At 54.9% G+C, this 58,269-nt stretch overlaps 1 protein-coding gene across 8 annotated transcripts; it reads left to right on the top strand.

The window, feature by feature from the left end:
• The first annotated feature begins 22,314 nt into the window (after positions 1–22,314).
• Positions 22,315–57,664, top strand: LOC115638838 (transducin-like enhancer protein 2). Of its 8 annotated transcripts, none has more exons than XM_030540853.1 (22): positions 22,315–22,544; positions 23,027–23,179; positions 23,868–24,260; positions 24,453–24,538; positions 25,250–25,313; positions 27,083–27,127; positions 30,892–30,954; positions 31,235–31,309; positions 31,897–32,083; positions 36,920–36,936; positions 43,316–43,417; positions 45,326–45,373; positions 46,354–46,494; positions 48,492–48,633; positions 51,149–51,309; positions 52,270–52,346; positions 52,939–53,188; positions 55,122–55,369; positions 55,543–55,690; positions 55,816–55,966; positions 56,409–56,485; positions 56,965–57,664. In XM_030540853.1, the coding sequence occupies exons 3-22, from the start codon at positions 24,237–24,239 to the stop codon at positions 57,070–57,072; spliced, it is 2,214 nt and encodes a 737-aa protein (XP_030396713.1). In that variant the 5' UTR covers positions 22,315–22,544; positions 23,027–23,179; positions 23,868–24,236; the 3' UTR covers positions 57,073–57,664. The 8 variants fall into 8 exon arrangements, with proteins under 8 accessions (XP_030396713.1, XP_030396712.1, XP_030396710.1 ...); XM_030540852.1 differs by having other exon boundaries at positions 24,441–24,538; positions 31,900–32,083; XM_030540850.1 differs by having other exon boundaries at positions 24,441–24,538.
• Positions 57,665–58,269: the final 605 nt, after the last annotated feature.

Here is a 58,269-nt window from a genome sequence, read left to right as displayed (position 1 = left end):
TTTAGTTGCTTTAGCAAAATTGCTTTGCCCAAAATAAATCCTAATCATCATGACACATCTTTCCACTGTGTTCTCCATGTTTTTTGTGTTCTTTTTTTTTAAACAGTAACATTTCAAAGAGGATCTGCAAGCAGTTTGGACATCACAACCATGATCCTCTGCTGGTGAGGGAATGGGATAGATTTGAACTTGGAAATGGTTCCTGATTTTGATTGTGTTCAGGAGATCCCCTCATCCCTGTGGGGGGGGGGGGCAGAAAAGAACTGCCCCTGCCATGGTCACACACACCCAGCAACAACTGGGAGTGAAATTAACAGGATGCCAGAAACAGCTCCTAACTCTGGGCACTGAACTGCACAGGGAACAGCTGAGTTTAAACTGTTGTTTTGCAGGCAGCAGTAGCAGACATCTCAGCCAGTCTACTGCAAGCTAGAGCCTAGAGGAAAACCCCTGCTGGGGGCAATGGGGAGGAATTCAGAGCCTTGTCTGCAGCCTGGCTGGAGGAGAGGGAGGGAGGAGATGAGAAACCAATATGACAGTGAGTTTTCCCCTTTCACCTGCTTTTATTAGCTGTGCAGCCAAATGCTTGTATTTGTTGTGTATATTAGGAGGAGAGATCCCCTCATCCCTGGGGGCAGACAGGGACTGCCCCTGCCATGGTCAAACACACCCTACCCTCGACCCCCTCCCCCCAGCTACTGTGAGTGAAATTAACAAGGAAATTAACAGAAACCTATCCCTGGGGGCTGAACCATCAGGGAACAGCTGAGTTTAAACTATTCTTATGCGGGGAGCAGGCTTCTCTCTCCCTCCCTCAGTCAGTCTCCTTTTCTTACCGGTCCTCTGTACCAGCGTGTACCAGCTTACTTTCACCTCTGGTCAGAGGCCACCTGCTCCATTACCCTGTCCTCAAAAGGGGCTTCTGCTGGGAGTCTCAGAGGCTGGGAAACCCTGCCCCAATTCTACACCTGGCCACGTGTGCTCTTCCTGACCCTCCCAGATCAGGGCTACAGCTGAAGCTGGCCTTCCAGTGGCAGAGAAATTTCCTTGTATCTCTGAGAAGAGTCTCTGTGCCGTTAGGGTTTTCAGAGGCGGGTAGGGAGCCTGAATCCCCTTGATTTGGGTGGTTGTCACAGGAGTTAAATCTCACCATCCGTGCATGTGAAACCGAGCAAAGAGTTGATTGCGGTGCTTAGATGAACAGGCCGTGCAAGAATTTGCTGTCCGGGCCCCAGCACCTTTCACGTGCTGGCACGCTTGATTCGGCCAGGAACCGCGCTGGGCGTTCTCTGCTCTCCGGACTTCAGGAAAACCTCCCTTCCCCGCTCTGCGCTCCCAATCACCAGGGCACAGTAGCTGCCATCTGGTCTCATGCAAGCCATCAGCCCACGGGCCTTTTCGCTGGCAGCGTGCGGAGCTCTGCAACTGCGCCACGTTGTCAGCGTTCACCCTGCGCCCCGAGCTGCCACGCTGTGGGAGAGGCAGCCGCAGCTGTTGGTACTTTGGGTGAAACAAATGTCCCTGACACAGGGATAAGCCGACAGCTTCCTGCAGGAGCAAGCCAAAGAGAAGATCAGGCGGGAGGAGCAGGCGAATTCCAGGGGAAAAGCAGCTGATGCCAGAGTTGGCCCTGAGCAAGTTCTGTGATGGGTTTTCTTGAGGGCTGGATGTTACGGCACTGGGCCGCTGGACGTGGCTGGTGCAAGTGATCTGTGCTGTCCTGCAGCAGTTTATAATATGACCTCTACAGATTACGTACGACTAGTCCCCTCCATGAAATGCTGCAGGCCTGATACCTCTCCCCTACCCCCAAGGCCTGAGCATCTCCTCACCTCTGGACAATCCAGACCCTCGCTGCCCTAGGGCTGGGATCACGTTAATGGAATTGGCTGCTACCTCTTAATCGTAGCTATCCTCTGGCTCCGATAACATCGCTCTGCTCTTGGTATCTCTCAGACCAGCTGGCGTGGGGAGAGTCCTGCTGCCTGGCGGCACAATCTCAAATCAAGAGGGGAAAGCTGCCAGGCCGGCAGCGGTGCGGGCTCAGGCCCTGGTAATGCCGTGTGCTGGCAGTCGGGGAGCGTGAGCACCAGGCCTGCAAATCGATTGCATTTAGCAACGATCATCCCCTTTTAAGAAGATTGGTCCCATTTGGCAAGGCAAATCCTGAGGTTCATTGAGTGAAATATCCTGCCTTGGGTTGCTTCAGAGAACGATGTGTGCATGTGGTGGAGGGGCGAGACCATAATCCACCTGGCAAATTGTGCAAGAGGCTGCATAGTAAACATGGGTCCCTCCTCTCCCCTTCCCGTGGAGTTTGTTAGGCTTGGCCTGAAAAAACGAGGTATGTTTAAAAGACTAGTTTGTGTCTCTGCTGCTGTAAAGGAGAGTGTGCACTTAAAAATCCCACCGCTGCCTGAAACAGTTTCTTTTTTTTATTTTCTCAATAACCTCAATATTTTCTATTTTTTATTTTCTCAATAACCTGTCAGCGATTTCGGGGGAAGGTGGCTTTGTTTTTTCATTTATATGCACCTTGTGCATTCGACAGCAATTTGCACCCGGAGCATTTCATCATTTCCCATGGAGGGTGTTATGGTCACATGTGGGGAGGGGGCTTTCACATGCCAACAGGGGAGAGAAAAAATGTTTTAAAATCTAGGGAAGTGGGTTTGTCAAATTGCAGTAACTGTCGAACCTGAGGCTGCTCTTGTCAGGTTCAGAAATGGGGTTTAGATGGCAGGTCCTCGCTGTCCCTTTCACAACTGCCTTGCAGGGCCTTATACTCCATCTGTGGGCAGAGCTCCGTGCACCGGGGGGCAGCGTATGGCCTTGTATAATACTTTGTCCAGGGTCAATCAACCACATGCAGCTATTTTCTGTGGCCTCCTTTTTTTTTAGTTTTTTGGAGCTGTTTTTTGTTTCGTTTTATGTCACTAGAAAAAGCAAAAGGAGGATCACAAAACAGCTGAGGGTCCCCAAGAACTCCTGGGTTTTAATCCCAGCTCTGACACAGTCTCTCTTTGTGGCCTTGGGTGGGTCACTTAACTGGTCTGCATATGTAAAATGAGGATGATACTTCTCCATCCAGAGGACTAATTAGTTGGTGTTTGTAAAGATCTTGGGAGATGCTATATATGTGGTGTAATGAATGGCAAGTGTGTACACCGCCCTCTGCTGGAGAGAATCAGAACTGTTCCAGTGTGCATCCTAGGCCCTCTACAGCTAATGGCAGTTCTCCTTTAGCTCAAGTGGCCAGGGCATCTGAGTTCTATTCCATCTGGCTGTGGTATATGGCACAGGGGCAGTAGTGCTCAGAAGCCAAGTGTCTGTTCTTGCATTAATACCAGGGAATAAAAAAGGAGGGAGATGCCTTTCCCGGTCACTAGTGGGTATAGCCCTGAAATTGAACTGCAGAAGCAGAAAGGATTCCTGCACTCTGGAGAATCTAATCCCTAATCCAGCAAATTGGTGCTTCCAAAATCAACAATTCCACCAATACAAGGAAGCGTTTCCTTGTTGGAACTGCCCGCTGCTGCAGCCCTGGCTGGATCAGCCCCAGTGCATGGAGGCCTTCACCCACCGGGGGCCTATTTTTTGTCCCTGTGCATTAGATAGGAGCCACCAGCTGGGCACAGTTTTGGGACTGATGTGAAATGAGTTTTGAAGGGTCTCAGTTTGGCTCCCAAGAGACAGTCAAAGCACGTCTCAAAAAAATCCCCATGCAAATTGTGCCTGCTTAGTCCTGTTATCAGCAGCCTGAGTTGAAAAGCCAGGGGCTCTGTGGGCCATAGAGGCAAACCTGTGTCAGGTTCCGTTAAGCTGCAGCTCCATCTGTATCTAGTCTGACAGCTGTGCCGTGGTCTTCGCTACATCCAGGAATCTAGGTTTATAACCAACACGGCGGCTTCTGTTACAGCCACGTTTGCTAACGCAGTTCCTCTAGAAATAGCTGTGAGGACTTGGCTGGCTTTGGGGATGGCTCGCGCCAGGCAGAGTCTTTCACTGCTAGGCTGCAGGTTCAAATCCAGCCTGCAGACAGGTGTGACCGGGTGTCGTCACCTTCCAGTGGCTGATGGTGAAGCCAGTTTGGTATGTTTGCAACCCGGTTCCTTGGAGGAGGAGAGGGGCTGGACAGGTGGCTCCATTACAAAACTCACTGGTGTTGGAATGAATTTGCAGCCTCAGCAGGTCAGTCAAGGGTTGAAGGAACAAGAACACAGTGTTTACTGTGAGCTGCGGGATCCTGACAGCTCTGGGGGAAGGCATGTGGTGTTGCTACCTATGCTGTATATAGATCATCAATCTCCAGGGGCCCCGGGCCCTAACCCACTGTAAACAGCCATCTCTGGGCAGATGCTATGCTCATCTGACATTTCTCTTCTTTTCTGAGTGTGATTTCTATGGGTGCCTATTGATTTCATGCCTCAGGCTTTCCCACCAGGGCATATGACTTCCCAGGCTGGTGCTAGCAAAGCACCGTGGGTCTCTCTGGTGTTTCTCTCTCTCACTGGTCGGTTTTTGATCACTCAAAGAATGTTTGTCTTGGTGGCATCTGAAGGCAGCTGTGTTTTCTGATGCATTTTTTTTCTCCAAAAAAAAAAATCACCCTAAAATCTCCCCCTTCGCTAGCTGAAACCAAGGAGACGTGTCACTCTGGTTTCAAATGAGCTCGTCCCTCTCGGCCTGTTCTCTCCTCAGTACACGCTTCTCTCCTGCCCTAGTGCAAGAAGCAAATGGCTGGATTTTTCCAGAGCCCTGTTAGTGTGATTTAAGACTAGCTCTTGGATTCAAGGCAGCTCTGCTTTCTGAGCAGGAGGTTAAAGCACGAGCCGCTTGTTAATGTTGAAAGAGGAACCCAGGCAGACAGGTTGATAAACAGCCCCTGGCACCAGGATCTTTAAATCCTGCAGAAACGCAGCTCTTAAAGGGAACCCCCCCACACACCCTTGTTTTTGCTTTGCTGGGCTGTCTGGCTCCCAGCACCTCACCTTTTGCTGTGTGTGTCTCACCTGGGATTTATTTGGCATGTCTGTAGTGCCTTTAAATGCAAAGCGCCTCGTAACTATACTCCATAGCACCAGTGAAATGCAGCCATCTCTGGGGTGGAATGTGGGAGGAGGGAAAATTTTGGCCGGAGACACCTGGGTTGACCATTGCTCTTAGGAAGAGCTCCCGGGGGAGCTCTGACATCCAGGCAGCACTAACCAGTGCTCAGTTTATCTATCATAGGAGGACAAAAGTCTGAGCTGCCCCAGTCAGGATCAGAGCCTGTCATTTCAGGGAATCCAAGTATTTTAAAACTGCTGCTTAGAGCTGGCTGGCTTTAGTGCTAGCTGCATTTGAGGAAGGAAATGAAGCCGGGTGAATACAGAACGGAGCCCGTGGCTTTTTGCTGGAGTTGGTGTTTCTGATCCTAGTTAGGGGAAAGGAGGCAGAGCTGAGAATAGAATCCAGGGGTCTTGGCTCCAGTCCAGTTCAGGAGCCAGTGCTGTGAACATGGACAAAGCCGGTTTCACTGGGTGGGCGCTCAGAATTGCAAAGCAGAAAGTTACCCAAGCTTAGGTGAAAAATACAGAGGCAAATTTTCATTCTAAATGCTACAGTGAAGAGGTAAAACTCCAGAGCTGTAGCTTGCAGGTAAATTTCTCTTCAGGGAGGAAAAGAACATAAAAATTTAACTCCTTCCCACCCGCTGCTTCCTGCAGTTGTGGCTGTCATGGGAGGCAGTGTCCGGCAGGCAGGGCATGGACATCAGAACACCTGGGTTCTCTGCCACTGACCTGCTGGGTGATCTTGGGCAAGTCACTTCCCCTCTGGGTTTCTAAGTCCCCTCCCATCCTTTGTCTGTCTTGTCTACGTAGACGAGAAGCTCTTCAGGGCCAGAACTGTGTTTTGCCATGTGCCTAGCACAGTGGAGCCCTGCTCTCAGCTGGGGCCTCCAGACACTGCTATCATGGTAATGCAGCCCCTGCTTCTCCAGGTGCCTCTGAGGGCTTGTCTACATCACAAAGTTGCAGCGCTGGTGAGGGGGTTACAGCGCTGCAACTTAGGAGGTGTACACATCTGCAGGGCATCACCAGCGCTGCAACTCCCTGTTTGCAGCGCTGGCCGTACTCCCGTTTTGTCTCGGGTGTAGTGGATCCAGCGCTGGTGATCCAGCGCTGGTAATCAAGTGTAGACACTTACCAGCGCTTTTCTTGACCTCCGTGGAATAAGCAGGTATCCCAGCATACCTGTGGAAGCCTCTGGTAATCAAGCAGGTCTCCTTCCCCGGTTTGCTCTCGCGTTCCCCGAATCCCCGAGCAAGCAGGTCTCCTTCCCTGCGGTTTGCAGGGTGGTTCGGAGAACGCGAGAGCAAACCGCGGCGAAGCTGGTCTCCTTCCCCGGTTTGCTCTCGCGTTCCCCGAACAAGCAGGTCTCCTTCCCTGCGGTTTGCAGGGTGGTTCGGGGAACGCGAGAGCAAACTGCGGAAAAGCTGGTCTCCTTCCCCGGTTTGCTCTCGCGTTCCCCGAACCTCCGTGCAATCAGGTCTCCTTCCCTGCGGTTTGCAGGGGGGTTCGGGGAACGCGAGAGCAAACCGCGGCGAAGCTGGTCTCCTTTCCCGGTTTGCTCTCGCGTTCCCCGAACCCCCCTTGAAGCTGCCCAACAGCGCTGCAGTGTGGCCACATCTAACACCACTTGCAGCGCTGGTTGCTGTAAGTGTGGCCACTCTGCAGCGCTGGCCCTATACAGCTGTACTAATACAGCTGTAACAACCAGCGCTGCAAAATTGTAGATGTAGACATACCCTCATCCCTGGGGTGGGCAGAGCACAGGGCTAGGGACCAGGAACTCGCAGTGGTTAATATTTGTATGGCCATAGTCCCTGGGGGCCTTAGGTGAGAGCAGGGCTCCATTGCGCAGGCGCTGTACGTACCTTGAAAGAGACAATAAGAATGGCCCTACTGGGTCAGACCAAGGGTCCATCCAGCCCAGTATCCTGTCTGCAGACTGTGGCCAATGACAGGCGCCCCAGAGGAAATGAACAGAACAGGGAATCATCAAGTGATCCATCCCCTGTCGCCCATTCCCAGCTTCTGGCAAAATACAATCCCTACCCCAAAGAGCGCACAAGCTACATAGACACAACAGACCCAGGATGGGAGGAGAAACAGGAACACCAGAGCGGGGAGGTGTCTTGCCCGAGGTCACCTGCTAGGTTAGTGACAGAACCAGAAAAAGAAGCTGGTGTCCTGGTTCCCAGCCAAGTGTCCTCCCCTGGGACACACTGCCTCTTGGTGCAGAAGTACACCTGCAAGAGAGCGGTGGCGTAGAATCCAAGTCTTTGCTCAGCTTAGTGCCCCACCCACTGGACAGCGCTGCCTGTTATCCTGGCTCTGACACTGACTCCTGCTTGCAGCCTTGGGTGAATCAATTAGACTCGGCTGCCTTGGTTTCCCCAGCACTGTGGCAGGAATAAAAGCACCTCCCTGCCTTGTTAAGGGATTAACGTGCAAGACAGAAGCAGCTGATATTTGTTTGTTTTAGGAAGCAGCCTTGCCTAGTGGATAAAGCACTGGACTGGGATTCAGGAGACCTGGGTTTTATTCCTGGTTCTGCCAGGGCATGATAGGTGACCTACTGCAAGTCATGGTCCCCTCTCTGTGCCTCAGTTTCCCTATCTGTAAAACAGGCATGATGAGACTGGCTTCCTTTGTAAAGCGCTTTTGAGGTTTATGGGTGGAAAGTAATATATAATCAGTGCTTAATTTCTGCCAGGGCTGAACCCCAGCATCTGTGGGCCTGGCGGTTTGTAGTCCTGACACCCCTGGGCCTGGCAGTTCAGAGCCCCGGCACCTCTGGGCCTGGCAGTTCAGAGCCCCGGCACCTCTGGGCCTGGCAGTTCAGAGCCCCGGCACCTCTGGGCCTGGCAGTTCAGAGCCCCGGCACCTCTGGGCCTGGCGGTTCAGAGCCCCGGCACCTCTGGGCCTGGCCGTTCCTAGACCCGGCACCTCTGGGCCTGGCAGTTCATAGCCCCGGTGCCCTTGGGCCTGGCTGTTCAGAGCCCTGGCGCCTCTGGGCATGGCAGTTCATAGCCCCGGTGCCCCTGGGCCTGGCAGTTCAGAGCCCCGGCGCCTCTGGGCCTGGCAGTTCAGAGCCTGGCACCTCTGAGCCTGGCAGTTCGTAGCCCCGGCATGTCTGGGCTGCCATGTCAGTTATGAAAGTAAAAAATTGCTTGAGCCCCAGACCTCTTCCATTACAAATTATGCCCGGCATGTAAGTGCTAGGAAGTGGCAGCAGTTGGGTCCTGTGGGTTTTGTCACCATATTCTCTCCTGCGGCCTCCCTCTCTAATGACTGAGCCTGTGAGATCCCTGTCATCTCTGCAGCAGCAGCAGCTCCCCTGGGTGCCTGGGCTGGGGGGGTTGGGGGGGAGGCATCGCTTTGCTCTCAGCTGCCTTGAAACGGTGCCAGAAGCCACAAACCGGGAGTGCTTTGTAACGGCGGGAGCTGGTTGGGGGGAACAGTTCCTCCTTCCCAATTCATCACTAATGCAGGAGCCGCCAGCCCCTCACGGCTGCGGTGAACAAGAGATAAAAGCTAAAAGAGACATCAATAATTAAAACCCACTCAGGAGCCGGTAAGTGCAACCAGGAGCAGATCGAAGGGAGCGCCGGAGGAGAGGCGCTGACAGCTGCTGTGCTCCTTTAAGGACTCAGGACTTTTTGCCTCCTGCCCCAGCCCCCCACCCCTGGAGTGACGTGGTGACAAGGTGTCCTGGAAGTGTGACAGCTTGGTGGCTGGGCCCTGCCCGTCTCCCCTGCAAAGAGGCAGTGAGCTCCTTGCCCAGCATGGCAGGACCTGAGAATTTAGCTTCCTGGAAGTAAACAGCCTCCTGGGTCCTATTAGCAGCAGCAGCTGGTCTGCTGGAGCAGCCCTGGGCCCTCGGCATGGCCGCAGCCACAAATCCAAGCACTGCGGGTGGAGGGAACCTGTGGCATTAAAGATCAGGTCAAGGTTCCGAGGTCGAGGTTCTTTTCCCAGGCCTGCTGCTGATTACTTTAATGGGAGGCAGTGAAGTCCAATGGATGGAGCCCTGGACTAGCACTCAGGAGACCTGGGTTCTAGTGCTGGCTCTGCCACTGACCTGCTGGGAGAGCTTGGGCAAGTCACATCACCGCCCCGTGCCTCAGTTTACCTTCCCGTCCTGCAGTTGTCTTGTGTCAACTCAGAGCAGGGCTGTGACTGTCAGATCTTGTTGGAGGTCTCTAAGGGCTCTCAAAGTCAGTGTTGGCTGGGGGGGAGGGCTGTGTGGGAGCCTTCACGGGTTAGAGGGGAGTGCATGTTAACAGCCCCGGAGACAGATTGTTAGCAGATTGGGGGCAGTGGGAACTCCTGTCTGTTGGTATAACACAAGAACTAGGGGTCACCCAATGAAATGAATAGGCAGCAGGTTTAAAACAAACAAAAGGAAGTATTTATTCACACAGTGCACAGTCAATCTGTGGAACTCCTTGCCGGAGGATGTTGTGAAGGCCAAGACTAAAACAGGGTTCAAGAAAGAACTAGATAAGTTCATGGAGGACAGGTCCATCAAAGGCTATTAGCCAGGATGGGCAGGGATGGTGTCCCTAGCCTCTGTTTGCCAGAAGCTGGGAATGGGCGACAGGGGATGGGTCACTTGGTGATTCCCTGTTCTGTTCATTCCCCCTGGGGCACCTGGCATTTGCCACTGTTAGAAGACAGGATACTGGGCTGGATGGATCTTTGGTCTGACCCAGTATGGCCGTTCTTATGTTCTTATGGCGTGTCTCTACCCTGCAAGGAACAAGAAAGGAATCCTGTCTCCACGGGGTGTTGTGTCCTTGGCCTCTCTGCTCAGGCAGCCCACAAAGGGGTTAATTAGTGCCAGGAGAGTCGTGCCATGTGGATAGCCAGCTGTGGGCTGAGACCCGCCAAACTCATCTCACGCGGTCCTGGAAGCAAACTTCAGCCGCTGCCAGCCCGGGTGGAATTCGAGCCAGCAGCTTGGAAGCGAAAGGCTCTGTCGGCCTTTGCCAGCCCTGTGGAGACCGCGTACGTACCGTCAGAGAGAACTCGTTTGTCCCGTCTGCCATCTGCAGCAGGGAGCTGCCTCCCAGCAGCCGTCCAGGTGAGACATCTGCCCCAGGCGAAGGCTGTGGGTCCCGAGGCCTTGGTGCTGTGCTTACGGACCAGCCAGACCAGCCTGTAGGATGGGGTGTGGGGTTAGCACCTCCTTACTGAGGAGTTTCAACAGCAAAGCATCTGTGAGTGCAGCGTGGTTTGAGCATTGGCCTGCTAAACCTAGGGTTGTGCGTTCAATCATTGAGGGGCCAATTTGGGGATTGAGTTGGGGATTGGGCCTGCTTTGAGCAGGGGGTTGGACTAGATACCTCCTGAGGTCCCTTTCCACCCTGAGATTGTATGATTCTAACATGAGGCTACACTGAGAACAGGTCTGTCCCTGGAGGGGCAGGGAAAACCCTGCCTTTACATCCCAATGGCCAAGGAAGGACTGAATGCAGCAGGCTCAGTAGGGGGCAGGGTACGGGGAGTCTCTACAGGTGTCCTGCAGCCCCTCTCGCATGGAGCACAATGCAACCAGCGCGCTGGGTGCTTTGAGTCTAGCCAATGGCCAAGCATCCTCCACCCCAGCAGTGGCTCCATTGTGGGCAGGGAGAGAGGGCTTTGCAGCCATCACAGAGGCTATTGCAGCCACAGGATGGTGTCACCACCCCTGCCAGCTCTCATAGACTCAGACTTTAAGGTCAGAAGGGACCATTATGATCATCTAGTCTGACCTCCTGCACAATGCAGGCCACAGAATCTCTCCCACCCGCTCCTTCAACAAACCCCTGAGTTATGTCTGAGCTATTGAAGTCCTCAACTTGTGGTTTAAAGACTTCAAGGTGCAGAGAATCCTCCAGCAAGTGACCCATGCCCCACGCTGCAGAGGAAGGCAAAAACCCCCCATGGCCCCTGCCAATCTGTCCTGGAGGAAAATTCCTTCCCGACCCCAAATATGATGATCAGCTGAACCCTGAGCAGGTGGGCAAGACTCACCAGCCAGCACCCAGGAAAGAATTCTCTATAGTAACTCCAATCCCACCTCATCTAACAGCCCATCACAGGCCATTGGGCATATTTACCGCTAATAGTCAAAGATCAAATAATTGCCAGAATGAGGCAGTCCCATCATACCTCCCTCTCCATAAACTTGGCAAGCAAAGTCTTGAAGCCAGATATGTCTTTTGCCTCTGATTCTTTGGGCTGTGCACACAGGTCCTGACCCAAAGCTCAGCTTCCCCTGGGCACCAGTGTCTCTGCAGTAGGCAGGGGAAAAAACCCTGAAGGAGAACGCTGGGCCCTAGGATCAGCCTCGAGGGGTGCTTTGTACCCAAGTCGCCTGCAGGATGCTGGAGAGAAAAGCTTGTGTCCAAAGTCATCAAACTGTATTTATATCCTGAAAAATTGTATGCATGGAGGCCCCAACTGAGATCAATGCCCTGTTGTTCTGGGCATCGCAGACAGATAGACCCTGCCTCATAGAGTTTACAGTTGAAATAGCCATGGGTGGGAGGGGAAACTGAGGCACAGAGAGGGCAAGTGACTTGCTTAAGGACACCCAGCAGGCCACTGGCAGAGCTGAGAATAGAATCCAGGTCTCCTGGGTCCCAAGTCATTGCACTAGCCATTGCCGTTCAATAGCTGCTGGCCCCTCTGCTACCAAACTGCTGCAACTGAGCCCGTGACCAGCCCCTATGCAAGTGAAATCTTGCCTGCAGTCTTGGTTCAGGCTGTCAGGAAGCACGTCCATGCCTCGACTCCCACGTGCTTCTAAGTGAACAGGGCACTGAGCCCTAGCCAACCATCGCTTAATCTGCTGGTGCCTGATCTGAGACCGCTCCTCAGCCGGACGCTCGGGAAGATTACGCAGTTATCCGATTTGGATTTGAATAGAGTGGAGCCCCTGGCCTGTAATCGAAGTGAGTGCACGGTGGATACCGTACATCTAATATTCTGTTCCCACCAAATCTGCTGTGCTCAGGAATCTCCTGCTGACCCCCAAATGCAAATCAACAGAGACTCCGGAGATGATCGTTGTAAATCTGATTTCACAGACTTAGCAGAATTTTTCATTCCCTAATGGGGGGGGGTTGTGTTTATGGGTATTTTAACCGTGACCCCTTCAGCCCCAGGATTACCTCCCGGCTCCAAAATCATCAGCAGAGGGAGGATTTTCCCACCAATTGGTTCCCTGTAAGTTATTTTTCTAAATTAATTTTTCACCAGGGCAAATAACTGCGGGTATATCTGCTGACACTTCACAACCTCAAGCCACCCAATTTGCTATTGAATGCACCTGCCAAATTGCGCGCACAGTTAATCTGCAAGCACAAAATCAAGGCCCTTAAGATCTTGCGCTTATTTATCACACATGGCTTTTTGCGAATGATTGTGTTTGGATTCTCTTGGAAAGGTTGAGGGGCAGCAAGGACACAGCCCTGGGTTCTGTTCCCAGCTCGGCACTGACCAGCTGGGTCACATCCCCTCTCTGGCCTCAGTTTCCCCTCCCACCATAGGTCTGTCTTGTCTATATAGATTGGGAGCTCTTTGGGACAAGGATTGTGTCTCCCTGTGTATTTGCACAATGGGGCCCTGATCCTGGCTGAGGCCTCCATGAGCTTACGAAGAATAATAACAGGTGTTTGCGCCACTTAAGTTATAATGAAAATGGGTTTGCGCAACCAGAGTAACTTCCATTCTGGGCCGGCTCTAGGTTTTCTGCTGTCCCAAGCAAAAAAATTTTGGCTGCCCCCAACCCCAGCCCAGGGCTCTCCCCACCATCACTGCTCCTCCCCCACCCCCTGCTACCCCAGCGCTGGGCTCTCCACCCCACCCGCACCCCCTACCACCCCAGCCCTGGGCTCCACCCCACCGGTGCTGACTCTGACCACTCCCCGCTTGCCGCCAGCTGGTCTGGCACTGGCAGGGTTGGGGTAAGCAGCGGGGCTCCTGGGCCACACTGCAGCCCAGGGTCCCTCCAGCCAGGGCTCCTGCCTCCAGGACCGGCCGGGACCCGGGAGGGCAGAGCCAGGGGACTGCCCCAGCACGGGGCTGAGGAGCTGGGGCAGGGTAGCCCCGGAGGGAGCGGAACCCTGGAGAGCAGGACGCGGGCCCCGCATGGCAGCACCCCACCCTCTGTGACCCCGCTGCTGCTGCTGCTTCTGGCCACCCTGCCGCAGTCTCTGGGCGGCTTGGGCCGCTTCGCCCAGCCCCAGCTGTGGCGCTGGGGGGCAGCCACCCTGTGGCACCTGCTGGCGGCTACGGGGCAGCCCCCAGCCTGAGTGTCCCCCTCTCGGAGCCTGCCCGGCCCAGCCACAAGGTGTGGGCGCTGCTCCCCCTCGGCACGAACCACAGCAGCCCCAGGGCACCCCCATGCACGATGCTCTGCTGCTGCCAGGGCCGGCTCTAGGCTTTTGCCGCCCGAAACAAAATAAAACCAAAACCAAAAGATGGCCAGAATGCTGCCTCTGAAAAATGTGCTTGGTTTGCTGCTGCCTAGAGCCGGCCCTGCTTCCGTTAAGGGATGCCCAAAGACCCGCTGAACGGAGACCCCTTGTGTGTGGGCGTGAGGCCGTTCCCCCCAGCATAGGGACAGGCCCAGCAGCGGAAATTTTCCCAGGATAGCCTAAGGAGAGAAGGTAGGTCTCTGCGGCAAGAAGTGCACGCTCATTATACACTGGGATTTGCCCAGATTCCAGCCCTCGACTGCCAGCTGCTTTCAAGCAGGGGAGAACTCTGTGTGCAAAGCAGCTTTGCAGGGCTGCGCTAGGGGTCGGTGCCAGCCGCTGGGGCTGTATTGCGCAGGAGATCTGAGATGGAGAAAGGTAAGGAAGAAGGATGATGGATTTTGGGGAGGGGGAGGGTGTGTATGGCAAGGGGTTTCTACTGCACTGGATCCTGTGTGAGAGAAGCTGGGAACTGGGACTGCAGGGGAGAGCCCGGGTGTCGGCCATTTCTATTTGTATTACAGCTGCCCCTAGAGACACCAGCTGAGATCAAGCCCCTGGTGTGCCAGGTGCTGCACAGGCACACAAGACAGCCCCTGCCTCCAAGAACCTCCAGCCTAAAGATGGGATGGGCAAAGGGTTGGGAGCGGAGACAGCCACCCAGTAAGGGGTAGTGACTTGCCCAGGGTCTTCTAGCGGGTCAGTGGCGGAAGTGGGCGCAAAGCACAGGTCTCCTGCTTCCCAGCCTCATACCTTATCCACTGAATCTTAACAAGGGGCAGTCCTTACTGGATCAGAATGGATGGGGCATCCAGCACCACCATGCTGCCTCCATGGCGGGGTGGGGAGGGGCAGCCCGTCGGGTCTCTCCAGCTGGCGTGCGCAAAGGGGGTTCGTGGTAGCTGACAGCAAAATTTCCTTCTGTCCAACGCTGTCACTGAGCCGCTGGCATGGCACAGAAGGAATCCTGCCAGCGCCCGCCCAGCTTGGCTCAGGCCCCAGCTCTCTGGCAGAGGGTGTCAGCAGGTTGAGCGGCATCCATGTTCTTGGAAGGGGCGCTTGGCTTGACTTTTGGCTTTCCTCTTGTTTTCCAGACGAGCCGCAATAAGCAAGGCTGAGTTTGAGGATGGGGGGGTCTAGAGGGAGGAAAGCCCAAGAGGGTGCCCTAATTTGAATAGCCCGTCACAGCTGGAGACCCTGACAGACCGGGGCCCTTTTGTGCTGTCCATACACATAGAGATGGTCCCTTCCCCAAAGAGTTTATACCCTAAACAGAGAAAGAGTAGGAGGATTTTTTACAAATGGGGAAACTGAGGCACAGTGTGTGTGTGTGTGGAGGAAAACTTGCCCAAGGTTATGCAGAGAGTCAGAGCCAGAAATTGAGACCAGATCTCCTGAGCCCTAGCCCAGGACCGTAACCCCCAGACCACCCTTCCTTCCACTGTGGGGTGGAGGGGGGAGCAAGACAGAGCTTTCCCCAGCATCGTGTCTCCTGGCCTGACTGTTTGAGAGCCAGCTAGAGTTCATTCAGATTTCGAAAGCAGTAAATGAATCGTGTTGAAACAAGCAGGCTGGGCTGGGGATCCCACCCTCCAAGGTCACCAGAGCTGGGGAGCAGAAAAGGGTTGAACCTGGCTTGCCTGCAGATAGGGGCTCACCTGGGTGACTCTTCAGCTGAGACAATGCGCAGGTACATTTGGGAGATGCTGCAGCAACCGTTCCCTGCCAAGAGATGTTCATGGTGGCTGTTTGGTGGGGGCAACATTTCTTAAACTAACTCAGTTTTGTTTGGGTCGGACTCAGAGTGCAAACCCCAGCTCAGGAATGCCCTAAAGGCGAGGCAGGGTGATGGATCTGGCTTGTTGGATTAGAGAAGGGCTGTTTTCAGCACACGCCGCTGGATCCTGGCTATGATTTCAAACACCCCCATCATACTGACGTCGGTCGGACTCATTGCTGACAGACAAACGGACATAGCTACATGTGAGAGGCTGCATGGCTTCTGGACTGGGTCTCAGGACACCGGGCATCTATTTCTGGCTCTGCCACTGGGTAACCTTGGGCAAATCACTTACCCGCCCCGTGCCTCAGTTTCCCCATCTGTAAAACAGAGAGAATGATAATGACATCTGGGGAAAAGGGTTCCCATATCTAGTGATGATAAGTGCTAGGTGGTTTTTATAGTCTAGTTCCAGTGCACACTAGCCCAAATTACTTCTGGGCTCTAAACTAACCCTGCTTCAAGGGGTGAATCAATCACTGCCTCGGTTCTGAAGACTTTTCTTCCTCATCCTGGTTATTCTATGACTGCCTGTTTCAGGGTTACTTGTAACTTTTTCTGAAGCATCTTGTACCGGCCAGGATTGGAGACAGAATAGTGGCTAGAGCTGGGTTAAAAATGCTTTTGGTTGGTTGGTTTGGTTTTAGAAAAACAGGAAGAAAAAGAAAGGTTTTCGTTTTTATCAAAATATCCCACAAAAAATTGGTTTTACCACAAAAATCCAAAACTGAAACATGTTCACCTCTCCAAAAACCAAAATAACCTCTCCTCCCCTTCAGATTTTTTGGTTAAAATTTTTTTTCAGCTTATAAAAAATGAAAAAAGTTGACAAAAATCGGTTTGTGATTTTTTTGCCGGGGGGTCAAAAGCTGAAATTTTCCTGTGGAATTTTATTTTCAACAAAACGCCATTTTCTGTTAAAATGACGCAACACAAACATTTCTGCCAGCTCTGCCAGTGAGCTCTGCTTGGCACGAGGACATCTTTGCCCCACTGAAGTCAACAGAGTTTTCATCTCTTATGCCAGCGACAGTTAATTGTAGCTTATTGCTAGAGGTCGGTGCTGCCTTCGCTCCATCCTGAGAAATGTCCAAGGGGGATTTTTTAATGAAGAAAAGGAAAAGCAGCACGAGGAAGGAGTTTGCTGGGCAGGGAGGCAGGTTGGAGCTGCATTTAAGCATTTAACAGCTTCAAGGAGAGCTGCTGTGTTCCACGGAGGTGAAGTGGGGGAAAATACCAACTGCTTAGTAAGAGAGATGAATTTAACGCCGTGTGTGAGCTGATGAACTCCGGTGTACCTCTGCTGGTCCGATAGCCTCCATTATGCATTTGACCAAACAGTTATGCCACAGATGCACTCTCGTGACACCTGGCAGCCCTCGTAGTCTGGGCAGGATGCAGTTACCTTGCGATTTTTTGGGAGCCGATTAACCCTTTTGTGTCTGTGCCAGGCTACAGAAATGGGCCGGCTGGGCATGCAGGGAGGGGAGCTCCACGAGAGAGGCAGGCTCTCCGTCCAGCAAGTGTGAAAGGACTTGTCCTCTTCTCTGCTAGGATCCGCCACATGGTGTTGTAGGAGAAAGAGCAGGGCCCAGGTGTGAGGGTGCATGGACACATCGTCCGACCCAGTCCCTGCCCTAAATCAACAAGACTGACCCAGGGTGGGAGGAAGAAAGGCGCATTCTCCTTATTTTACGTATGGGGAAACTGAGGCACAACAAGATTATGGGGCCAGATTCTGAAAAGCTCTTGGCACCAGAAGAATGGGGCAGCTTTTAATAAACCCAGTGTACCGAGCACTATTCAGTGACTTGTCAAAGGTCACTGAGGGCTTCCGGGGCAGAGCTGGCAATCAAACCCAGATCTCCTGAGTCCCACCCCTGTGCCCTAACCCCCAAACACCCCCTCCCCGCTCTGTGTTCTGTGCAACCCCATGCCAGGCTTGTCCCACCTACGGGAGTTCCCGGCACAGACGTGGCCCCGGTGACCTCACCCACGACTAGCCTTGCTCTGAGCTGGGGCGGATGCCCGCGGTGGTGGAAACACCAGCTCCCGTCTACACTAACACTCTGACTGTTGCTGTTGCCGGGGCTGCTCTCTGGTGGCAGCAACAGCTGGTGATTTTAGGGCTGGAGGGTTGGAGGAGTCTTAGCCTGTATGTTTGTCAGCTCTGCCTCCTCCGATAGCCTCCATCCTGCGGCAAGTAAATAACATAATTAATAAAAGATTAGGAAGAAATGTGGCACATTAAATATTTAACCTCCTGGCTGCCTGTGTGCCGAGGGCCAGGTACAGCTGGCTCCTGCAATATTTAAGGGTTGGCTCTTCCCCGTCCCCTCCCGCCAAAAGTGGGAACTCTCCAGAAGTGTAGGCCAGAATGGGGTGCAGCGCAGGCAGGGCGGCTGAACCCTTCCAGGTCTGGGGGTGCCCAGTGGGGGCGCATGGGGCTGATGGGTGTGATACAGGCATCGGTGAGGGAGAAAAGACTCAAGGCTGTTCCAGCTGGGAACTCAGCTCCTTTCCGCAGCCAGGAGCTCTCTCTCCCTTTGTGGCTGGCAGCAGAGCCCCTTTCCATGCCAGAAACCTCAGCTCCTGGGTGCCTGGGAAGGAACTCAGCCCTTTTCCACAGCCAAGAGCTGTCACCTTCCACCATGGTTCTGAAGGGGGGCACCCGTGGCGGCCGGCTTGTCTCTCCTGGGTGCGTAGCCACTCAGCCGGTGCCCATGGCTGGGAATAACTGCCCTTTCCAAGCCTGGGAACCACATGCCCTCATCATAGCTGAGGCTGGCCACTCATTCTTTCTGGGACCTCTGCTCTCCGTGGTTAACAACTTCCCTTCACGGTACAGCCACACACCCACAGCAGGGCAGGGTCATGTCCTGGCCAGAGCGATGGATTGGGTGCCACAACAGGTCTCTTCCAGTTCTAACATTAAGGACCTCTGATTAGGCAAGGAAATGTCTAGTGGGCAGAGGAGAGAGCTAGGAGACAGAACTCCTGGGTTCTAGGCCCAGCTTGGGGAAAAGGTGGGTCTAGAGGGTGGGGACTGGGAGCTGGAACTCCTGGGTTCTAGGCCCAGCTCTGGGAGGGAAGTAGAACCTAGTGGTTACAGCATGGGGCTTCTCAGGCTCTGTTCTGAGCTCTGCCCCTCACTCGCTGCTGTGCCTCTCGGGAATATCCCTTTGCCACAGTTTCCCCTCATGTGACACAGTGAGAGAAATCATTTCCTGCCTCCCGGGGTGCTGCGACACTAAATTGATTTGAGTTCTCCCCTGACATAGGGCTTAAAGGCACAGCAAAGTTTTGTTATTCCAGGAGCTGAGACTGGGGAGGGGAGCAGCAGGGCTTTGACAGCACCATGCATTTCAGGATCATCCCTGCTCTTGAGCCCTGAACACAGTTTTAATTGGACGGCAAGCCCCAAGAAATCAGCGGTCGATTAGCAGTGGCAGTAAAAGGTTTGTTGCGTATTAGCCTGATGCCAAGCCAAGTGTGGTTAATACCCTGAAATCCTGGGAATTTACGGCGGTCAGGAGCGGTTGCTGGGGCGGTATCGACACTACATCCCATGTACTCGCTGGCTTTCCTAATTGCAGCTTTTCTGTTTACAACGAAACATGCAGAAAGGATGAAATCATCCTTTGGAATCTTTTTGGCAACAATTCTAGCACTTTGGAGTTTGTTTTTTTGGTTTTGTCTAGGTCCCCCTGCCCCTGTCTCTCTTCTCGGGATGGGGGAGGGAGGGGGAAGGCCTGCTGAAATCCAGTGAATAACTACACATAGCATCTTCCATCTGTCAATCTCTCAGTGGGTCTATATAGCATTATCTTCTTTTCAAAGCTGGGGTAACTGAGGCATGGGGACTCGCCAAAGGGAATGCAGCACATTGGTGGCAGAGTCCGGAATAGGACCCAGGCATCCTGGTTCCTGAACTTTTGATCTATCCACGGGTCCTTTCTGGCTTGATGGGGTGAGATGAATCAGTCCCTGTGCCTCAGTGATTCTCAGCCTTTTCCATGCTAGGACCCCTTTTCTGTCTGGTCTGGGACTCAGGCCACTCTGGGTTCTATGCTCAACTCTGCTGAGTGACTGTGGGCAAATCACTTCCCTGCTCGTTGCCTCAGTTTCCCCATTTGAAAAATGGGATAATGATGCTAACCCCCTTTTGTAAAGCATGTTGAGACCTCCTGATGAAAAGCATGGAGGGCCAGCTTTAGGCCTAGTTCACCAATTCCCCCAAATCGGGCCCCGCGCCTAAGAGGGCCCCGCGCCCAGGGAGAATCCCTTTCCCTGGCTAGAGGTACCTTTTTAATTTTTACTCACCTGGCAGCACTCCAGGTCTTCAGCTGCACTTTGACAGTGGGTACTTCGCTCGCTCTGGGTCTTCAGCGGCACTTTAGTGGTGGATCCTTCAGTGCCGCCAAAGACCTGGAATGAGTGAAGGACACACCGCCAAAGTGCCGCTGAAGACTCGGAGCACCACCCGGTGAGTACAAGCCCCACTTACTTTTTTATTTTAAAGTCATCCCTGCCAGGGCCCCCTTGAAACTGTTCAAATTGGGCCCCGCACTTCCTAAAGCCGGCCCTGACCGTGTGGTATAAACGCTAGCTACGTTATCTAATCCAGGTTTCAGCAATATGGGAAGGGCAAGGTAGTGATCACCCCCTGACACCTGGTCATAACTGCCAGCATGGGAACCCCAGCTGTGTGCCCTTCCATCTGTGGTCTCTCTGATGAGGCTGGGAAGAAGGGAGCTAACAAGGGCTGACTGTGCTGGGGGGCTTTTCCCCATTAGAAATTGGTCTGAGAACCAACAACTTGTTACATGTAAGCAAACCATCCAGCAGCCTGGGTTACGCAGGATGGCAGCTGCGGTGATCATGATGGGCGCTTCTGGCCTCGGAGTCTATGAAACAGACATGAGCTGGTACCAGTTTTTGGTTCTTGCCAACCAGGTCCCCTTTATATATTGATTGGAGTATTGCATAATAAGGCTGCACAGGACTAATGTATACAAGCTTTTTAATTGTCCCCTTGTGTGTTACCGGAGGGTTTCAGATTGTCTGCGTAGGAATTACATGAGACCCGTGGCTACCTCCTAACAAGGTCATCGTAAAACGGTCACATTTCTATAGCCTCTTGCACTGCTAAGGGCCCCACCCCCACCCCTACAACCCTGCTTCACAGCTACAGACAACCACACAAAAGCAGCCACTTCGGGGGTGGTGCGTGGCCCATAGCACACCACACAATACTGGAAGGAAAGTATCAGAGGGGGTAGCCATGTTAGTCTGTGTCCACAAAAGCAATGAGGAGTTTGGTGGCACCTTAAAGACTAACAGATTTATTTAGGCATAAGCTTTTGTGGGTTCTGGAAAAGTGGGTTTTTTACCCACGAAAGCTTATGCCCAAATAAATCTGTTAGTCTTTAAGGTGTCACCAGACTCCGTTGTTTTTACTGGGATGAAAGGACCTTTGGTTTTTGGGCTGGGGGCTGTTCTTGTGATCCTAGCAACTTGAGGATCTTTAACATCCCTGCAGCTGGGACAAGACCTCAGTTTGTAAGGGGGGGGGGCCGCAGAGGGGAACTCTGGGGCTGCGTTCACCCAGCTGTGGGTTGCAATTTTTAGGGTTCCAAGCGGTCGGATGCTCAGATCGCTCCCCAAAAAGGTGGTTCTGTCTTTGGGGCAGTGTGGAGGGAAGAGACAAAGATCCGCTGGATTTTTACTTTGCTTGTTTTCACTTTCGGGGGGTGGGGGGAGAGACTGGCTCCCTTTGCTTCTCCCTCTGCTGCGGGTGCAGCCCAGTGGAGAGGGAGCTGGGATGTGTGTGTGTGTCTGCAGAGGCCCTGTGGTGATGGAAGGTGCTGTGCTTAATGTTAAAGAGACATGCTCCTCTCTGCAAAGCCTGATTCATGGCCAGCAGGAAAGCCTTGCTCAGTTAGATCAATGTGCTGTAATTATACCATCCAGCCACTTCGGGTGGGGATGCCGAGGAGGGAGCAGGCCCACGTTACTTTGATTGACAGGGCAGAGGAACTAGTCGCAGGGGCTTGTGGGCAATGTAGTTTGCAGCTGCCCTGCGCTTTGGGGTTGCTGGAGCAAGCTGGGGTTGGAAGATCAGGGACTTAATTTGTTTGCCAAGAGGGGGAGGGGCAGGGGGAGGAGCAGCTGGCTCAGGCACAGAGCGATAACAGCCCTAAAGAACTGCCAGGCAGGGGCCAGCTAGGGAGGAGAAGGACCCTGTCAATAAATCATAATCCCTGGCTCTTATCAGCCGCCGCTTGCCCATCACTTTCCAAAGATGCTCAGGCTCCTTCTTCCCCGTTTACAGCTGGGGAAACTGAGGCACGACCCAGCGGCTCTCAGTCTGTCCCCAAAAGGACACAGGCCCTATGGGTGCCGTTTGGGGGACAATGCCCCACCCTGAAATGCAAGCCTAGGGCAAGTGTGGAATTTGCTCCTCCACGCATGGCCGTACTGGCTTGACAGGAGCTTCTGCCCCCAAATCTAGAAGTCAAAGTACACCTTCGATAGGCCCTCTCTGGCACGTCGCCTTTAGCCCAAAGGCCAAGAAGCAGCGATCGATTCCCCTGTGTGTCTGGGTGTCTATCCAAGCAGGATGACATTGAGCAGGGAAGGATGCTTGAAAATGGAGACGCCCTCCTTCCTTCCCAGGAGCACACCAGCCCCCAGCCTGTGCAGCCTCCGACCTCCAACAAAAACCAACTCTGGGAGCTGCCCCAGCTGCAGCTGTGCCTTGGCAAAACCAGGCGCTGGGGGGGGGGGGGGGGGGGAGCAGAGAGAACTACAAATCCCAGCCTGCCCCGGGGCTGTTCCCTGCCCCACCCCCAGCTCACTCCTGTTTATCCTCCAGCTGCTCTCGCTCCTGATTAGCCTCTGAAGCCGTTGACATCAGAGACCCATGTGGGAACGGGCGGGGCCGATTGGCTGGCGCTCGCAGCCAATGGAAGCAGGGCCCCAGGAGCAGAGGCTGCAAAGCTGTTTAAGGTGGACCTAGGGGCTGGTTTTCTCACCAGCATGAAGGCTCGGGTGTAATAATAATGATTAATAATGATCCTGCAGGGAGTGGGGGCCCTTTTGGAGGATTCTGCTCCGGGCAGGAGAAGGCATCCATGGCCTGGCTTTTCGGGCTCCTGGAAAGCCAGGCTGCCTCCCTGCCTAATAATCAGTGGTTGTCATTTAGGGGGACTCTCTCCTGTCGGAGTCACACGCGCACACACAAAGGTATGGAGAAATTGCTCCTTACAGCGGTTCCAGCAGGAGGTGCTGTAGGGAATTCCGGCTGAAAGGCCGTTCACAGCGTGTCTGGGCTCAGACCCTGCCAGCAGGAGGCCCGAGAGGGAAGGGTGCAGGAGAGGTGGGTGTGGGGAACTTCCAAGTCCCACCTATGTCAGGTGTAGCTTCACTCAGTAAGACCCACGCTGCAGAACGCTTCAGGGAGCCATGCCAGTCTGCTCCCAGCAGGAGGCGCTGGAAGGAACAGTGCAGATGGCACAGCGGTGGGGTGGCTAACCACCTGTGCCGTCCTACCATGAAAACCAGCTTTGAATATTTTCCTTGTCTCTCCAAGGAAACCTGTCCCAGTGGCCCAGGGAATGCCCCTAGACTGCAGCCGGGCTTGGATCACTGGGTCAGACAAAGGCTTTAAAACCCTGAGTATATTTTATAATTATATATTTATGATGCCTTCACCGCTGTGCGAACAGCACGTGCTGTTTCCAGTGCCCAGTGTCAAGCCATGGGCTGGCGAGATGCTGCTGTGTAACACCGACAGACCGTTCTGCTGTCCAAAGAGCCAGGAAAAATGAAACCAGGCGGATGGAGGCAGCGTGGGCTCCCAGAGGATAAAGTTTATTAAGGTTGGCTTCATTTGGGTTGGGGGGGGGGACTTTCATGCAGACCCAGATCTAAAGGCCAACGAGGAGGCCAACCCCAGCGCCCCCAAAAAATCTGGGGCCCTGTCCTCAAAGGTCAACGAGGAGGCCAAACACCACCCCCCACCAAATCCGGGGTCCTGTCCTCAAAGGCTAACAAGGAGGCCAACCCCTTCTCCCCCTCCCTCCCCCCCCCCGCCAAATCCAGGGCCCTGTCCTCAAAGGCCAAGCAACCAGGAGACTGAGCGGGCCAGGCAGCTAGCAACCCATCCTCCCCCAGCCCAACAGGATGTGGGGGAGCCGCTAGGGAAGTGGGAGCAGCTGTTTCCCTCGGTTCAGTTTGCCTTCCCACCACCACGGCAAGGAGGGAGGCGGGCATGGAGCAGGGGCATGTGGTGGGGGGAATCTCCCTTCCAGGCCTCGCTGCCCTCTGACACCTCTAGCGGGTGGGAAGCGTCCCTGGCATGGAGCCCAGAGCCAGTGGGCAAAGCCCCTGGTGCTACCTCCTACCGAGAAAGGACCACCTTAAGGATCCAGTTGGACAGACTCCCCTGCTCTGCCTTTGCCTTGCCAGGAGGCAGTTTTCATTCTAGCCAGGGACCGCTATTGAAATCCGGCCAGATTTTCTACTGACCTTCTGTTCCTGCCTTTTTTTTTCTTTTGGTGCTTTAAGACAGATTATATTTCCCCCCCAGCCCTGTGTCCGATGGGGGGGCCGAGGCAACCCGGCCAAGCAGGACCCACTGGGGAGGAATTCTCTCTCCCCTTTCACCCGACGGAAATGTTCTTCGCCCCGGCTGAGCCGTACCCACAACAATAAATAATTGCATTTCCAAAAAAAATTAAAAAAAAAAAAAAGCCCATCGGAGGAAGATTCCAATATCCATCCGTCCGTCCCTCCCGGAGACAGGATTCCTTCGCCCTCTTGTTCTCCCGGTGGCCAGTGGCTGTTGGAGAAGTTAAAGCAGCAGCCAGGGTGGGGAGGTTAAAGAGGGTGTTCTCCCTCCTCCGGTGGGCATCAATTTTGGGCAAGTCCCCCAGGATGTACCCACAAGGACGGCACCCTGTAAGTACCATCCTGGGCTCCGGGTGTGCCGGCCGGGCTGGGGGTGAAGAGAGGGGTTGGATTTAGGAATGGGGGGGGCTGATGGAGAGGAGAGGATTGGGGTTGGAAGGTGGGTCAGGGCAGTGCGTTGGCGATGGGGTGGGCTGGGCTGGCAGCAGCACTGTTACTGATCCACTCTAGGCTCCGCTTCAGTCTGGGCAGCCCTTCAAGTTCTCGATTTTGGAGATCTGCGACCGGATTAAGGAAGAATTCCAGTTCCTGCAGGCTCAATATCACAGGTGAGGGGCAGGCTGTTTGGGGAGGGTGGGCAGGCGTGGGGGCGGGGGCCATGGGGAAGGGACTGTCCTGGGGTCGGGTGAGAGATGCAGATACACAAGTGTCTAGGATCACAGGGGAAAGGGGGTTGGGGTTGAGAGAGTGGTGCCCAGGGGTAAGGCAGGGGGTGATCACAGAGGGGCGATTCTGAGGGTCCCAGGTAAGGAGTTTGAGGCAGGGCCAGGTGCACACAAATCAGAGGGGGGGCTCCGAGGGGTCTTGGGGTCACAGATCAGGGAGAGGGAGCCGGGGGGTGGGTGGCACAGGCAGTTCAGGGGATACATGTCAGGAGAGTGCCAGATCTGTGTTCTGGGTCACAGGCAAAGTGGGAGGAGGCAGGTTCATTTTCTCAAGCCCCAGCAAGGCCTTGCTGGACTCGGTGTTACAAGGGGAACAGCAGTGGGAGGGAAGCTGGGACCAGAGGGGAGCTCGGGGTGGGGCTGGGTGGGTGACAGGCCAGGGGCCAGATTTATACTGTTCCAAGCCACTGACCAGCTGGTGGAACGCCGCTGGGGATGTGCGTGGCACGGAGCGATGGCCGACTCCTGCTGCAGGGATGGCCCCTTCCCCTGCAGTGGGGCAGGGTGGGAGGTGTGCAGGGTGGCTCCTGCAACCAGCGCCCCTGGGGGGGAGGTGGATCTAGGGCCGCCAATGAAGATGTTTTCCCCTTGCAGTCTGAAGCTGGAATGTGAGAAGCTGGCGAGTGAGAAGACCGAGATGCAGAGACATTATGTCATGGTAAGAGACCCTTCACTGGCCCCAGGGGCCTCTTGACCCACCCCCCAGGCCCTGTAATCATCCTACTGGGGCAGGTCAACAAGCCATTCAGCCTGAGAGCTGGCCTCCAAGGACCGCCACTCCTAGCTGGGTGATGTTGCACTCGCTTGCCTATGGGTGCTCTCCCAAGGGAATGGGGGCGGGGAAGGGCCCTGGTCAGGAAGGAGTTAACATCTATTCCTGGCAACGGTTGGTTCCTGCTGCACCGTCTGCTGCTGCTGCCATGATGCTGTTAGATGCTGGGAACGATGCCATTTTTTCATTTGGCCTCATAACTATTGACGTCCAGCCCTTCCAGGTGGAGAGAGGGTGGCTGGAAGCAAACCGAACCCCGGGGATCGTTTCGTACGACCCTTTCCACAGTAGTGCCAGAGGATGAACTCTGACAGGGGCGTCTTGAAACAGCCATCGCGGGGTTAATCAGAATTGCTACTTGCCACTGCCCATAATTCCAGCAAATTATAGGCCTCTGGCGAGCAGCCTGGTGGGGTTAGGGCTGAGGTTGGAAACAGGATAGGGACATAGGAATTGCTATGGTGAATTAAACCCAGGGTCTGATTCTAGCCCAGTATCTTGTCTCTGACATTACCGGCTGCTTCAGAGGAAGGTGCAAGAAACCCCTCAGTAGGCAGTTATGAGACAAGCTGCATCCAGGGAAAACTTCCTCCTGACCTCAATAGCTAGGGGTTGTGCATGCCCTGAAGCATGAGGGTTTATTTCCCTTCCAGAACATTCATTGATTCTTTAATCTTTACTGTTGTCACTCTGGCTGTCGCCTTTCATACAAATGTACGATCCCTGTGAAGATCCTGCCAAGTTCTCAGCCTCAGTGACTTCTTGTGACAAGCAGTTCCACAGGCTAAACTGAGCTTTGTCTGGAGGGAAAAAAAATCACTTCCGCTGATCAGTTTTGAATTTTCCACTTTTCTGTTTCATTGACTGGCTCCTTTGTCCTGGTATTATGACAACAGGACAAATCAAAGATCCTGAGCTACCGTCTTTAAACCATAAAATACCTTCTCCAGGTCACCATCCTGAACTCGTGCTAGGTTGTAAGTGACTGAAAAAACATTTCCATTCGTGATATGAGTTTGGTGGGTCTCAGTCCAGTCCCTGGTGGACAAGTGCCCCTCCCACCATCACGAAAACCCATTGTTGCCCTTGGTGCTCATTGCCAGAGGGAGTATTTCCCAGTGGTTAGCGCTGGAGCCAGACAAGTCAGCAGAGTCCAGCTCTCAGTGGTGATCAGCTGTGGCAGGCCATCATCAGAGTTGGCCTGGATTAGATTGGGCTGTGGAGACTGAACTCCCCTCCAGGGACAATGCCGAGGAAGCTTGCCCAGGTGGCTACACACAGGCCTTCAATCTCCAGGGCCGGTGAACCATCCCCGGTCCTTGTTTTCATTCTCCCTGCTTAACTGAATCCTGGTCCTGTGGCCCCTCCCTCATCTGAAGGGGCGGGCCTTCTGTGGGCTCCTCCCACCTTCCCAGAACTGAAAGAGGCCAGTGCCTATCCCGGATCTGTCCCTCAGTCAATAAATCTGGGCCTGACCCTGGGAAGAACGAAAGCCATCCCTGTAATTGACTGCTGATGGAGTTACATCAGGGCCAATTTGGCCGGGGGGAGGGAGCCATGTGGAGTGGCTACTAAGACCTGCTAGTAGCTGGTTTGTCATCTGGTGGTGAATGGGGAGTCCTCTTCTAACCAGCTGTGCTCTGCTTTGCTTTCAGTATTACGAAATGTCTTATGGGCTGAACATTGAAATGCACAAGCAGGTGAGTGGGGTGGGCTCTTGATTAGCTGGGGGGAAGGGGATAAGGATGCAGGAGCAACCCCCACCATGGGTGCCCAGCATCTCTGGAAACTGTTCCCCAACCCTAGTTATCTCTGAGGCAGACCATTCTGTGTCTTTGTCTGGGGTTGGGGCTGAATGCAGAGCTCCTGGCTTAGACCCGGGGTGGCTGGGAGAATTTGCTTAATCCCATAGGACTGCAGCCTGGGGATTGGAAACTGAGGTTCCCTTGGGGCCTGGACCTCCAATCTGCTCAGGGACTTGAATTCAATAGGCAGCCAGGTGAGGAGACCAGTGCAAGGCATTCCCAAGGCACCGTTAGCCGGCCAGCCACCTACCCGCTTCAGTGTGTAAGCTCCTGCCAGACCATGGACCCCTTTCACCGCTGGCCTGTATGTTGACTTGGAAGGGTTCCATTTGTATTGGTAAATGTTGGCAAGTGTCATTTTCACCCCACGCGCGCACACACCCCAGCGAAAAGATTTCCGTCGCTGATCATCTAAATTTACAGGAAGAAAAGAAAAGAAAAATTCAGCCTGAGAACTTTTGACAAGTGATGTTGACAGGTTTTGTGTTCGAACGGTTCTAAAGCTTTAACTTTCTGGATCTCAATATTAAATATTGTCTGATGCCACATCCCCCCAACAATTTCCTGCAACTGTGAAAATGTAAATTGATAAAAACTGGGGGGGCTGGGGGAGCTTAAAACCCCTAATTTTGTGCAACTGTGAACATTTAAATCAATAACAATTACAAAATGCACATGGCAGAACCTCTGGGTGTGATTATGAATTACGGAGAACCCAGAGTAAGATACTGCCCTTACCCTGAAACTCTTGCAATCCTAACAGATAAGACAGACCCAGGGGAAGGGATCGAAGACCTAAGCAGAATGATCAATGTGATGGCTGCAGATAGCATGATAGCGCCATGATTTTTCTTTCATTGAATAATGTTTGGATGGGTTTAGTTAGGAGGGGCTCAGCTAAAACAGAGAGACGAGGGAGGCTGCGAAGGAGAAAGGTGTGAGGGACAGGTGTGGAACCAGTGTAAGCTGGTGGTTATCTGTGTGCTTAGGTAAAGAACCTAGAGATGGGCTGGTAGGCCGGCACTTGCTGCCTTTGGGTCTTAGCCAATCTGAGGGGGGCTAAGGGTCAGATTTGTCAAGGTACTTCGACATCTAAAGACGCAGCTCCATTGATTTCAAGGCATTTCTGCAAATCCCACTTGGGGCCAATTTTCATCTGCAGGCACCAAAAGATCTTTAAAAATCTGGCCTGCGGCCCCCTAATTAGGCCTCAGCACAGTGGGCATTAGCACCGCTGGGCTCTTAGGCGATGGTTTATCTGGCACCTCCGTTACAGGGAAAGCTGGGGGTGAACAGCAGGGAGCTGGAGAGAAGGCTGAGAGGAACTGAAAATCAAATGGATCTTTTCTTTTCTTCCCTTCCCAAAGACGCTGGAGTGTTTTTCACCATCCCAGTCTCCTTTTGTTCCAGCTGTAATTTGCTTTCCTCTTCAGATTTATCAATCTAGTCATCGCAGGGCTCTCTGCCAGGGAAATTAGTTTGGAACGGTGCCTGACAAAGTGGCAAGTCGACTGCCATATTTCTCCAGCTGGCTCAGCCCTCCAAGTTTGCTCCTTTTGTTAGCAGGGTGGTGCGGGAGAGTCACTTTCATTCTCAGCTTCCTAATTTACTCCAAACTCTGGTGGGATCCCGAGATCCAGCAGGAGCCCTGGGAGCTGAATGAGAACAAACCATATTTGTTTGTTGTACAAGGCAACAAAGCTACAGTGAGATGGAAGGGAGTGTTGCCAAGTGGTTAGAACAAAGGCGCCTGGGAACGCGGACTCCTGGGTTCTAATCCCATTCCTGGGAATGCATGTGGGAGTGGGTCCCAGGACTCCTGGGTTCGATTCCCGGTTCTGAATGTGTGTGTGGTCTAGTGTTAAGAGCAGAAGACTGGGTCTGCGGACTCCTGGGCTCCAGTCTTTAGCTGTGGGGGGAAGTATGTGTTAGTGGTTAGAGCAGGGAGTGGGTGTCAGGACTAGAGCTGCAGGTGAGGAGTTGTGCAGCTTTTATTTCCACTGGGCTGAATGAACCCCATGTGGTTTCTGGTTGCTGTAGCTCAGGTGTCCTGTCACTGGCGGGTGTCAGGAGGGAAGTCTGGGTGGAGTTGCCTGTGCTGTGTGCTGCCCTGGCTGTGGCAGGGAATGGCCGGGGCTGTGTTTCTTAAGGGGCCTGGCAGATTTCCTTTGTTCTTCGCTGGGCTTTATATTAGCGCTCATGAGCTCTCTGCACCTCTCTCAGAGAGTCCTAGAAATCTGAGATGGAAAAATAGAGCAGACCAGCTTGTCTGTGTCCCCAGGCGAGTGCCAAGGTGGATTTGCTGCATGAGGCAAGTGGTTTAAATGTTATCGAGCTCTGAGGCTTTCACTGCTTCCCTTGGGAAACTGTTCTCGTGCATGGGGCCGGGCGCGAGGCTGAGAGACGGGAGACCTGGGTTCTACTCCTCTTCCTGCTACTGACTCCCTTTGAGACTGGGGGCAAGTAACCGCCCCTTGCGGTGCCTCAGTTTCCCCTTCTGTAAAATGGAGATTATTGTGTTGTCTCCTCTTCATAAAGGGCTCTGAGATCAGTACATGGAAAAGCCAGCTGAACGGTGAAGTGTGATCATGCATCTAAATAAATACCAGGGCATAAATCATGTCTGGGCAGCCCACCAGCCTTGGCAGTTTAGAGATTCCATGAGTGGGGGTGACAGATCAAGCCCAGTGCAGGGGGTGGAGCAGATGTTTATATCCCTAGCTACTGCCCTGTAGCGAAGAGCCCCAAATCCCCCGAGAAGCCTGCCAGAAAGAGCTCAGTGTCGGGTGGATGAACTGCTTTTGCCTTATTTTGAACCCACTCAAACTCATTGTGGGTTGGAAAGTTTGACTTCAGCTCAAATGCTCTTGGTATCACGTTCCACTTGGCAGGGAAGGGAGAGAAACATCATTCAGAGGAGCCAGTCCTCTCTAGGGCGGTCCCTCTGCTCTGGCCATGGGCCAGCCAAGCTTCGGGGCTCTTCTGTGCCCCACACGGAGCACGGCCTGTCCTTTGGCTAGGAAGAGTTTTTCAGTTGACTCGGCCGTGAAAGAAAAGACAGGTGTTAGGTGAGCGAGGAGAGCCAGGGGCTCAGGAGATCAGGGTTAAATCCTGTCTTGTAAGGTACTTTGTCTCTCTGTCTGTTTCCCCATCTGTGCAACGGCGACCGTAATGCTCCCCTCCTGGGAGGGGTGTCGTGAACTCCGCGTGTCTGGGCGGTGGTGCTTGGGGGCAGACGAGAGACCCCCTAGGAAGTGTTCTGGGTGAATACCGACTCCTTTCGCGAACTCTAGAAAACGAGGGTTAGCCAAGCACCCAGCCCTCAGACCAATGGGCAAAAGGCACAGGCTGCATGCAGGATCTGTGCCCAGCAGGATTGGTGGAGCCCGTGAAATCCAGTGCATGTAATACCCTGGGGACATACCCCGCCAGGACTCTGGAGCAGGGATTCCTCGCGAATCCATCCTAGTCCTTCCACCGAGCCCCTTTGCAGGCTGAGAGGGGAGGCTGGGAGTTTATCCCAGGCTATCAACACAGCTCCTAGCCCTGAGCCTTCCTATGGAGCGTGGGCTCGGAGGGGGGCACTTGATTTAAAGAGCCCTTGTTCTTCTAAGCAGCGCCAGCGCCTGGCATGACAGAGCTGCCTTTTGTCCTTTCAGGCTGAAATAGTGAAGAGGCTGAGTGCCATCTGTGCCCAGATCCTACCGTTCCTGACGCAGGAGGTAAGAGGGCGTGCACCGGGCTGCGTGCAGGATGGGTAGAGCCGTGGCGCGGTGGAGGAGGAGGACACTAGGTTGCACTGGGTTAAAAAGTTGTGCTGTGTAAGAGGGAGATCCCCAGGAGGGTGAGCGCCTCTGGGGGTGTTCCCTTGGGAGGGTCCCCTGCACCATAACCCGGGAGGGGGCAGCTCCGCCTCGTCCCCCGGAGGCTCAGTTGTCTTTTCGATGGGGCGTGAGCTCCCACCCGGCCGGGCTCCTGACCTGCCCTGCCTTCCTTTCCCAGCACCAGCAGCAGGTGCTGCAAGCCGTGGAGCGGGCCAAGCAGGTGACCATGGGGGAACTGAACAGCCTCATTGGGGTGAGTAGCCCAGCGATGGGGGAGGGGAAGGAAGTTCTGATCAGGGAATTTGGAGCCGGGATGCCCGTGGCAGGGTAACCCCAGACCACAGCTCTGGGCTGCCCCCACCCAGCTGGATGGATGCTCCCTCGTGTCCTCCTCCTTTGCAGCCACGTTGAGCGAGTCAGACAGTGGCTTCCCCCTGCGGCGCACGCACCACGCAGGAAAGCCGGGTGGAGGGGAGGGAACGTCACGGCTCCAAGGTCGGTGTTGGGTGGAGACCAGGAGCCTTGTGACAGCAATGGCCAAACTCCCACTGACCTAGGAGCTGCTCCGGGCCCTGGGAGCTGTTGAAATTGCGCAGGGAGCCTTGGGGATCATCCTGCAGCAGAGAGGCCTGATCACCCCCCACCTTCGACAGGGGGTCCCTGTTTGTGCTCAGCCCTGGGCACCATAGGCCTCAGCTGCTGTGGCTCGTGGCTGCAGCTGGGCAAAGGGTCTTGGAACCGCTTCGGGGCAGGTAGCGGGGCTAGGGGGGTTGGGTGAATCGGGGAAGGGACCTTCCTGGGAAGGGCGTCTCCCTGCAGCCCTGGTTCTTTCTCCTTCAGCAGCAGCAGCTCCAGCACCTCTCCCACCATGCGCCTCCCATCCCGCTCACCCCGCACCCTTCGGGCATGCAGCCTTCCAGCCTGGCCAGCGCCTCGGGACTCCTGGCCCTGTCAGGGGCACTGGTGGCCCAGTCTCAGCTCTCTGCAAAGGAGGACAGGGGGGCTCAGGATGCTGAGAATAACAGAGGTAAAGGAAAGAGACTTGCATGGTGCGGGAGTGGGGAGGGACAAGGGGCAATTAGCCCTTTGAAGCCTGAAAGATGCCCCTTCCTCCTGGGGGGCAGAGCCAGGCTGGCTCGGGCGTGGACTGGAGGAGAAGTGATTGGTCCCTAAGGAGCACTGCCATTTGGTGCCAGCCAACAGCCCCCCCGCCAGGGGCCTTCTGCAAACCACGGCAGTGAGAGCAGACATCTCCCCACTCTGCCCTTTACCCAGGACTCGCTGGTGTACAGCAGCTGCCGGCTCCGGCCAGCAAAGTGCCGGGCGCGGCGAGTGACAGATAAAGCTAATTAAGTCTCTGGAGCCTCGCGAGGTTGGAACAGCTGCGGCACCGAGTGGGCCCCGGAAAGCACGCGCATGTGTGCAGGACGTGTGCCTGGTTGTGTCCGTGAAACCTGTGCACAGGACGCGTGTGTCTCTATCAGTGTGCCCCATGCATGCAGGGGTGTATGTGCCACTGTACATGCATGGATTTGTGTACGCACATGAGTGTGTACTCGTGAACGCACGCGCAAAGGCGCGTGTGACGGGCTCTACTGGGGAGATCAGCGGGGCTGCTGCTGTTTCTTTGACGCTTTGCTCTGTATGCCTCCCTGGAACACGCCGTCGTTTACCAGGGGCTTTAGCTAATAAGGGTCCTGTTATCCAAACTGCTCCTTAGTCCTGTCTCCAAACGGTTTGGGGAGGACGATGCCATTAACAGCCTGCTCTGTGTGGCTGCAGCCTCTGCACTGCCACTCGGGGGCTGGGGGGGACCCCCTATCGGCTAACATCCAGCTCCTATTCTCCTCCTCCCAGCGCAGCTGAGGGTTGGGAAAGCCGCAAAGGTAGAACAAAGGGCCTTTGCACCTCCCAAGGATCAGTGCTGACTGGCTCAGACCGGGCCCCTCCTGGAAGGGGGAGGAGGGTGGGGTATGGAACCAGGCCCTGGACCCTCGGGTACCAAACGAGGGCAGGGAAGATGCCTGAGAATCAGCTTCCCCGAGCCAGGTGGAAATCAGGAAGGAGGGTGGCCCTGCTACAGTGTGTGTGAAATCCACCCCCTGGGCATCTCTCTGGGTTCCAGCAGCGGCTGCGACCTCCAGCGCTGCCCCCTCCGTCTTTCTCGGTCACGTCCTGTCACTGTTTTTTTTTACCCTTCTGGACTCAGCCCAGCTTGTTTTCTGTGTCCACCTGCTCCTTGGGCAGAAATTGCTTTGAAACTGAATGAAACAGCCACCTCCACCTCTCGCCTTCTGTGGCTCTGGTCCTGTGTTCCTCCTCTCTCTGTCCTACGCTGGCGTTTTTCTTAGACAAAGCAGGGATTTGAGCCTGGGTGTCTCAGTCCTGGTGAGTGCACTAGGCTATTCTGGGGTGGAGAGAATCCATTTCTCGTCCCCCTGCTTGCATGTGTGTGCTTGTGCTCGCTTTCTCTCTTTTCTCATGACCAAATTTAGAAGGGTCTCAGTTTTGCTCTGATAACAGAACGAAACCGAAGGTTGAAATGGAGTTGTTGTTTTCCAGCCAGCCCTACTTTTTATACCAGCATCAGAAAATGCTTTACAACCCCTTACCTACTATCTTAATAATCATTAAATTAGCTAAAGGCTAATGTGGGTCATCAGAGTATTTAGCCCCAAGGCGCTTCTTATCCATAGAGCTCAAAGCACTTTGTGACAGAGGTCTCGCTACCCCCACTTTACGTATGGGGAAACTGAGGTATTGCGTAGTGAAAAGCATTGCCCAGAGTCGCCTGGCAGCCTAGATCCTCCTGGAGCCTTGTCCCAATTCCTCCCAGCCAGAAATAAAACCCAGGGCTCCTAGGTTGCACACTGGTCCTCTATCTGCTAGGCCATACTGCCTTCCAGCAGGGGCAGTGTATGTTAAACATAGGTTGTGATTAAGAGGGATAGCTCAGTGGTTTGAGCATTGGCCTGCTAAACCCAGGGTTTAGAGTTCAATCCTTGTGGGGGCAATTTAGGGATCTGGGGCAAAAATCTGTCTGGGGATTGGTCCTGTTTTGAGCAGGAGGTGGGACTAGATACCTCCTGAGGTCCCTTCCACCCTGATATTCTGAGTGTGTTCTGAGCCCTGGAGGTGCTAGAAATGTTGTTGTGATAGATTTAAAGGAAACAAAAAGGGCGATTCAACCATTTGTTTTGTTTCTCTACACACGGGTCCCCCTGTAATGTTAGCAACCCAAACACAACGGCCCTAGTCCGGTTTATGAGACGCCAGAAGCGAAACCGACCAGTCTAAGGTCGCTGCTCAATTGCAAACAAGACCTAGATTGCAAACTCTTTTTTGGCTTTTCAATAAGCGTTAAGGGTTAGGCACAGTGGCTATATAAGAACAAAAAGAGTGAAAGGGAAATGATGTTTTTAACATTATTAAAAGCAAAACTAGATCATTGTAAGTGGCAGGAGTGGCACCAGCAATCGGGGGTGAGTGTGTGTGTATACACCCCTCCGCACACGTTGGTGAACACTTCTAATTTTGACAGTGTCTCTTTAAGGGTGCCCCTCCCCCCCAAAGAAAGACAACAGTTGGAAGAGGAGAAAAGCAGGCTTTACGCTGTCTTGCTTAACCCTCTGAGAACCAGACAGGTAGGCCGATGGATACTGAAGGAGGAAGCTTGTCCTGTGCACTGCTGGGCTAGATGCAGGAGACAGTAGGTGTCCTCCTATGGGCTGGGTTGTGTTGGATTAGATGGTCCCTGTTGCCCTTAAAAACCTGTGCAATGCTACATACATCTAAGGGGTAATCCTACTATCTCAGGGGTGAATTATTCAGGAGCTGGTATGATTAAATCCATCCTGCATTATGAGATTGTAATCCCCACCCCTTTGTGCTGGCCGGTGAGTCCTGGAGCGGTTAAATATGTTCAGAAACCCCCATCTCTTGATTTCCGTCTGCTTCATCCCCGAGCATCTGTCCTCCTGCCAGAGAAGATTGAGACTCTGCTGGGAGAACCCATTTATCCTCTCCACATGCTGATGTGATCATTACCGGCCAGGATCTTCAGGGAGCAGAGAGTGTTGTGCAGACAACCTCAGGCTGAAATTTGCAGTCAGACCCCTGGTGATCTCGGCTCATTTGAGGAGATGGTGTTTGTGTCACATGCGTTGCATGCAAAGGAGGCCTGGCCGAAGCCTGGGAAGAGGGAAGGCACACACAGGGCCTGTGGGTATGGGGATGCACCTGGCTTTTTTCTGCAATTGTGTCCAGCATCTGTTAGCCTGTCTCCCTTTAGCCAAGGTATTGTGTATCTGCCTCCTGCACCCAACCTCCATTTTCTCCTGCCCCCAGGCTGAGTATCCTCAAACTCTGGGGGAGTTTAGACCCTCCTCTTGTAGCTAACGAGATCGGAAGGATGGTCTAGGGCAGTGGTTCTCAGCTGAGGGTTCGCGGACCCCTGGGGAGATGCAGGGATCTTCTGGGGGGGTATTCGCTTAGTTTCACAACAGGCTACATAAAAAGCAGTAGCGAAGTCAGGACAAAGTAAAATTGCACACAGACAACGCCTGGGTTATACTGCTCTGTGTACTATACACTGAAATGTACGAACAGTAGTTATATTCCAGTTGATTTATTTTATAATTATATGGTAAAAAGAAGAAAGTCGGCCGTTGTTCAGCACGAGTGAGCTGGGAGTGCTTCTGCTCTTTTATGTCTGATTTTGTAAGCAAGGAGTTTTGAAGTGAGGTGGAACTTGAAGGGATGCAAGACAATGCAGACTCTGGAAAGGACACAGTAATCTGGAAAGGTGGAGAGACATTGGGCTCTAGGCTGGGACTCAGGAGATGTGCTTTCACTTCTCAGCTCACCCACAGATTTGCTGTGGAACCGTGGGCAGGCCACTTCATCTACTCTGTGCCTCAGTTCTCCATCTGTGAAATGGGGATAATGTCGCTACTGTGCCTTTTGAGCTTTTTGAGCTAAGACACCTCACAGATACGCCTGGGCTCCAAATAACCGTTCTCTCTGGCCAGACATGGACAAGGCCAATCCACTCTGGCTGGTTCCTGGCAGCTTCTAAAGCACAGAACACGGTGAGCACCACTAGTGGGCTCACAGACTATTCAAAGGGATACCACCCAATTTCTTGACAGTGCACTCTCCCTATCTCACTTGGGTATTCGAGAACAGTCCGTTAGTGATTGTGAAGTCCTATAATACACACTGATGAGACCCGAAGAATCACTCTGATAGAGACTAGCAAATCCAGGCTCCATGGAGATTTTGCAGTTCCCGTATGGGTCACGAGTACAAGCAACATCAGCCGTGCAGCCCAGGCCAAGGATCAGGGGTTCACACTGTCCTCCACCAGAGAACATTTGCTTTTGTTTTACATGGACTGTTGCTCTTTATGGTACAAGCTGCTACATCACAGCCCTCAGGCTTTGGGGTTCTCTGAATTCCTGCTTGGGGGCTGTGCATCAGACTCAGATGGGTGCATCTCAGATGCTTACCTGTGATTATGTGGGGTGGCCTAGTCCTCCCTCCAGAGTAACCCTTGATGCTGGAATGAAGCCCATGGGGTGGAAAGATCTAATTCTAATCCCATGTGATTGGGATCATCCATTCACTAGTGCAAGGAAATGATTGTGCCCCATAGCTGGGTTGTCAGGAATGTCTCTGTCCAGCCTTTCCTGGCTGATAGAGAGCCCTGATTACTCTGGGGACATACAACCCAAATCAGACCCCTGCGGCTTGGGTGTGGCCATGTGACATCAGAACTAAATGAATCTCTTTGTTCTCCCTTTGTGTTTTCCCGATCTGGGGCTATCTACGCACCTGTGTCTGCCTGCTGGCCGGACCCCAGAGCGCACGCCAAGCCGGGTAAGCCATGCGACGGGGACCTGGAGAGGACCTGTCTGGGCGAGGGTGGATATTAGCTTAAGGGAAGGTGTTGGACCTGAAGCAATGAACAAGGGCTCGTACTGAAATGACAGTCTTGGTCCTCTGGCAGGGTGGGTGCATCTCATCCCCACCTGGCCTGCAATGATCGGGAGACCTGAGGTCAGCTGGGCTGTGCACAGGCCTGAAAGCTGAGTTTGGATCCCAGCTCTCAACCTGACTCTGGGCAAAGAGGCCTCTGGCTTTGGATGCCCAGGGGGCCCTGGAAAGCAGAGGCCAGCCACAGTGCAGGGTACTCCGGCCAGGCCATAGGTGGGAGCAGGTTTGGAGCATGGGCCGTACACCTGCGATGCCTCCTGCGTGGAGGTGGATTCCTGGGGACCACCCTTTGAGGCCCCACAGCAGCAGAGAGAATGAAAGGCTGAGGGGTTGCTCTGTTGGTGAGAGAGGCTCAGGGCCACCCAGAGGATTCAGGGGGCCTAGGGTCTTCGGCGGCGGGGAGCCACCGCCACCGAATTGCCACCGAAGATCCAGCACTTCAGTGGTGGGTCCCGGGGCGGAAGGACCCCCCACCGCAGGCCTTTGGGGCACTTTGGCGGTGGGTCCTGGAGCGGAAGGACCCCCCACCAGTGAAGACCCGGAGCGAGTGAAGGACCCTGCTCCAGGGCCCCCGAAAAACTCTCGTGGGGGCCCCTGCGGTGCCTGGGGCCTGGGGCAAATTGCGTCACTTGCCCCCTCCTCTGGGCGGCCTTGGACAGGCTCAGCCAGACTCCGTCTTTTGGTGCTTTCAGGAAGAGCCGTGAGGGGTGTCTTTTCTCCACACCTTGTGCCCGGCTCCCTTCTCTTGTGGTTGCACTGGGATTCCCAGCAATGTTTTGTTGCCTGGACTTTTCAAAGCAAACAGCCCTGAGATAGCGTTCCTGCTGCCCTTCGTTTTCAATGCCAGGGCTAGAGACTGAGCCGGGGTTTGGGGGAGGATTCGCGGCTGGAGGGGAACCAGCGGGAGAGAATCCAGGATGTTTCTGCAGCGCTCGGGATCCACATTTAATTTGCTTCTGTGGACAGATTATTTCCAAGGGCTGAGGGTGGAGTTGTATTAAAGCCCCATTTGGAGCTGGTGTCAATTGGCCTCACTCCATTGACTTCACGGGAGCTGCTGCTACCTCCGCCAGCTGGGGATCTGACCCCAGTGGGATTCTCCCCTGCCCCAGGGGGCGGACCCAAGGGACTTCAGTGGAGCTAGGCTGATTGACAGCAGCTGGGGGTTGGGCCCCGCTGAGTTCAGTGGAGCTATGTCGGTTTACACCATCCGGAGATCCGGATCCATTGAGGTAAATGTAGCTACAGCTGTTTGCACTTGCTGAGGATCTAGCCCAGAACTGGAATTTGCACCAAGGAAGCAAAGATCCTTGGCGCATTCCCCAAAGTGCTTTGCTTTTCCCTCTCGGGGGTGGGTGCACAGGATGGGACTTGCATTCAGATCTAGCCTGTCTGATGGCCTTGCGGAGTGGGGGATGAGTCATGGGCCCGTGTTGATGGAGAAGGATGATGGCCTTGTACTAGTTTGTGCTGCTGACTCGCTTCTGTACTTGGTGCCTCAGTTTCCCCCAACTGTCAAACAGGGACTGTGATCCTCACAGGGCTGATCTGGAGGCTCAATTGTCTGTGATTTCCAGAAGGAAAGAGCCAGGGAAGTGCTAGGTGATTTGTCCCGGGAATGAAGGCAAATAACCATAGAGGCTGAATTCCCCTCCTGTTCCGATTTCCAGGGCGAGTGCCCACTGGCAGGAGCTGGGGGGAAGCTTACCGGAGGGCTGCCCTGGGCTGTGGAAGGAGGAATTGGGTCTCCTAGCACTAAAGAACTGAAGGCAGATCCCTTCCCCTCCTCTAGAAACCAGCCTCGCTCAGAGCTGGCCTGATGGAAGGGAGCTCGAACCGGCCAGGGGCGCAGCACCGGCCTCACCCTTGTTTGTTGTTCTGTGCAAAGTGTCTGGCGCTTCAGCTGTCACCGCCAGGCTGAGAGCAGACGGGTCCCAGCTTGTCAGCCCAGCGCCCCGCTTCCTAGGCACAGAGGCTGTGTGCAGTGAAAGGCACGCTTCCTGTCCCCTCCAACGCACACACCCCCGAGAGCCTTTACACACACACACACACGCACACCCCGAGAGCCTTTACTTAAACACACACACACACACACACACACACTTGAAGCTCATAATTCAAAGCTGCGGTGACTGTCAAGTACACACAGTAATAATCATGGCCAGGTGCCTGCAGATTGCAATGTGTAAAACAGGGTGCATCCATTACACCCTTGTGGCCGCTGAGGGGGTTTCTGGGAATTGGGGGGCCTCCCCTCCCCCACAGCTGTACAGTCCGCTCGAGCCATTTCCATAGGAAACAGGCATATCCCTATGGATCCTGACATCAGAAAGTGCTACTTCGGATATCTCCTACTGTCCTCTTCACCCTATGTAAAAGCTCTACAAAAAGCACACAGGAAGCCCATTCACCCACCACTAAAATGCAGCCACCTCGGGGGTGGAACGTGGTGGCCAATTAACAGCGCCCCAGCAATGCCACGCGGCAGCTCAGGATGGGAAGTGAAGGGTAACGGATCCAGATGAAATCTGTGGGGAGCTCTAAGCAGAGTTGAGGAGGGATCAGTGATCAAGTCTGAGCTGGAAATGTGCCAGATAAAGGGGTTTCTTGTTGGGGGATAAAGTAACCCCCTCACTTTGACAGGTGTGCACCTCTTGGGGGCAGTTTAACGATGGAGGTGCTCAGACCTGACTTGGCCCGTTTGCCTGTTTGCTGAGGCTAGTGTCTAAAGGTCAGGCTCATCCCAAAATAGCCTCTTACGTCCTTGCCGAGGAGAGAGCTGTTCTGCCCTGCTTTGGCAGTGATCATCCGCGCGTGCTGTGCCTCCCGATCCCCGTGCTCCGTAATCCAGCCTTGCCTGCCAATATACCGCTGTCACCTGCGTGAGCAGGCTGGGCCAGGCCAGGGGATGCGCCAGGGTAGGGGTGGCCTGGTTGTCGCATTCCTCCACACCACAGGCTGCACACAGCCACGCGTGGGTTCGTGCGTGGCCCTCGAGGTCTCCAGTTAAAGCCGCTCCCTTGCATCTGTGCCTGGCATCAAACCCCCACTTAGCGCATTCCTAGCTCTAGCCAGCCAAGGGTCACGGAGAGGGAAACTGAGGCATGGGGCAGGGAAGTGAATTGCCCACGATCTAGCCAGGGCCAGGAATAGGACCCACATGTCTGGAGTCCCCAGTTCTAGGCCTGAACCATTCCTCCTGCCTTTTGAGCTCTCTCTCCCTTTGCGTGGGCTCTGAGCGACAGCCTAGAGAACTGGTCTCTCACCTGTGAAAACCACGTATTCGATAGGAACCTGGTGGGAGGAGGGGGAAGAGGAGGTGTGTTCTGATCTCCCCAGTAGAGCCAAAAAAACCCTTTTCAAATGAATCCCAGATTCATGCTACTCAGGCATTTGTCCTGGTGGAATAGGAGGCTAGGGAATGCTTCAGGGCAGAGGGAGCAGGGACTGGCAGTGCCCTGGTGTTAAATTGCTTTGTGGTTCAGCCTTTCTGGTCTGTAGCGAACGGTGGAGGCAGGGCAAGGAAGGGTTAAAAATCTCGCTGTGCCCCTCAAGCTGTCCAGTCATTTGCATCGATCCACCATGAAGGATGGTCTTGTAATTCCTCCGAGGATGAGCAATGGCGTGGGCTGGACCCGTGATGTGCTAGGCAGCCAGCACGCAGCACGGGAAGAAAGAACCGTGGTTACTGTGCCACCGCAGGTGGATTGATCCAAAAAGGGTCGATTCCAGATCCTTAGAGGAAGGTGTAAGTGCTTTGGGGGCACGTACAATGTGTGTTCATACAGCACCTTGCACCGTGGGGTTCTGGACCCTGACTGGGGCTCCCAGACATTACTGCAGTACATAAGTGGGGTGGACTGGGGGAAATTCTGCCTAACCACAGCCATGGCTCAGCTTGTGCCCTGAAGCCTGAGGATCGATGGCCCTTTGCCCTTTTCATCTTGGCACGTTGTCATCGGAGAGGCCAGACAAGTGACTAATCCCTGGAAGCTGTTTGCGTTCTACAGCAGGGAGTCCTGTGCATTAACTGTCTGAGTTTACTAGTGGGAGATCTTTGCTCCAAACAAATGCCAATTCATGGAGAGGAGGAGGGTGGGGAATGACCAATCTTAGGCCAAAACTTGCCAGCCTGGCTACTGGTTTTGTTTTCAGATCTAGGTGCCCCAGGGCCTTATTTTCATAGATCCTGGGCACCTACAACTTGTGGGGAATTGCAAGTGCCCAGCACCCCAAAGCCCAATCACCCTGACATCAGTGCCCACTTTGAAACCCCTGCAGACCAGTATCTTCTCAACCTAATCAGGTAGATTAGATTCCCTGTAACGCCAGTGTCAATCCAGTGTCACTCCAGATTATACGCCAGATCTACTGGGATCAGAATCTGGCCAAAGCAGGTGCGTGGGGGTGGGGGGAGGAAAGAGTTGTTTTTATTAGTATCGGAGGAAACCAAAAGACACAGTAGCAGGAGATAAAGGAATTGAAGACACCCACACAGATTCTGTTACAATCAAATCTACACCAGGCCAGAGCCAATGGGACTGGGGGGTGGGGGAAAGGGATATACTAACTGATCTTCATACCCCACATCCCTAGTTCCAGCGGTGAAGGGGTTAAGGCGGGAAGTGCAAAGTAAACAGGAGACTGCTGATGGGGATTTTCCATTCCTGTCATGCCTCATTATCTCCCCAAGGGGCAAAACTTCTTTCAAGCCCAGGGACTAAGGGAGGCCGCTGTTATTGGACGGTTGTTTTCATTTAGCCAGTATACAAACATCTCTCTTAGGGCTGGTCTGCAAAGAAACCACAGCGCTTCCTGCAGTGGTGGGGGGGGAGAGGGGTGGCCCAGTGGGCCCCCCCCACCACTTTGCTTCTGGAAAATGCTTATTTAAGTAGGTCATTTATGAGGCCCACCTGCCGCACACAGATCTGTTTGCATGTGCCAGCTCCCAGCGGCTGGTATCTCTCCTTGAACTGACCCCCCCCGGCCACCCGTCCAGATGCACTGGCGGTGCCTGACTGTGGAAAGGCATGTGGCCTTGTTGGGCTGGGTGGATTTTTTTTTTAATTTCTCCGTCTTCCTTCAGTGCAAGCACAAAAATCCTGCCAGCCCAGCTGTGGAATGATTTACTGAAGAAGTGACATGCTGGCAGCTGAACAGTGTTCGTGCCCCAACGTGGCTGAGCCCAGGAGAGGAGAGATGTTTGTTGTTGTTTTTTAAGGAAGGCGTGTGGGGAGCAGGCAGATCTCAGTCTGGGCAGTTGCGCGGGCTCCCGGCCAGCGCTGGATGATTCTTGGCTGTGGGAGCTAAGGGCAGAACGTGAAATTGACAAAACTCAGCAGCTGCTTGGTGCCTTTTCAGGGAGATCTTTAAGTGTTTAATAAATGTTCAGTGAATTAATCCTCCTGGTCTTTGCCTCCCTCCTCGGGAGGGAAGTAAGGATCATTATCCTGATTGTGCAGATGGGGAAACTAAGGTGCAGAGAAGCAGTTTGCCTGAGTGAGTCGTGATAGGGAACCCAGGAGTCCTGGCTCCCAGTCTGTGCCGCTCTGGTGTTCCTGGAGTGGGCGGCAGAACCCAGGAGTTGTGACTCCCTGATCCATGCTTGACCCTTAGACAAAATTCGCCCTCCCTAAACCAGGAGTAGCCCCGCAGAGTCCTGACTCCTAGTACCCCCCTGCTCTAACCCGCTAGACCCCACTCCCTCCCCAGAGACAGGACTCCTAATACTCGCTGGCTGCTCTAACTGGGAGAAAACCTGCCTCTGCCTTTTAAAGTTTGGGGTGTGAGTTTGCACAGTGCCAATCTGAGAGTTTGGGGGTGCGTCCAGGTAGGGGCGGGGTCCCCGGGTGCTAGAAAGAAAGCTGGAGGGCGGGGGAAGCTGAGGGCATGAGCTGAACTCCCCTTCACATCCTGCTGCCAAGAGAGCGGATAGGATGGGGGTCTGGGCCAAGCAATCCCCCCCCCCTCGACTAGCGAGGGAGATCGTGTGAGCGGCAGCATTTACAAGACCCGAAGTCTCCACCCTGGCCTTTGAAGGGGTTCAGATGCCAGAGCCCAGGGGCCCATGATGTTAATTCCTCACTCTGAAAAGAGTGAGGCCACACAGGCTGCCGGCCAGCCGCAAAGCTGGCAGCTGCGTGCCGAGCCCCAGTCCCCTTGGCCTCCGGGGAGGAAGCTGTGGGAAATGGCTTGGCAGCTTCTAGGACTCTCCACCCTCGCTGTGCATTAACTCTGGTCTCCTCTCGCTTCCCCTGTGCAGAGCATTTCTGCCTCCCCTCCGGAGAGCCTGCAGGCCGAAGAGTGCCCGGGCGGCACCGGGCTGAAGCGGAAACGGGAGGAGAAGGACCTGCCGGGACATTACGTGAGTGCCGCCAGGATCCCTGCCCCTGGGAGGATGGGCTGGGTATTGCTGCGGGGGGAGGGAGGGAGGGCGGTGCTGGAGGTGGCAGAGGGCAAGGTCTGGCTTTGCCATGCAGTGATGTGAAAGGCAGATCCCGCTCCTCTGGGGCTGTTCGGAAGAACGGGTTAGACAAACTCCTGTCCGGGATGGTCTTCAGTTTACTCAGTCCTGCTTCAGTGCAGAGGGCTGGACTTGTTGAGCACTCGAGGTCCCTTCCAGCCCTGCAGTTCTATGATTCCGTAGCCAGGGCTGCCGAGAGCGAGTTCAGGCCCCGGTGAAAACATTCAAGGGCAGACTGGCTGAACAGGACCAATGAAGCCAGGCAAGCCAGGCCCCGGGCCCCTTTCTGGACTGATGGGCCCTGGTAATTTGTACCGGCTTTCCCCCGCCTCCCCCATCAACCCTGTGTGTAGCAAACTCCACTGCACCAGGCTGGGGGGCTGCCCATGTGTGAAGCTTGAGGCCCCCCTAAACCCCCAAAGGGTTATCCGAGAGCCCCAGGCAGGGGGGCTTTTCAGCCTGGTTGTCATCAGCAGACGTCCCCACTAGGGCCTCGTGTAGAAAGGTTGCATGGTTCAGTGGATAATGCACTGGGCTGGGACTCAGGAGACCTCACTTCTAGTCCTGGCTCTGCTGGGTGACCTTGGGGACGAGCAGCTGGGTGCCTCCCTGGGCGTTGCTTGAGAAGAATCTGGGGCAGGAATGGAGCGGGCCTGATGCTGATGTTGCTTTCAGGGTTTAAATCAGCTTCAATGCCATTTAAGTCAATGAGGCAGAATCTCTGCTGGGGTAACCTGCACCCTGGGGGAGCTCCCGTCCCTTATGGAGTCTTTGGAGGCAAGGCCTTGGTCTGTTACTAGAACAGAACCCCAGAGGGAGTCTGCTCCAGCCCCTCTCATTAGGGGTCACATAGGCAGATGGCGTGTTCACTGGATTGGGGACCATCATTTTTTTCTCAGCTCTGCCACTGACCTGCTGGGTGACCTTGAATAAGTCGCAGCCCTCCCCCGTGCCTCAGTTTCCCCCTCTGACCTTTTTCTCTCGTGTCTAGTCAGACTGCAGTCTTGCAGTCTCTCCTTAGTTGTATGTACAGCACCTAGCGCATTGGAGACCTGATCTCAGTTGAGAGTGTTCGCCTCTTTTCCAATACTGCTAACAATTCTACACTTGCCCAGACTGTTGTTTCTAGTGTTGCCGGGATGCTATGGGATTTTTCTTCCAGGTTCTGCAGGAGATTTGGGGGCAAAATCTGGGGGATGATGATGATGACTTTAAAAAAGAAAATTCGGTCCGGACCCTATGGAGATTGTAAATGGTGACTCTGAAGAGGCTTTTTAACTAAAAGGGACCTTTCAACATTGCTTACTAGCTTTAAAGTGCTGCAGAAAAATATTTGGGAAAATACCTTATAAAAGAATTCCACAAGGAGCCCTTAAATCCGAGGCATTTCTGGGTCTCTGCTCTATCTGACACAGCCTTTGCTTGTGTGGGGTCTGATCCAAAGCCCATTGAAGTCACCAGGGAAACATTCCACTCACTTCCTTGGGCTTTGGGTCAGGGAGATGAGCCAACAGAGTGGAGAGAGAATAATAATCCTTAGGGTTTATCTAGTGTTTTCCAGCTGTTTGCCTCAAACACTTTACAAAGGACAGCAGTATCATTCTGCCCATTTTCCAGATGGGAAAACTGAGGCACAAAGAGGCAACATAACTCTCCCATCTAGCAGGCCAGTGGCAGAGCTAGGAATAGACCCCAGATCTTCTGAGTCACAATCCAGTGCTTGAGCCACTAGGCAGCACTGCCTCAAAGATCTGCCCTGTGTTGGTATTTTGCTGTTTTAATTGTTCCTGGCTCTGTTTCTCCCCTCAGCAGGACAGCGACGGGGACAAGAGCGATTATAACCTAGTAGTGGATGAGGTGAGTGAGACATTTTTAATTAGATCTCTTAAGGCCTTGTCTAGACACACAATTCATATTACTTTACTGTTACAGCTGCAACCTAGGATGGAGGCAGTTCTCTCAGTGCACAGGTAATAGCTGTGCAGAAAGGGGAATGAATTATGCTGGGGTAAGGTACCTCTAGCGGCTGTACTGATAAAACCATATCTGGAAACGTCTCTCCCCGAACTGGAATAATGATATTGGTTTGAAATCTGTGTATAGACCAGGTCTAAGATGGTAACTGAAGGTGATTCTGTTAGACAGAGTTGTGCCTTGGTGGTTGTATCACAAGTCTCATGATATTTGGTGTTTTTGGGGAAGCCCCAGTTCCGCGACTGTATCAGAATCTCCGTTTTCTTTTTTAAAAAAACCAAGTCGGTTTCTAGCCTTCTTGACTGTGGAGAGAAGCTGGGAAGTGTGACCTCGGAAAGACAAATAGAAAGAACCCCAGAGCTGTTATTTTAAAAGAACGAGTCTCCCTGGTCAGCCAGGTCCATGGGTTGTCAAGCTGGAGGCGCCTGTCCCTGAGTGGAGACTCGACCGATTTGCAAACAGTCATTTTGTCCGGCTGGTTGATTATATTGTAGCAAATCAGCGGGTGTCCCCCAGTTCTTTGCACTTGCTACCCAGCTGCCTGTTGCAGCCTGTTGGAAAGCACCCAAAGCATTAAAAGAGAGAGAATTAATATGGCTTGCAAAATTCCCAGCGCGTTCAAAAGCAGGGGCAATTTTCTCATGTCCTCCTAGGCTACATCTGCGAAAGCAGGTCTGGATCCTGCTCCATGACCTGTGTGACTCTGGAGTGTCTGCATTCGGCTCTGCGGATTGACCCTGGGGTGTGGCAAGAGGAGAGCCCGCTCTGCTGCTAGCCCTGCCGTCCCTGTGCAGTGGGCGCACACTGGGCCCCGGTGCCCTCCTCTCTGAAGGCCTTGTCTGCTTTTCTCTTCTCTGCTGCAGGACCCGCCCTCTGAGCCCAGCAGCCCTGCCCATGCACCCAGCGCTAAGCTCCCACCCGCCCGCAGGGACATGCCCGAGAGCCCAGCCTCCCTGGCCTCCAGCCGGAGCACAACACCCCTCAAACTGAAGGACCAGAGCCTGGTAAAGAGATGGGCTGGCGAGCTGGAGAGAGACCGCGGGGTTTGGGTGGGGAGTCGGCATCTACCTCTGTATCCCAGGGCACTGCCCCAGGGTGTCTGTCCCTGCTGCAGCACAGGAGGTGGGGAGGGGGAGCCCGGAGCTCCTGGCCAGTGGATCTGGGATTCTCTGTCCCTGCTTGGAGGGCATGTCGCAGGCAATCCAGCCTGGAGGGTGACCGGGGGGCTGCCCCTGCTGGAGCTCTGGATTGGGGAAAGGGATGCTGCCCCCCGCAATCCCCTCCACTGCGCCTTCCCCCATCACACACAATTACTTGGGCTTCCCGCCTGGTCCTTAACCCCTCAAGCACTTAACGAGAGAACTTCTCGCCACTCCCTCTCCCCATCATCCTATTGCTCCCTGCCCGCCCCACATCTTCCCCTGGCTCCCCTGCCAGACACCAGGGGAGAACCCTGCCCCCTCCAGAGGGGAAGAATTGCATTGCACTGCCTCCTGTCCTGATGCAGCCCACGTCCCTCACTGCTGGTTCCAAGCCCTGGAGGGGTCATAGACTGGCAATGGGGTGAGAGGGATGGTGGCAGTGGGCGCCAGGGCGGGGGGCACAACAGACCAAGGGTTACTCCTCCTAACAATCCTCTTCTGCCAGAATCCCTCCCTCCTTCCCCACCACTGAGGGCCAGCCGGAAGCCTAGGAAACAACCTGGTCCCCAAAGGGTTAACCCTCCAGGCCACCCTACTGTGGAGTCAAACCCAGGGTCTGTGTGTCCCCTGGAGGTTCTCCAGCACTCTTAAGGGTTAACAACCACCCAGCGAGACAGAACGGTTTGGGATGCAGGCAGTGTGTGGGCTTTGCTGTGCAATCAGCAGGCAGCCTGGCCTAGTGGTTGCAGCAGAGTGGCTCTGGGAGCCAGGACGCCTGGGTTCTGTTCCCACCTCTGTACTGACTCGCTGCACGTCCTTGGGCCAATCAGTTCCCCTCCCCAGGCATTGCCTCATCCCATCTGTACAGTGTGTCAAACGCACCGTGGGAGCACGAGGAGGCTCTAATTAATGAGTGTGCATCAGGTGCTTGGAGATCCTTCGCATGCTGATTAATTAATTAATAACGAATCCCTGCTCTCGCTAGCGGGTCTCCCGCGCTGCCTGGCAAGGGGCGAGTGCCTTTGGAAGGGGGGTTAATACGCGGGTAACTGGAGCCTGGCTCTGTAGGTATTTTCCATCCGGCTGCCTGCAGAATTCCCCTGGGCTCCCCCGTGCGCTGTGCAATCTATCGATTTGCCCAGCATCAGCCTGATTCTCAGATTGAAACATCAGCAGGAGGGAAGCATGGGGAGGGAGGGTATTGATTGCGCTGTCATTCCCAGCCCAACCATCAAGCGGAGGACCAAGAGACACTTAACCAGATTCAGCAGGAGCAATCTGTCGGCTGTAGGGGTTTGGGAGCCCGCTGTAGGGTTGCTGGCACTTGCTGGCATTTCTTCCCGGGATAATCTGATTAGAGCAGCCGAAATGCCCTAAGTGATGTGAGATTCGTGGGCTCCGCTTGGATTTCTACCGGTCTCCACAAAATCCCAAGGAGAGCAAAAATGGACCCCCCTTCAGTGAAACTCCCGACAGGGTGGGGCGGCTGGTCGATGGGTCAATGGGCCTGATCCTGGGGCAGGGTCTGCAGACTCTCTGTGCAACTTTTAACCGGAAGGGGGTGTTCTCTAGGGGGTCAGAGCAGGGGGCTGCGAATCAAGACTCGTGTGCTGTCTTCCCAGCTCTGGAAAGGAGTGGGGTCCAGTCCCAGTGGTTGAAGTAGCAAGAGGGGCTGGGACTCCTAGGTTCTATACCAAACCCAGGCACAGAATCTCTCCAGGAGCTTGGATAAATTACATCGCTGCCTCAGTTTCCCCAGTAGGGTGTGTGAGGTTTCATGAATGTGCAAGTAGCACTCTGGGGGGCCTTGGCTGGTAGGCTCTAGAGCAGAGCAGGGCAACATCTCCTTTCCATTGCAGAACGATGTCTCAGCCAACACTCCCACCTCCAAGTCCTCCAGCTCCTCTCCTCCACGGGACTCCCTAACGCCCGGCCCCGGGCCAAGCTCGGCCTCCCATCTCCGGCAACTGTCCTCCAAGCCGCCTGCCACGGACACCATCAGTGAGTCTCTCTAAGGCATCTACATCTTTCTGAGAAACTGCCTGGCCTCGTAACACAGCATGTGTGTGCGCAGGGGTGCATGGCAGCTGCTGCAGTTACCACAGGGCTCTGGGTCAGTGGTGGATTTCCACCCATATCACAGCCAATTTTATGGAAGCGCTTCTGCCATGATAATATGGCGTGTGGGTCAGTTACACCAACAGGTCCAATGCGTTAAGCTGATGAGAGCCTGCTGTGCAATGCAAGGCCCTCCTTGCTTCTCAGGTGTGGGTCCATTGTATGGTTTGTGTCAACCTGTGGAACTCACTGATGCAGGAATTCAGAGTGACAAATACTGTGTCTGGCTTTTGGAAAGGGTCCTGCATTGTTTCTGACTCGTAATATTTCTGGGTATTCATGTGAAAACAAGGGTGATCAAAGCGCATGCTTCAAGACATTGGCTGAAGGGGTGAGGAAGGAACTGGCAGAGGAAGGATGATCTTGTGGGTATGGTGCTGACTGGACAGGGACTCAGATCTGGATTCAGTTCCCAGCTCTGCCACAGACTCCCTGGATGGCCCTGAGCCAGTCATTTAGGCCCAGATCGCAAAGGTACCTAACTCCCATTGATTCAGGTGTCTAAATACCTTTTGAGGATGTAGGCCTTACTCTCTCTGTGCCTCAATGCTCTATCTGTGCAAAAGAGATTGTCGGCTTTTTGTCTCTTTCGATGTGTCTACACGGTGCCTAGTTACAAAGGGTCCCTGGTTTTGGGGGCAGTGGGTTATTTTGATCCAATTATTTGATCCTAATGTATTTTCCTCCCCACCAAGGTGCGTGTTGCTCTGTAGCCCAGGTGCCTTTGGAGAGTTTTCATCCCCTTCTGACGCATCAGATACTGGCCACTCCCAGAGACCAGGGCCCAATGCTGGATTTTTCTATTGGTGCTGGGCGTGTGTGTACTCTGAGGCTACGTCTACACTGCAGCTGTAAGGTGTCATTCCCGGCCTGGGTTCGATGAGCGGTTAGCGAGTGCCTAAAATCACAAGGTAGCCGCAGTGGCTCGGGCTAGCTGCCCGACTGAAAGCCCGTCAGAGTTCCTTGGAACGTAGTAGGTGGCTAGACTGAGCTGCTGTGGCTATGTTGTGATTTTAGGAACCAGGAGAGACAGAAGCAGACGGAAAACGAGCAAACTCTTACACTGGACACTCTTGGTCTTGTGCTAGGAGACAGGACAGAAGCTCCCGATCTCCCTTCTCTGGACCATTCAGTATTTTGAGACTCTAGCCTGTGCCCTCCGTTCGTCTCCTCTTGCAGGTGATGCTCCCAGTCCGTTCCGTTCAGTCTCTCTTTCTAGGAGAGTTTTTCCAGGTCCTCCGTCATTGGTGGCTCTGGGTCCCCTGCCGTTCTGCAGTATCCCTTTGGAGATAGGTTGGTCGGTAGCCAGAAGCCACACCGTTGACGTATTACTCCCTTGAGTAAGCGGTGCAGGATTGGGCCCTGCAGGAGTTTGTTGTTTGTTTCACAGTTGTGCCCAGAGGCCCCAACTGAGATCAGGGCGCCGTTGTGCTGGATGCTGCACAGATAGCAAGAGACACGGTCCTGCCCTGATGATGTAGCTGTATAAGTGGGGATCACTTGAAAGCCCACAGGGGTGTGGCTCAGTGTTAAAGGCCAGCTCTGCCTCTGGGTGATGCTGGGCAAGTTACTTTGCCACTTGGTGCCTCAGCTTCCCCATCTGTAAACTGGGAGCATTACCGACTTCAGAGGGGTTGCCGTGAACTGGTGTTTGGAGAGCGCTTTGCAATCCTCCCGTGAGAGGAGCCTTGGAGCGTCGGGGGGATTTTGGCTAATAGAAATGCGTCCTGGCTAAAAGCTGGGTAGTGGTGGGGAAATGGTTTGATCAAGACTGGCAGTTTTCGAAGTGGAAATAGAGCAAGAATTTGAGAAATGAAGCCCTTGTCTGTGCTAGAAAATTACTCTGATGAGGGGATGGAAATGGATCTCGATAAACCAGGAGAACTTCTGAGATGAATGCACCAGGATCAGCTTAGAACTCACTTGCATTGATTTAGCTTAGTTCAGTATGAGCCCGGTTTAAAGGGATTTCGGGGCCTCTGCAGCAAGGGTTTGAAAGGCAGCATGGCTAAGGCCGCTGACTAGGGACTCAGGAGACTTGGGTTCTATTCCTGGCTCTGCCGCAATGCCCAAGGTCACCCAGGAGAAGTCCTGTTGCCTTTGTGCCTCAGTTTCCCCTTTGTCTGCCTTGTCTAAGACATTTGAGGCAGCAGCTGATCTGATCTCAGGTGCGGCTTCGTGGTGCTACTGTGGTACAAATATTAACTACTCAGAAGTTCCTGGCTTCCAGCCTTGGCTAGCAGAGTTGGTTCTTGGCACTCAGGCATTTAGATCCACTGATCCCAGGTTCAATCCCCGCTGGCCATGACCCACCCTGGGGCGTTACGCTGCCATAATGCAGGTAACCAGCGCCCAGGGGTGCTGCTCACTGGCTGCGTCTCTTCTCTCGAACCCCCAGCTCTGCGCAGCCCCCTGAGCGTGCCCAGCACCTACGCGTCTTCGTTCGGGATGGTGCCCCACGCCACCGTCAACGGCGAGCTCGCGGCCCCTAGCTCCTATGTGAGCATCCACCTCTCTCCGCAAGTCAGCGGGACGGTGCTGTACGGACGGTCCCCTCTGGTGAGTCGCAGACGGGCCAGGGCAGAGGCCAGCTCAGCTCCAGCCGCCTCCTGCAAAGGACCTTTCCCCACCCCGCTCCCCAAAATCCCATGTGTGCGGGGGATGGAGAGTAGCAGTGGTGACGTCAACAGGGGGCAGCATACAATGGGGCACCTTCAGGGCCGGATTAACCTTTTGTGGCCAAACGTATCTGTGGGCCCCCAGGGAGGCAATGGAGTGTGGCACGAGGAGGTCCGTCCCCAGAGCGAGGGGCCGGCCAGGGGCAATGGGGCAGGGCATGGCAGGGGCATCCCCACTCCACCCAGCCCAGTGCAAAGGCACTATTTACAGACTGGCAGTTGCCAGGCGCATAGTGGCCCACCTGGCCCTGTGCTGCCAGCGTGCCCCTTGCCTTTGGGGGCAGGCCCATGCCATGCCACACAACCCCATCATCCAACACCTCCCCCCAACTCCCAATGGCCAGAACCCCCCTGGATCCAGTATGGCCAGCACCCCTCCAACTCCCGCACAAATGCACAGCGCCCCGTGCACCCCCAGCGCCACCCTGCCCACAGCCCCCCACAGAACCCCCACTCCCTAGTGCCCCAATACACACATTTTTCCCTCTCACACCCCAGCACCTCCCCCAGCCAGCACTGGAGGGGGGAGAGAGAGAGAGTGAGAGAGAGTGTGTGTGTGTGTGGTTTTTTTTCTGGGGTGGTGCCCTTTGCCGCCAAGCCCTGGTCCCATCGGCATTTTGCTGCCATCGTCAGCAGGAGCAGGTCTCAGCTGTGGGGGTTGTGGCCCCGGTGTCAGCCGCTGCCCCCTCCCGTATATTCTTGGAGGAAAGAGGAGGCTGCAGAGATAGCCAGAGAGGTTGTCCTAAGCCAGGGCGGCCGGATGCTGCTTGTCTGTAGGCCCAACTCCTGCAGCCCCTTCCCACCACACCGCTTTGTGGACCAGGTTCCCTTTGCTTTGCAGGTGGCGTTTGAATCTCACCCTCACCTGAGGGCATCCACTGTCTCCTCCTCTCTGCCAGCCATCCCCGGTGGGAAACCGTAAGTGCAGCCAAATCTGTGCTGGGGGCTTGGGGTTGGGGGGGAATCATGGAAATGCCCCAGGGGGAGGCGGTGGGCTGCAGGTCACCGAGCCAGGCTCCCACCGGCCCACGGCAGAATTCTGCACAGGAGCTTCTGCGTGAAGTCGGTAATAAACAGGCCAAGGCCGTGCTGCACCTGGGAGGAAGGATGGCCTAGTGATTAGGGCTCTGCCATGAGACTCCAGAGCCCTGGGTTCAGTTCCCTGCTCTGGCCTTGAGTCGCGTCATTGTTCTGTGACTCAGTTTCCCCATCTGGGTGCTGGGGTTTACAGTCCTTCCTCTTGGGGTGGGGGCTGCAAGGACCAACACAGTAAGGCTGGGAGTGGCTCAGTTACTACAGTAATGGGGCTGGGTACCTACCTGCCTGGAGAGGCCCCTTCCTTGTCTAGCATGTGTCCCCCACCCTCCCTGGCAGGGGGAATCCTCAACACAGCCAGCCAGAAGCTCCGAGACAAAAATGAGTGACAGAAGCCCAGCCACGGAGCGTAACGCCCAGGAGGGCTGCGTCCCTAAGGCCTGCCAGTACTTACCTGCCTCTCCCCCTCCTCCAGCGCCTACTCCTTCCACGTGAGCGCCGACGGGCAGATGCAGCCGGTCCCCTTCCCTCCCGACGCCCTTATCGGCACCGGCATCCCCCGGCACGCCCGCCAGCTCCACACCCTGACCCACGGCGAGGTGGTCTGCGCCGTCACCATCAGCAACTCCACCCAGCATGTCTACACGGGGGGCAAGGGCTGCGTGAAGGTGTGGGACGTGGGGCAGCCTGGGACCAAGACGCCCGTGGCGCAGCTGGACTGCCTGGTAAGGGGACAGGGCATGGGGACGAAAGAGCTTCTGTTGGCTCTGACACAATTCCTTGCTACCCTTGAGGGCCAGATCCCCGGCTGGGGAAAATCGCTGAGGATCTGACCCCGTATGCCACAGCAGCCGAAGGCACCGGTCCTGTGTCGCAGTCGATACGCACTGGAGATTGTCACTAGGTTTGTTGGAGTGGCACCTTCCCCAAGGCCCCTCTTGGCTGGTGGACTGGACCACAGAGTTTGGACTCAGGATCCCCGAGTTCTAGTTCTGGCTTTGCTGCTGTGTGCCCACCGTGGGCTGGGCTCTGAGTGTGTGAAGCCCTGCCTCAGTTTCCCCTGTTGAGCCGGCAAAGGAACCTTCCCAGGCGGTGGTGGGAAATGATCTGTGTGCGTCGGCTGGGGCCATCCCAGGCCCACTTTCCCAGCGCGTTGGGAGCATCGGCGGAGACTGGATTGCTCCCTCGCTAGAAAACCCTCATCAAAGGGAAAAGCAATTAATAATTGAGCTGCCCCCCAGGGGCTGTGCTCATTAGCATGCCAGAGACTCTGGCACTGCTGCCATGCCTGGACGGCGCTGTGAAGCGTGGCAGGACGGCTCATGGCTGCAGCACTGGGGGGGGGGAGAGGAGGGCGGGCACTTGTTCTCCTCCCATCTCTGCCCAGTTTTTGTCCCTCATGCCCCCCCCCCACACACACACTGGGGCTTTTCCGCTTCCGAGGCCCCCATGTGCAATGCCATGACCGCGCCAGCAAGCGCAGGGGCGTACGCCAGCCTGCCAGCCAGGTCAGGGCAAGGGGCGCCCCTGAGGCTGCTTTGGAAGGTAGGGGCAATTGGGAAGAACTCAGGCGCAGAACCTGCAAGGTATTTCGGCTCCTAACGCCCTGTGAGGAGGCCGCAGGCCAGGGGGAAGCACAGCCTAGCGTGGATGCTGGTGGCCTCAAATGCCTGTATCTGAAATGCCTAATCCTGGTGGAACTTCCTGAAGGCCAAAGCTCGCAGGCCAGTGACGAAGTGTCCCAAGCGTGGCGGGTCTGAGACTGAAGCAGCAGAAGCTTGGGGTCACTTCAGCGCTGGGCCGGATGCTGCGGTGCTGGAGGTGTTAGAGGGGGGGCGGGGCAGGTTTGGCTGACTGTGGTATGTGCCGAGAGCTCCCTGTGCTTTGCACTGCTGTTAAGAGCCTGCGTGGGGCGCTCTCTGTCTCCCCCAGGCCTCAGAAGCCCTGACCGTCAATGGGATGGAGGGTAAAACAGGCCAGTCTCTGTGACTGGGCACTGACACCTTCAGGCACCCAGGACAATGAATGGGCTTGTGCGGAAGGCGTTGGCCGGGGCTTCAGGAGATCCGGGTTTAATTCCCAGCTCTGCCACTGATTCCCTGTGTGACCTTGGGCAAGTCATTTAATTGCCTGTGTTCCAATTGTAAACCCCTGGGGTCAGAGCCCAGCCTTTTGTTTTGTGTGCGCGCGCACGTGCACGTGCAGCACCTAGTGCCGTGGGGCCGCTAGGCAAAGAATAAAGTTCCTCTCAATGGCTTGATGCTGAGACTGGACCATGGGCTGCTTTGCCAAGGGCCCTAGACTCTTGGCAATGGGCAGGACACTGGGTGAGGTTGGGGCGGGGGAAGCAGAGGTGGGGAACTGGGCTGCTTTGGAGTGAGGTAGAAATTGCATCAAGGCCTGGAGCGCTTTAGAGCCCGGCGGCTGAGCCCTGCAGGGTGAATTCCATTGACCTCCACTGAGTCCCTGGCACAGGCCCCCTCTCCTGGCAGGACAGGTGGCACAGAGAGGCAGCAGGCCTGCAGCTGGCCTCGGGGCTCTGATCCAAAGCCTGCTGAAATCGGGAGACTTTCCACTGACCCTTAAGGGGCGCTGGATCAGAGAACCCCACTCCGCAGTGACTGGCTTTAAGGCTGTTCCTCCCTCTCCCTTTCCCAGAACCGCGACAACTACATCCGCTCCTGCAAGCTCCTCCCGGACGGGCGCAGCCTCATTGTGGGGGGGGAGGCCAGCACCTTGTCCATCTGGGACCTGGCTGCGCCCACCCCCCGCATCAAGGCGGAGCTGACCTCCTCGGCGCCCGCCTGCTATGCCCTGGCCATCAGCCCCGACGCCAAGGTCTGCTTCTCCTGCTGCAGCGACGGCAACATCGTGGTGTGGGACCTGCAGAACCAGACAATGGTCAGGTGAGCTCCCCCCCCTTCCACCCATATCTCGCAGGGCCTTCCCTGCACAGCCCCCTGGGTCAGGACGCAATGTGGTGTGGCTGGCTAGCGCTGGAGAAGGGAGGTGCCCCCTGGCCACAGGACCAAAACCTGCAGCAGGCGACGGTGCCTGACGCCCGCGCTCTCCCCTCCAGGCAGTTCCAGGGCCACACGGACGGCGCCAGCTGCATCGATATCTCCAACTACGGCACCAAGCTGTGGACGGGGGGACTGGATAACACGGTGCGGTGCTGGGACCTGCGGGAGGGGCGTCAGCTGCAGCAGCACGATTTCAGCTCCCAGGTAGGTGGGTGACGGGGCGCTGCAGAGCCCGAGCAGGTGGGGGTGGGCTCTGTGCTCTCCCCTGCCCCGGAGTTCCAGCCTGGTAGGGACCCGTTTCCTGGGGCCTGACTTTACCTTCTCCCCAGATCTTCTCGCTGGGTTACTGTCCCTCAGGGGAGTGGCTGGCTGTCGGCATGGAGAGCAGCAACGTGGAGATCCTGCACGTGGCCAAGCCGGAGAAATACCAGCTCCACCTCCATGAGAGCTGCGTCCTCTCCCTCAAATTCGCCTCCTGCGGTAGGAGTGTGCGCGCAAGTGCAGACGTGGGCTTGGGCCGGCCGAGGGGTTGCATGGCCTAGTGGGAAGAGCAGTGACTGGGACTTGGGAAAAGGCATCTGTTCCGGGCTCTGCCGCTGTCCTGCTGGGTGACCTTGGTTCAGTTACACTCGCTCTTGTGCCTCAGTTTCCCCTCCAGCCCCAGAACATGGAATGGAGCTGGGCAAAGCTTGGAAGGCTGCATGGATGGGACTCCATATTTTCAGGCAGGCTGACAGTTTATCCAGCCCGGGCTGTGCTTTGGATGCTCCCAGTGCATTGTCCTCTGCTCCCAGGGCAGGTGGTTGCTTGTGGGATGCCACTGGAATCCCCCACGCCTATGGGCAGCGTCTCCCCTTTTGCTGAATCTCTCGTCCATGCACGTGACAGCCCCCCGCTGACCCACTGGACTCTCCTGCTGCAGGTAAATGGTTCGTGAGCACAGGGAAAGACAACCTGCTGAACGCCTGGAGGACGCCCTACGGAGCCAGCATCTTCCAGGTGAGGAAGGGGCACTCTGCCAGGAGGCGCATTGGGGTTAAATCCCTCGCTCCCAGCAATGCGTAGGGTGGGAGCAACTGCCCAGCCCATCAGTAGCTGCCCCACAGCCAGGTTCGTAGATTCCAAAGCCAGAATGGACCCTGGTCTGACCTCCTGCACGACGCAGAACTGGAGTGTCCTGAGTTAATTCCCGATTGACACAGAGCATCAGGTAAATCAGTGGAAGGCTTTTCCCTTGGTTTTAATAACCTTCAGCGCCAGCCCTTCCTGCCCTAGCGGCCCCCAGGCGGAGATCGGGAAGTGCTGAAAGTAAGTAAGTTGGGGTCCGATTTTTAACTCCCCTCAGAACAAGGCCTCGGCCAGTCTTTGCCACTGGTCTTCCTGGCCCTGCTCTCAGCTTCCCCCCTCCATCCCCGTTATCCCACTATCAAGGCCACCCAAGGGGCAGGTTCCCTCTCCTAACCTCCACCCCCTCTCAGTCCAAAGAGTCCTCGTCGGTGCTAAGCTGTGACATCTCGATCAACGACAAGTTCATCGTCACGGGCTCCGGCGACAAGAAAGCCACCGTCTACGAAGTGGTTTACTGAAGCGTGCGCACGGGGTGGGCCTCGCCGCTGCCGGGACCGAGCTGTACCGTGACCAAAACCCCGGGGCCACCTGGGGCAGCCTGGCCAACCACTTGCCGTGGGCTCAGGATTCGGCGTGCGCTGGGAGTGGGGCCCCCTCCCCACCGCTTCAGCTGCAGAGCGGCCCGAGAGCCTCGCACGGTCGTTCCCGGCTCGGAGATGGGCCCTGTCGGTGCTTCCTCAGGCCGAGTGCGACGCTGCCGCCACACGCAAACAGGTGTGGGCGGATGGAGACACGAGACGCCTCGCTTCCTTTCTGCATCTTCCCCGCGTCCTCCCAGGGGCGGATGAGGGAATAAGGACTAGCCGGGATCTTACTGGCGTGGGGGTTTTGGAGGGAGAGGCCAGGCCCGAGGGGCTTCCCAGCTCGGGGACTAGCAATGGCCGGCTCCCAAGGCATGGAGGGGAGTTGCTACAGTGCAAGCGATGCTGTTATCACTCAGCGAGCGAAGGGGTCCTGCCACTTCTTCCACATTATTGCTACTGATTTAATGATGCCAATTTTCTGTTGAGAAAACAGCTGTAATTTCTCCTTGGTAATTAAATGTATTTAACAGGCCGTGGGTTCAATCCCTGCGTAATGAAAGGTGGGGATTTTCCACGTGGCGGGGGACAAGCATGGGGCTCAGTTCAGCACGTCAATTTGCCATGTCAAACAGAGCCTGGAAAAACACAGGCTGGGGAGAAGACGGGCCCCAGGCTGCTAACGAGACACCTCCTCTGTGAGTGTTCTGCCTTGATTACAGCCAGAGCTGCTTCAGTGACTTGGTGGAAAAGGAGCCAGCGTCCTCTCTGGAGATACTGATGGTGGCTGGGTCCTTTCAGTGGGGTGGGGGTTAAGGTGCTGGGCTGGACCTTGGGCGAGCTGGGTGAGTATCCCAGCTCTGCTATGGCCTCTCTGGGTGACCCTGGGCAAGTCACGTCCTCTCACAAGGCTTCAGTCCTTCACCTGTAAAATGGGGATAATCCTTCCTGGCTCCCAGGCTTTTGGGGGTTTACTGTGAGCTGTGCAGTGCAGGGCCTCCCCTGCCTCTCTCCCTTGGAGGATGCACAATGCCTAGGGTTCCCAGTGCTCCCGCATTGAGGCCGATTTCAGGAGACTCATGGCCAATCTCCTGCTTGCTATTGAAAACAATCCAGTAGATTTCAACATGCCAA

This window comes from Gopherus evgoodei, chromosome 22, assembly GCF_007399415.2.
Source record: "Gopherus evgoodei ecotype Sinaloan lineage chromosome 22, rGopEvg1_v1.p, whole genome shotgun sequence".
Taxonomy (NCBI): domain Eukaryota; kingdom Metazoa; phylum Chordata; order Testudines; family Testudinidae; genus Gopherus; species Gopherus evgoodei.
Note: the sequence above shows the minus strand (reverse complement) of the source record. Positions and strands in the feature narration are given on the sequence as shown.

Bases quoted from the DNA above. Each gene is read 5' to 3' on its own strand.
- LOC115638838 (XM_030540850.1), top strand. From the start codon at position 24,237: ATGTACCCACAAGGACGGCACCCT. The intron at 27,128-30,891 runs GTGAGTGGGGTG...TTGTCCTTTCAG, and splicing joins ACATTGAAATGCACAAGCAG to GCTGAAATAGTGAAGAGGCT. The intron at 55,967-56,408 runs GTAGGAGTGTGC...CTCCTGCTGCAG, and splicing joins CCTCAAATTCGCCTCCTGCG to GTAAATGGTTCGTGAGCACA.